Source organism: Bidens hawaiensis, unplaced genomic scaffold (genome assembly GCF_021521415.1).
Source record: "Bidens hawaiensis isolate Kalapana, Puna unplaced genomic scaffold, B.hawaiensis_p1.1 tig00017762_1, whole genome shotgun sequence".
NCBI lineage: Eukaryota > Viridiplantae > Streptophyta > Magnoliopsida > Asterales > Asteraceae > Bidens > Bidens hawaiensis.
This window is the reverse complement of record NW_027492680.1, coordinates 121162-171663: the sequence shown is the minus strand read 5'-3', so window position 1 is coordinate 171663 and position 50502 is coordinate 121162. Positions and strand designations below refer to the sequence as shown.

At 34.6% G+C, this 50502-nt stretch overlaps 6 protein-coding genes across 10 annotated transcripts; 4 read left to right on the top strand and 2 right to left on the bottom strand.

Moving 5' to 3' along the window:
• Positions 1 to 573: 573 nt before the first annotated feature.
• LOC143554610 (uncharacterized) lies at positions 574 to 4001 on the top strand. Its single transcript, XM_077044331.1, has 7 exons — positions 574 to 622; positions 1336 to 1864; positions 1947 to 2454; positions 3126 to 3226; positions 3300 to 3389; positions 3468 to 3595; positions 3672 to 4001. Exons 2-7 carry the CDS (start codon positions 1421 to 1423, stop codon positions 3814 to 3816), a joined length of 1416 nt encoding a protein of 471 aa, XP_076900446.1. The 5' UTR covers positions 574 to 622; positions 1336 to 1420; the 3' UTR covers positions 3817 to 4001.
• Positions 4002 to 8976: 4975 nt separating this feature from the next.
• On the top strand, positions 8977 to 10371 carry LOC143554599 (peptidyl-prolyl cis-trans isomerase CYP21-4-like). The gene is made up of 4 exons (XM_077044315.1): positions 8977 to 9243; positions 9526 to 9579; positions 9697 to 9782; positions 10212 to 10371. Exons 1-4 carry the CDS (start codon positions 9148 to 9150, stop codon positions 10342 to 10344), a joined length of 369 nt encoding a protein of 122 aa, XP_076900430.1. The 5' UTR covers positions 8977 to 9147; the 3' UTR covers positions 10345 to 10371.
• A 12607-nt stretch (positions 10372 to 22978) lies between these two features.
• LOC143554598 (uncharacterized) lies at positions 22979 to 25605 on the top strand. The gene is made up of 4 exons (XM_077044313.1): positions 22979 to 23200; positions 23288 to 23445; positions 24316 to 24495; positions 25302 to 25605. Exons 1-4 carry the CDS (start codon positions 22979 to 22981, stop codon positions 25573 to 25575), a joined length of 834 nt encoding a protein of 277 aa, XP_076900428.1. The 3' UTR covers positions 25576 to 25605.
• Positions 25606 to 28137: 2532 nt separating this feature from the next.
• Positions 28138 to 38201, bottom strand: LOC143554609 (DUF724 domain-containing protein 7-like). Of its 5 annotated transcripts, none has more exons than XM_077044327.1 (9): positions 37719 to 38201; positions 30922 to 31338; positions 30221 to 30529; positions 30047 to 30128; positions 29728 to 29966; positions 29548 to 29644; positions 29202 to 29447; positions 29029 to 29106; positions 28138 to 28953 (listed from the first exon to the last, which is right to left on the bottom strand). In XM_077044327.1, exons 1-9 carry the CDS (start codon positions 38157 to 38159, stop codon positions 28361 to 28363), a joined length of 2502 nt encoding a protein of 833 aa, XP_076900442.1. In that variant the 5' UTR covers positions 38160 to 38201; the 3' UTR covers positions 28138 to 28360. The 5 variants fall into 5 exon arrangements, with proteins under 5 accessions (XP_076900442.1, XP_076900440.1, XP_076900441.1 ...); XM_077044325.1 differs by having other exon boundaries at positions 28143 to 28956; XM_077044326.1 differs by having other exon boundaries at positions 28143 to 28956; positions 29548 to 29641.
• Positions 38202 to 39621: 1420 nt separating this feature from the next.
• On the bottom strand, positions 39622 to 43885 carry LOC143554587 (SWR1-complex protein 4-like). Its single transcript, XM_077044306.1, has 17 exons — positions 43635 to 43885; positions 43371 to 43463; positions 42398 to 42463; positions 42234 to 42293; positions 42079 to 42135; positions 41777 to 41906; positions 41611 to 41678; positions 41408 to 41500; positions 41271 to 41318; positions 41023 to 41193; positions 40828 to 40938; positions 40638 to 40733; positions 40476 to 40544; positions 40335 to 40371; positions 40204 to 40247; positions 39997 to 40086; positions 39622 to 39918 (listed from the first exon to the last, which is right to left on the bottom strand). The coding sequence occupies exons 1-16, from the start codon at positions 43746 to 43748 to the stop codon at positions 40009 to 40011; spliced, it is 1335 nt and encodes a 444-aa protein (XP_076900421.1). The 5' UTR covers positions 43749 to 43885; the 3' UTR covers positions 39622 to 39918; positions 39997 to 40008.
• Positions 43886 to 46265: 2380 nt separating this feature from the next.
• On the top strand, positions 46266 to 49333 carry LOC143554586 (GDSL esterase/lipase At3g62280-like). The gene is made up of 5 exons (XM_077044305.1): positions 46266 to 46476; positions 46561 to 46746; positions 47726 to 47889; positions 47971 to 48241; positions 49113 to 49333. The coding sequence occupies exons 1-5, from the start codon at positions 46266 to 46268 to the stop codon at positions 49331 to 49333; spliced, it is 1053 nt and encodes a 350-aa protein (XP_076900420.1).
• The last annotated feature ends 1169 nt before the right edge of the window (positions 49334 to 50502 follow it).

The following is a 50502-nucleotide window of genomic DNA, read 5'->3' as shown; positions in this document are numbered from 1 at the left end:
TGATCTCTTAATATTTTTCTCTAAACGGTGGGACATCCCATGACTGATCTGTTGATAGGAGTATTCTTGAACCAAACGCACCAGCCGCTTTTGGAGGAGCGCTACGAGAGTTTTTTGGGGCTAAATTGAGTATGAGTGTTTTGTATATAGCGTCATGTGAGGGTTGACTTTGTTTGACCCAAATTCATCCAATAGAGAAGGAGTGGACGGTTTCCCTCCTCACCATTACACATGGTATTATATTTTGCTAGGGATAGCGTGCGGTCCCGAACCCACTCGAACCCGGTTTGGGTAGATGACGGGATCTGGATCCGGGTGAAACCCAAGAGACAATATCAGGGTCTGTCTCATAATAACAAAATAATACAAAAATGGAGAAGATTACGAGTCTACTACTAGTCACCATACCAATACCACCACACCATCATCACACATTCACCCCCAAATTCCCAAACCCTAATTTTAACCCACTCACACCATACTCCTTCTTCACCCGTTTATATATATCTATAATAACAAATCAATATCCACGTTCCATCGTTTTATTATTATTCCATCATCACCGTTTATTATTATTAATTATTATCTCTGTCGGCTATTGGCGGTGTCTCAATTTTGTCAGGTGATTTATTAATTCTTCTGTACGTTGTTCAAATTCAGCTTTGATTCGTGTTGTTATTGGTTGTTGTTTGTTGATTTGATTGGATTATTGTGTCTAGTATTGGTTTAGTTAGCTTTATTTTGGGTTTCGTTAACTTAGCGTTAACCGAACACGAACATATAAATTGAATAAGAGTTTGTGGTCATGTTCGTTTATTATGAAAACGGGCATGCTCATGTCCGTTCGGTTAAAGTCTAAACGAACAGTTCATAACGGACATAAATGAACAAACATAACGGACGAAAATGACCATAATTTACCAAACATAGCGTTAAGTATACATATACTGATATACATACATGTATAGTTTATACGAGTCCCTTTTATGTTTATGTTTATACTCATATAAATATAATTACTTACATATATATTAAAGTTTAAATAAACATAAACGGATGTAAATAAACGAACATGCGTCAAACAGTTCCTGAACGTTTGGTTTGTTTACAGGCCTAGATGCTTAGGGTTCTAAGATTTACGATTTTTTTTATTCAACTGCTTTTTTTAGATTGCTTTTGTTTATGGTTTTTTAGTGATTTGTCTATCTGATTTAGACATGTGATACTATTTAGTTAAAATCAGTTAGGTTTATCATTTTTGTTAAGAATTTAGCATTCAATGAGTTATCAAGGATGTTTTAGATTATTAGACTTACCGTTTAGTATTTTCTGCAGGACTATTTCACCACTTGTTGAACTCTTGGGCTTACGTGTGTCGAATTTGTGTCGATATATAATTATAGGCTAAAAAGGGAGCAAAATGGACGAGTTTGGCAGTTCTCGATTTGAAGGCACTGGGAATAATATCTTTAAAAGAAAGAGGACCCAAACATCTAGAAGGCCTAAACCCGAGGCTCCAGCATTACCTGAAAATCCTGATCAAGTGTCTTTATCGTCAACACCACCTTCAGATGACGCGGGAAGGATATCAAGTGATGAGAATGCTGTTGATGCTAACCCGAAGAGAAAAGTATTCAATCTTAATCAGTGTGTTACAAAATCCGAAAGTGAACACTCAAATAAGAGAGATAATAATGGTGACTCGATAGATGCAAATGAAGGTGGAAATGAAAATAAATTGAGAAGAGTCAAACTAAAGTTAGGTGGCGTGACAAGGACTATTCAACCCAAGTTTAATTCTTCATCTTCAAAGATTTCAGGGTCTTTAGATGCCCCTCGTGCTCGTGCAAAATTGGTTCTTCAGGTATAGTGTTGTTATATTTGCTTTTTTTATCAGTCTTACTTTATAGCTTATTGAATTAATTAAATTTGGTTAATAATATCAGGACACTTCGGATGAAGATGTTTCTTCATTGGATAAAAAGACTGGGCTACAAGGGATTCCATGGAAGGATTTTTCTAGGGTCGGTTTTACACTCGGGAGAGAAAACAGTTCAAAACAAGGGGAGAAAACTGACCCCACTCGAAAGAGCAAACGGGTACCCAAAAAAAGTGTTTTAGACGGTGACTATGATGAAGATGATGATGAGATACGGTACCTTGAAAAACTGAAACACAAGAGTCTTTCTAGGGGTTTCAAAGAAGACCCAAGCCCGCTAAGGTCAAGTAGGGATAGTGGTTCTGTTGATACAGATTATGAGGAAGAAGATGTGGTGTCTGATAATGAGAATGAAGGAAGCAAGGGGAAGAAACATAGAAAAGATTCTACGGATTCTCCAAATGTTGCTAAACGGGAAACTCTAACGTCACGCCAACGGGCTTTACTTTCTGGCAGGGATTCTGCTGCTACTCAAATTGAGTTTCCAAATGGATTGCCACCTGCCGCCCCTCGAAGTAAGTTTCTACAAAGCATGTGACCCAAAACATAATTGCACAAACAGTAGGCCTCTAAATGAACCGAACGTGCAGTGAACTGTTTGGAAACGGTGGAAAGTTTGTTTATTTAATAAACTAACGCACACAAACAACACTTTTTGTTCTTTTTGTTCATTTTGTTAAACAAATAAGCACATGTCTCATTCGTTCATTTGTGTTCGTAAGCGTTTGTTTGTTAACTTTCGTTTACGCGTGTTTAAGTTTGTTCGTTTGTATATTGATTATAATTTTTTAGGTCCATTATAATATAGTATTGTTTTATGAAATTAAAAGAATCACCTACTAGGATTTAGTCTAGTTTTATGAGTATTTTAGGTCCAACGTATCGATGCTCACATTTACTTATAATTGGTTTTCGCGCAATTAAATTTGTTTTTGTCCGTTCATCTGTGTTCGTTTGTGAACTGTTCATTTATACTGTTAACGGACGAAAATAAAAGAACATGTTCATTTTCTTGACGGACATGAACAGGAAAACTCTAGTCGTTTAATTGTTCATGTTTGGTCGTTTGTTCAGTTAAGTTAAACGAACATGAACATACATTCGTGTCCGTTCGGTTCGTTTTCAGGCCTAACAAACAGTATCGATTCATAATTTGCTTGTGGATTTATGCTTTAAATGTATACAGAGCAAAAGGAGAAACTCACTGATTTGGAGCAGCAACTTAAGAAAGCCGAAGCTGCTGAAAGACGCAAGATTCAGAATGAGAAAGCAGCCCGTGAATCAGAGGTTTGACTTACTTTTAACCAACTTTTTTACTTTACATTTTTCTAGCCTTTCACCGTGTGGCAAAAACTGTTAGGCTGAAGCAATCAGGAAAATACTTGGTCAAGATTCAAGCAGGAAGAAACGAGAAGACAAGTTAAAGAAGCGCCATGAAGAGTTGGCACAGGTACGGGTTGCTGACTCTGTTTGTTGATAGTCAAACATGTGAACTTTGACCAATGTTATTTATTTTTAATATCTTTAGGAAAAGGCTGCCAATGCAAAAGTGCTAGCACCCAACACTATTAGAACAGTTATCGGACCAACTGGAACTACTGTTTTATTTGCTGAAGATATCAGTCTGCCTCGTATTTTTGAGCCAAAGCCTAGCTGGTAAGTGTAAAGTAATAAAATTTTAAATTTTTTTTTGAAGTTTTATTAAAATTAAATTTTATGTGGTTTTATGCAGTTATCCTGCATCAAGGGAAAAATGTGCCGGGCCTTCTTGTACCAACACGTACAAGTATCGAGATTCGAAGTCAAATCTACCTCTTTGTAGCCTGCTATGCTATAAAGCAGTTAATGGAAGGATGCAGGCTGAAACCAGCTGCTAGTTCTTGGGAATTTGCAGCCAATTATATTATCATATAACACGCGTCTTAATAGTTGAAACTTGGCATTCGTCTTTTTGGCTTTATCGAACAAGCATTCTTTGCAAGTACTATGCTATCTATCAGTCATCGGCAGGTTAGATTGGTAACTTGCAGGATCGGGTCGATATGAACAACCTATACGGATTTTGTGTCACAAACTCAAACTAAGTAAAGCTCTTTCTTACATGAAATTAGTGTTGCACCGAAGATCTTGTTTTTTAAGTTGATATGCAAATACCAAACGCTTAGTTGATTGTATGAATCTTACGCTGTTTAATTTACTTCGTTTATTTATCCAGAAGTCCGCAAATTCTTAGCATGGCAACTGGACTGGTAAAATAGTTTTGCTTTATTTGCACAATATCTAACGGCATTTATATATTTTAACAAACAATATATTCTGACTGGGATAAACATAGAGTTTAGATCAAATACAAATGAAATTAACGTGTAAAACGTGAGAATCAAGTAGAGTAATTATATATTACATAATTACTCTATTTGTATTTATAATTACTCTACTTGATTCTCACGTTTAGCACGTTAATTTTATTTGTACGTTAACATTCCCCTAAGCATCTATATACAACCTAAAATTGAAAACAAAAAACAAGCGTTCGTGGTCAAACAAGACCAATAATTTTAAAACGAAAACAAACAAGCGCTTGCGGTCAAACAAGACCAATAATTTTAAAACGTTTTTAGCAATGAACATTACGATCTCATTTCAAAAGTGTCTCCCGATGTAGTGAATTTAGCTAATAGTCCATTTAGAAGATTCGATATTTGTCCAAAAAAAAAAAGGAAAATTATGTTAAAATAATATAAATGCTTCTATAAGAGCATTCTCAATCCGTTCCCCATCTCTATCCCTATAATTACACTAAAAAACACTACATTTCTCTCTCATGCTTAATTAAATAGTATTTTTTATACATTTATCATTACAGTTTTCTCTCTCCTCTACTCACAACCAATCCAACAAATATTAAAAAATAAATAGGGAAAACAATGTTTCCCCAAATTTACAAAAAATCACTACATTTCTCTCTCCACCCTATAATTTACACTCACAACCACTCATCACCCCACCCTATAATTTACAAACTTCCCTCACATATTTATAGAGAATAGGATGAGAATGCTCTAACATGATAAACATTTATGCCTAACTGTTAAATCTTATAACATAGTTAACAGTAATTAATTAATTATAGCGTAATTATTAGGCCATGTGGTATACTCTAATCCCTACATAGGTTAAAGTGACATGCCACTTTAAAGATGGATTAAACCACTCCCTACTTGTGTTAAGTGTGTTAAAAAGGCCCATAGGTTATGCTTTTAACGGGTTAAAAGAAACAATATGTATTAATTACTAATTGATTTGTTATATTAATTATGAGTTAAATGGGTTAAACCATTTCCTTTAAATGACATAGAGTGAAAGAGAAAAAAATGATGATGTGGAGCTTATGTGGAATTAAGATGGGTTAGTGTATACCTCATGGCCTTATGTGAAAAGATCCAATACACTAATCTTTAACGTACATTAATGTACACGAATCTCGTTTCTCACGAATCAATCCATGAAATCACATTCCAGCATCTCTGAATCGTCAACACATATCCAATTAATCATTGGTTAACCGAAAAAAAACAGTTTTGGATCGTTAATCGATCAATTTTTTAATTTTTTCACGAAGACCGTTTTTTGAGCGTTTTAGGTTTTTGGCTGAGCGTTTGAGTTTTTGTAAGCGTTTTATGAGTGTTTTAGGTTTTTGCCTTTGAGCGTCTCACATACTTCTCGTACGTTAAGGCATTAGCGTACAATATCTCTACCCTAATTATTATAATACTTATATATGTGTACATCTTCTATTTTAAAAAAAAGAACATCACCAAATCTTCAAACACCACATGAATTAAACATAACAGGATGAAAACTACAATTCATCAAGATTCAAGTTAGCATACATAGATATATAAAGGTACAAAATTCATCAAGATTCAAGTTAACTCAAACTCTCAAAGCACCACCATTTATAAACCATACTCATCTACGGTAAACGACTTGTTTAAAGTTAAAATAAACACGTAAGATTCCGCCATCGAACGTGCATTTAAACCCCTTCTTGCACGAACACTCCAATTCCTCGTTAGCAATGCGAAACGCCTGTTACAAAAAAAAACCCCATCAATAAACAATTTCTAAAACTAATTAATAACTAAATAAATACACAAACTGATATTTAAAAACTTACAATATCCTCATAAGGCGGGCCGGCATGAAACCGAATAATGCATGTTTCGGTACTCTTCCCATCTTGCTCGAATGTGTAAACCGGAACCTTCGTGTTGCCAATAAGATCAGGATAGAAAATATTAAACTTGTAGCCTAGGACAATCTTTGGAGGCAAGTTGTCACGATCATAATGTGTCCGGTTGTACTTGTTCCACACGTATCCAGTTTGCACGTGGTTGATATACTTTGGTTTCTTAGTCGATATTTGTCGTGCAACAAGGATATAACTTGTGAGTAATATTATCCATTGCATTCATCGAAGACATTGATAATTGATTATGAATGAATATGAATGAAGAATGAATAAAATAGTGTTTTTATATTAGTTAGTTAACTTGTTTCCCAAGTAATAATTATATTAATAATCTACCCTCAAACTAAATTATAGGGTTTTATACAAGTGAGAAATATAAAGTGAGATATCGTAAAGTAATAATAATTATACCAATAATATACCCCTTAAACTTATTTATAGGGTTTTATACAGGTGAGATATCCTCTTCCCAAGTAATGATTATTGTACGTCAAATTAATCCCCTCAAACTTAATTAACTAATTAACTTAACCACTTATACTAATTGGGAAAAGATTCAATACAATAACGACTTAACGTACATTACGTACACGAATCCATTTTTTTCACAAATTGATCCATGAAATCACATCCAAACATCTCGGAATCGTCAATACATATCCAATCAAATATTGGTTCACCGAAAAACAGTTTTGGATGATTAATCGATCAATTTTTCACTTTTTTTCACAAAGACCGTTTTTGAGCGTTTAAGCTTTTGTGAGCGTTTTCTGAGCGATTTATGTTTTTGCCTTTGTTTTTTGTCTTTGAGCGTCTCGCGTACCTACTGTACGTACGTTAAGGCATTAGCGTACAATAACTGCACCCTATAATAATTAACCTTATAAGGTTTAACATAAACGATTTTGTTACTTGAACTCGAATCAAATAGAAGAAAATAACAAGAAACAAGTTTGGATTTTAACTTTGTTTGTAAACGGGACCGCTTCTGATACGAATCTCTCATGATGCACAACTATTGGCTCCATGTTCTCTAGTAAATCCCATGTTTATTTGCATTAGTTGGTTAATTCCTTTATCTTAGTTGTTTCAATTCCTAGAAATATTAGTGGGTAGTTATGCCACTAACCTATCAACCTTATTTCATGCATTACTTACTTTCTTGTAAGCCTATAAAAGGCATGATTGGTTTTTAACGGAGACCATGCAAAATTTGATCAAAACAAGTCTCTTTACATTTAGTGTTATTTTATTTTAGAAGGAGATTAGCGAATCTCGAACTTGGCTTCTATCAACTTCACATACTAATTTTAATTTCAATCAGAGCATCTGCAATGCAACACACATATCTTTGTTTCAAACCGCCAACTTAGAATGACATATCAGATTTCAAACCAACTTATAAAAACTTCCGTTTCTCTTCCAATGGATATTACCTGGTTGTTGTTTCAAATCGACACCTGATTATCTTCTTTTCCCTGTATTTGAATGACTTGGGCCCACTCTAAACCACTTATAAGAGTTGTTGCTCACAAACCACTTTTGTTGGATGGTATCACTCCATTGGTGTCATTAGTTTGGGTGATTTGGAGGAAACATTTAACTCACATACTGAGTGATAAAAAATCACTAGATGCATATGCGTAAGTGATAGGGAATCACTTGTTCATACACATAAGGCTAAAGTGTATTTTGAAGATCTTGTTTTATAAAAGGTTTAGTTTATCATATGAATCTTAGTATCTTACGACGTTCAATTTACTTCCCGACCACGGATATTCTTGTGTTTGGATGGGCTGGGGGAAGCATGCTTGTGTGGACCTTACTGGGATGTCCCCTCTTGTCGGGCTTAGGGACACCGGATTTATTGCTAGGCAGGCCGTGCTAAAGGCAGAAGCAGGAAAAATTGCTAAGCATGAGAAGACGTGTACGGAGAATCAACACGCCTTCATTCCTTTTGCTTTTGATACATTTGGGTCTCTTGCTCCCGATGCTGCTACGTTTCTAAAAAGAGTTCAGCGGGTCGTGCACAGTAACTCAACGACGCCGAAGAACGATAATTTTATTTTCAGTATGATCGGTTTTGCCATTCAAAAGGGGGTGGCGACGCAGTTTGTTGCCCGCTTACCTGCCTTTTTATTGTAATTGAATCCTTTTATTTGAAATGAAAAGTATTTACTTTGTTACTTTCATCCTGAAGCCCCCAAATTCTTATCATGTCAACGAGAATGGTAAAATAGTAACGCTAAAGTAATAAATGATGTTACACAAGGTCTAACGGCATTTATATATTTAAACCAATAATAATATGTTAGAACTGGTATAAGCAAAAAGCAAATGCTTGCGGTCAAATAAGACTAATAATTACGCTATTGGTAGAATATAGGAAATGAGCAATGGGTGTGAACTGTTAAATTTTGAGCGGGTGAATTAAAAACACGAACACGAGATTTGATCAATACACGATCGACTCTTTTATTAAGAAAACGACAAACGATGAAAAACTTAATTAATTAACTAATACATTGAACGTATGGTATATATAAACCCACGATTCTAATCCTATACTAACTCAAATACACAATTTGAATCCAAAACAAACAAGATTAAATAAAATAAGACTAACTTATCTTATAATAATAAACTAATTATTATATTAAATATTCTCCGAGATATTAGGAGCATTCAATTTGATTTGGTGTTGGACACGTTTAACATGAACTTTACTTCTGTCCCGAGACATAGAGTACTTTTGGGTTCAGGTTAATAGTTTCTCTGGTCGGGTTTCGGGTTACGGATAAAAGTGACGACAGGCCAACTTGGACCATCATGTCTTAATATGTTTTGGGTATTATGTTAACTTGATGTGGATCTTGTACCTGTGTATAATGTTTATTCTTTTATGTGCAGTGTGTGGTTTGCGATACCGTAATCTTTACAGGTTTCATCATTAATGGCGAGGATTAAACCGCAAGCTCTGTTACAGCAAAGCAAAAAGAAAAAAACACCAAGAAATATTAGTGTTCCAGCAGTTGCATTGTACAGTGTAGTTACTTTTTCCTCTTTGCTACATATAGACAGTGGTCTTAAAGGTTTGTCGATAACAGACGCTATATATTAGTTACATTAACATACGTTTATTTTATTATTTATATCGTTTATTCGTTTGCATGCAAATATTGCAACAACTTGGGTTTGATCAATGATCATACACATAATATACATGCTAAATGCACCTAATGAAAGTTTCAGGTACACATTCGTGCGTTGTTTGCTTTAGTCTAGTGGCATTTCATTTTTTAAATTTTGTATACATATTAATCTGTCACAGGTTGATGATGTAGTTGTTTCGGAATCAAAGAAATCTGATGTTCCTGGATACGCTGTAAGTTTCTCGTGTCTTTTATATTCCTTTTCGTTTAAGACGATACATTATTATCCATCTGGCTTTTGTTTAAACAAAAGTGGTGTGGTTTTGATACGTTAATACTTGTGTATCCAGATTTTTAACACGTCTAAAGGTTTGATTACCGTGGAACTTTACAAGGAAGGTTCACCCGAAATTGTGGATGCATTTATTGATGCCTGGTGAGTATTTGTTATTAACTCAAGCTCGAATAAAGCTCGTTTAGTTATCAAGCTCAAGCTCGAGCCTTGTATAGGAATATAGTTTAGGCTCCTATTTTTAAGTTTTAACTCTTTTCGACTTCTGTGTATTAAAACCGAGCTCGAGTCTAGCTTTGGCTCATTTAAGGCACTACACAGGCGCTCATACTGAGCTTAGGCTTGTTTAAGGTTTTTCTCAAAATATATAAAAATAATTTACAATGTATATAGATTAATTAATAAACAATAAATGAACCAGGCGCGAGCCTAACTTGAGCTTGAAAAGTTACTTATGAGACGAGCTTGAGCTTCAGATTAAAAGCGTGAAACGAGCCGAGGTTGAGCTCGAGCTTGTTAGTCAAAACAAGCCGAGCTCGAGCCTGGGAGAAATAATAAAACTTGATGATCAAATACCAAACAAGATAAAGACGGGTTTGATATTTTCATTACAACCGTGCCAATTCCTGATTTAAATGCAAAGCTTAATGTGTTTGGACGCGTTATTAAGGGAGAAGATGTCGTTCAGGTAAAACCGATTTTGTAATGTATCATTTTGGTCTTTGTCGAGTTTATTGATAATCGGCGTGTCACTGAAACAAAAGATTTAATTGTTTTGAGTATGTGTTTATAAGTTTGTTATATGCACACGTTGTACAATTTGTGGATGAACAGTTGGTTTAATTAGACTTTTAGGTCATATAATATTTTTGTCATATATGTTAAATCGGTTTTCTGTAAGATTCTGTTTTTTGTTTTGTCTTATAACACTGAGGCGTGCGTATATGTGCGAGTCGACACCTATGAATTTTTTATTTAATTTAGGCGTGTACTCGTAACGTGAGCAACGCTCAAAATTTTTTTACAGCGACACTGGTAAAATGTTTAAATAAATACTTAGAAAAAAATTACTTTTAAATAATTCAATATTAAAATTTTCAACCTACTAAAAGATAAATTAACACACACAAATGACAAACCCATAATTTTTAAATAAAGTACTAGTTGTGACTCGTGACTAACCTTTAAAAGAAGAAATATAAATCTATATTAGTCATTTACCAACTAACCCACATAACTAGAGGTGCACAAATCGGGTATTATGAAAACCGGGTTCGAGTATGGAACCGAGTTCAGGTATGATCGGATATTGAAAAATCGGATATTAACAATAATCGGGTCGGGTATTGGCATGAAAAACCATACCCTATGTACCGGGTTCGGGTAGGGTATTGAACCGGGTCTTCAATACCCGGGTATTTGAAGACCCTATTTTCGGGTATTGAAAAAAACCCGTTTTATGGGTTTTGAATACCCTATTTTCCGGGTATTCAAAAAAACCCATTTTCTACAATTTTCTTCTGTAACGGGTCTGTTTCATTTTTTTATCCTAACTCCATTTTTTTTAATACAAACTTCAAAGTTCATTCAAACATACATAAACAACTAAACAATGATACAAAAAACATATATTTTATGTGTTTTCAGTTGTTGTTTGGTATATCAAAAGGTGTTGCTCTAAACAAGTATTAATATTGAGATTGGTTCCTTGGAGGCATTTAACAAGGCTCTTTTACGAAAGTGGCGTTGGAGGTTTGTTTAAGATAGCAATTGCGTGTGGGTTAAGTTGATCAAAGCCATATATGGAGTTGAAATGAATCCTAATTATCGTGAAAATAGTGGGTTAGGGTCGGGTGTGTGGTCGTCTATGTGTAACTCATTTAATAAACTACACGATTTAGAAGTAATTCCTCTTTCGGCTGTTCAAAAAAAGATAGGAAACGGTCAAGAAACTAGATTTTGGTTAGACTGTTGGGGGACAAGTAGTACGTTGGCGGTCAAATATCCTCGCCTTTATGCGTTGGAAATGGACAAGCAATGTTTTGTTAATCAAAGGGCAGACGGTGGTTCTTGGAATTGGAGAAGAGAGATTAGAGGGGGGAGAGAAAGTGAACAATTTGATAATTTGATGGTGGAGTTAGGACATGTAAGTTTAACGGATTCTCAAGATAGATGGATTTGGAGTTTTGGGGATATGACAGACTTCACGGTTAAGGGTGTAAGGAAGGTTATTGATGACTTTATTCTTCCTTCGTGGGCTCGAAAGACAATATGGTTCAAAATTTCTTCCTAGAAAAGTTAATATTTGTGCTTGGAGGGTGTTACTTAAGAGACTTCCTATGAGAATCAATCTGGTGAGTAAGGTATAGACATTCCGAGTTCTTTATGTCCTATCTGTAATGATCATGAGGAGTCTATTGACCATGTTTTCGGTATGTGCTCGGTGGCTAATCGGATTTGGGTTCTTGTTGCTTCTTGGCTTGGCCTACCGTTGTCTTCCTCTTTGGCTCCGATTGAGCTGATGTCTTGGTGGGACACTTTAAGAGTCCAAACTCATAAGAAAGATATGATCGGGATGATTATATTTGTCACTTGGTGGATTATTTGGAGATTCAGAAATGACTTGGTATTTGAGAAGAATCGGCATAACAAAGAGACGATATTTGATGAAATTTTAAATTTCTCGTTCTTATGGTATAGTAGCAGAAATCGTAAATGTAATATTTCTAGGATCGAGTGGCTTAAGAACCCTCTATTGTATTTGTAATGTTTTGTTTTTTTGTTCTAGCTACTTGCTAGGACTGTTTTTTATTTATTTTTATAAAATACCGCCTTTTCAAAAAAAAATATCATATACGTACTCCAAAAAAGATCCGTTGGAGAACGACTACAAATTTGTGGACAGCCACACAAAAACATGTGCACAAACACTAATATCCTAGCATGCAAAAAATCTTGTTCGGGTATTCAAAAAACCCGGGTTTCGGGTATAACTAGAACCGGGTTTCGGGTATACCTAGAACCGGGTTTCGGGTATTATCGGGTTTAGATCGGGTACGGGTTCGGGTTCGGGTTTCAACATTGAAAGTCATACCCTATCCGTACCCTACGGGTCGGGTTCGGGTTTGGGTATTAAAACCCCGGGTTTTAGAAAAACCGATTCCGGGGGTTTTTCTTTCGGGTCCGGTTCCGGGTTCGGGTTTTTTGTGCACCTGTACACATAACCATCTTTAAGCCCATTAGCTAATCATCCACACCTAGAGGTGCAAATCCTAACAGGTTAATCAAACCGAAACCGGCCCAAAATTAAAAATAGAAATGGACTGACAAACCGATATTAACCGTAGGTTAGACACCGGTTAGAAATTTTCACGTAGGAAACGGTTAACCAAAACCGATTAATTTTAATAGATTAATAAGGCTATTGTTAATAAGGTTAATTTCAATATGTCAATAAGGTTAACCGATTACTAAGCAAGCCTAACCGGGTACAACGATTAGTGTGTTTATTTTGTCACTAAAAACCATTCAAGAATCGCCACCGGTTATTGGCAAAACCCGGTTTTGATCGTTTAACCAATAACAGGTTACGGTTAGTTAATAGTTTCCAATTTACTTTATAAAATTAAAAATACACGAATCTCATGAACCATACAATATTATTTGTATTTGGATAACCCAATAACCTTGAAAATTATTATATAACGAGTACACAATAATAGAGTCCTAGTTACTATAGTCTAGGCAAAAGATGCCTTTTTCCACGTGGCATATCTTTATCTCGTATTTAAACTACTTTACAAAAATCAAAACAAAGCCATGTTTCATGTTACGTATTTAATATTGTAGTTGGTAGCTAACGTAGCCAATAATCACGGATAAGTATAATAACAAAAGACGTTCCCATGCTACAACTTATAATTTATTATTATTATTATTATTATTATTATTATTATTATTATTATTATTATTATTATTTAAGATAATGTATAGTTATGTTTTGTATTTTGAAAACCAAATTGGACCTTTTGGCTTAACTATTTAAACCATAAATTGTTTGTCGTTGGTTCATAATTTCAAATACACCATGATTGCTTTCTCTCTTCTTCCGATTGACCGACGGCTAGCTGTTAGAACTGATAGTTCGATAGCTGGCCAGATCTCGCTACATGAGAACTGAGAATTAGGTCACTCAAAGTTTATTTTATGTGAAAAAAACTTTTATTAAAACTATAAATAATAGAATAGTCTTAAATTTTAAACTCTTTTCACATTTAGAATTGTAATAATGTGCAAAATGTTCATGATACAACTTAAAAGGATTAAACTATTTTCGAGATGAGTAGATTCATGTAAAATTAATATATACAAGTGTAGTATCTTAAAACGAACCAAAGCTTGGCTTGACTGCTTGAGCAAGGTTGTGTAGTGTAGAATTAACATATACAAGTCCAAAAATAAAAGAAAACAGTTAAATATACACATGGCTTGACAAGCTTTCCTATACAATTCTCAATAACTAAACTGCTCTTATTTAAGGCTCGGGTCGGCTAGAGCTTGAAAAGATTCAAATCATTTCGAGCTTGTTATCAAACCGACTTTAAATAGTTCGTGAGTAGTGCAATTACCGCTCTCTACCTAAGAATATTAACTTTTAATGGGACCCAACAATTCCACATTATCAGTCATCAACATAGTAATGTACATATTTATTTTACGAAATCATGTATACATGATTTACATACTTATTATTAAAACCTTTAAAACAAATGGCAGAAGAATAGAAGAAAGAAGGTTCCAAAGGCAGAATAATAATAATAATAATAATAATAATAATAATAATAATAATAATAATCCAACAAAGCGCGTTAAATCCGCGCACGTGCTCTTGCGTAGATATTGCGGGATTTTGTATCAATCATCACACGTGGCCACTACCCATTGGATGAGGCCCAAAAGCTGACGGCCCATTTTTGGATTTATTAGTCCCGGTTTCATATTATAAAATTAATATTGTGTGGGCTGGCGATTACTCTGCTTAAAAATGACATTCAATATTTTTTAATTATAGTTTTTAATATCTAAGAAGAGACCCGTTCACGGTGGGTTATATTACGTTAAAAGTTGTTTCATGTAAAACGACATAACACGATAAACATGTTTTTACTACCAACACATGTCTATACCATTTGTAGTTTACACCTTTGGGTTCCTAGCCAGAGGTTGCGCCGTTGCGGAGCTGCTTAGAAGTCTCCAACGGGTCATCAATAGTAACGTTATGACTAGTGGCGAAGCTTGGACATACACGTCGAGGGAATCGAACTCAATATGTATAAAAGATTTTTAAACTAAAGGGGGGTGGGCTCATAATTTCGGTCGAAAACGGGTAAATTTACACTATGTATAAAAATTTTCGGCTGAAAAAGAATAAATTTACGCTACCGAGCAAAAAACGGAGGGGCCGGGCTCAAAATTTCGGTCGGAAACAAGTAAATTTACTATACAAATATTGGCAGAAAAAGGATAAATTTATACTACCAAGCGAAAAAACGATGGGGGCCAGACTCAAAATTTCGGTCAGAAACGAGTAAATTTACACGATGTATAAAAATCTCCGACCGTAAAAAGATAAATTTAAACTGTCGGGCGATAAAACAGAGGGGGTCGGGGTCACCCCCGGCCCCAACTTTGTTATTCAAAAAGGGACACCGACGTAACTTGTTGAATGTTTTCCTTTTATTTCGTTAGTAAACTAAAAGCAAATTTTTCATTAGGTAACTTAAAAGAAAGTCGAAAGAATAAATTAGATACGGCAAGACTAGATAAAAACCAATTTATCAATGTGCGTTTGCCTCAATATATGGTAATACGGATATATAACAGGTGCTCTTTACTTTTAAAGATCGAGGGTTTAAATCATGTACCGGACAAGTTTAATGGATTTAGATAAAGATTAACCGTTTAAATAAAAAACAAGATTGAAAACTAATTTTATACGACTTAAGAAAGTGTTGGACATTTGGACCGTAAATTTAAGTTATTCCATATTTTATTTGACTTCTGTTGTGGTATATTTTTGTGTGCTAAAAGTCTCAAAATGTAAATAACATTTAAACTATTAGTTATAAACAACACTTTACTTTGTTTTGTCATTCTTTTTATTTTATAATATATTTTTACGGCGACACACACATACATTTATTTACTCGTATTTCTAGCTACTCAAAATAAAAATATGATTAAGCAAAAGCTCTATTAGTAAGAAACTAGAGAGGACGAAACAAGACCTGATAAAATTATGACTCATTACAAGAGACTCACAAAAACATGAACGTGTCTAAAAGATAAAAACACGAGAAATAACGAGACTCGAAATAAATAAAGGAGGTAAGAGGGGACGAAATGTAAGCGATCTCTCATGGATCGCCCAAACCAACCGCTGCATTACGCCGCAAATACAAGACGATCTAACTGACATATGATATCTTCAAACTCTTGCACGATCTAAGAATACCCGTATCATTTATGTCAATTTTAGTTGTATCTCGTCCCATAAAGCAACATGTAAAACAATGTAATCTTTTTTTTTTTTTTTTTACAAGAAGTTCTCCATATCTTTAAGACAGACATGAAAATATTCAATCAATTTGTCTAAATGTGTGAGGGAGAGAACATACATTAAATTTTCCCATGAGAATCTCTCTAGTGTCAAATATTAACCAACATGGAGTTGAGATCACTTTTTTCAAGACCGACTGATCCCGACCGATATCTTAATAGGCCCAAATTTTTTAAAAGATTATATATATATTCTTTTTGAAAATAAAAAAGTATGTATTTTTTAAATTTAAACTCAATTACTCTACTAATTTAAGGTTTAATTTTTTTTCTTCAAACTAAAAATTCATGATTCTCAAAGATAGTCTTGTTCTTCCTGTATTATAAAATCATCGACACCATAAAACTTCATTCTTCAATACCAACTATATTTTCTATAATCATATAATCAAATGTGATTACAAGCTACAAAGATATAATAATCGTCTAACTAAATTTAAGATTCTATATTATGATTTTTATATATTTTATTGTTTTGTAATAAAATCTTGATAATCTAGAAAAAGCATTTGTGTGGGGTAAAGGTGAAGGATGGTTCTGTGTTTCCTAGGGATCGTACAAAAAAGAAAAGAAAAGATGTATTATTATTATTATTATTCATCACCGGCTTTTTGACGTTAACCCACCTCTTTCTTTTTCTTTCTTAAATACACATTTAAACACTTCTTTTACTATTTATTTTTATCCAATAACGTTCTAATTCAGACTTAGAGCTGTTTGGTAGCCTCTTAACAATCATTAAGAGGCTAACTCTTAATGACTCATAACTTCTTAATAGTTAAAAGGTAACCTTAAGTCTGAATGGTTAAGAGACTACCTGTTAATGGTTATCTCTTAACCATTCAAACTTTAGGCTACCTCTTAACAATTAAGAATTTATGAGCTATTAAGAGGTAGCCTCTTAATGACTGTTGACATGCCTCTTTTATAACCCAGGTGTATTCATGTCTTAGATTAGACTTCAACCGCCAATTGTTATTTCGATGCTTGAGGACGACGCCAATCTGTAAAACCCTCCGACTTTTCTATGCCATAGAGCTCAATGATATATCTGTTAAGTGTTAACAATAACAAAATTATTTTGTGATGAAAGTGAGATTCGAACTATACTCCAGCTTCAGTGAACCAAATGGCAACAGAGTCTACTATTTATTTGTTTTATCTTTCTGTATTTTCAAATTGTTTCAAACGTTTAATTGTTTATATTGACTATTTATTAACGAGACTTTTTAAATAATCAGACATTTACAAGTAGAACTTAATTCAAATGAAAGAGAGGTGCGAAATTTAATTGATTTATGTACTTAATTTGGTTGATTATTAATAACTTTAAAGCCAGCGTGAACCCGATTAGGATAACATAGTCTGGTCAGAGTGTAGCATCAAGGCTCTCCAATTTTAGAGAGTGTGATAGCCTAAATTCAAAAAAGTCGCCAATCTTAAAAAAAATAAAAAAATAAATAAACATAAACGTTAATAAATTTTATCATATAATTGGTAAGAAAGAGAAATTATCGGGTCACATTTGTGACTTGAAGGTTAAACTTACAATGTTCGTTTACATTTAAGTGAGTGCTACTTATAAAATACACAGTTACTGATAATCATGAGACTTGAACATGTAACAAATTAAACTTACAGTTTTTTTTTTTAACGACAATTAAACTTACAGTTACATTTGTGTTTGTTAAGTTGCAATTAAAGTATTTCGAATTTGATGATTAAAAATGTAAACAAATTGATAAATTTAGGTAGCTTGGCGGTTGTTATGTGTTTATTACAAAAAGAAAATTAAAGTAATATAAAGTAAAAGTAAGATCAGATTTGCACGCTCGCTCATCCACAACCTTTACGGTGAAATTAATGGAATTTTTAAAGTAATAATATCAAAATAACTCCACTTTGTTTTTAAAATAATAACAAAATCTTATTTTGAAGAAGAGTGTCCTTTTTTTTATCCAAAATAATATCTTTCAATAGCAATTATGATTTGAAAACAGTTAGCTTGATTGTGATACTTTTAACTTTTGTATATTATCACCATCATTTTATATTATTTAATTAATTCAAATTTAGATGTCATATCAAATATTATATTCTTTAATAAATGAAGCAATTTTTTAAAATAAATATTATTGATGGAAATTTGTTTTAAATAAATAATTAACGTAATTCACACTATCAAAATTTATTATTACATAATTATTTCATTAAATGTTTGGTTAAAATTGATTTGTACATGATATATATGGTATTATACCCGCTAACCACGGTTTTATGCATAGTTGATGGTGTAATGTACTAATGTTTGATATATTAACTATCGTTAAGTTTGTTTGTTATACATTTATATATTATTCTATCGCCAACTTGAAAGTTAAGACAATAATTATGAACGCGTTGATATTAGTTTTATTATTATGTAACTTTATCACTTACACGGTCTAGTTTCTTGCTAGTTTGTATTGGGTTGTATAAAATTGGCCGTTCGACCATATTTCATCATTTTATAAGAAATCATAAATAAATCAATTTCAAAATTTGATGGTATAAAACTATAAATTGCATTCCTTTGATAATATGTTATAGAACCGCTAATTTTAACAATTAAAATTCCACTTATAAACATGTTATTCAGTTGTAATGTTGTGATGCCTAATTTTTTAAAATGGCTAACTCACACATTTCTAAACATACTTTTAAATCTACAAACAATTATGCTATAAGAATCAAAATGTGTTAATTACACTTTTGTCACCATGTCCTTGGTCTTTTTTTTCTTTAATTCACACACCTTAAAAGTTTCGTACATTAATTATATTATAATGTATCAGGGGAGGATTCAAGGATTAACTACAGTGGGCCGTTGCCCACCGTCCGCGCCTGCCAGAGTGTCGTATTTACAGGTATAAAATGAGTTGAAAATCAGTCGGTGCCCACATGTGGCTGAACTAGAGAGAGAATAAGAGAGTAAAGAAAAGAAAATAAGTGAAGGGAGGGAGGCATGTGTTTTCTTTTTCCAGTTTTTCCGATGTACCGTGATTAGTTTTGTGCAAGGAAGAAGATGATATAGTCATTATAGGGGTAGTGGTTATATTTTATTTAATTGACAGCTTTTATTTGAACGACCTCGGGTCCAACTTCCAAGTCAAACCAAGCTATTTATATTATTATTGTGATTTGTATTATTTACTTATTTCTTTTTTTTTTTAACAAATCTATATTTTTAGTTTAATCTATGGTTAAGTTGGGTTTGTTTGTTAATTTTTTATGTAAGGTTTTTTTATTGGTTATATAATCAAAGTTTATTGTTTTATTATTTATGATGTTATCATATATAATTTTCATGAAATAGGTGAATAACATTAAAAGTAATACTATTACGTTCCACACAATTTGAATTATAAGAACATTCTCAACTCATCCTCTAAACTTTTGTGAGAGGGTTTTATAGATTATAGGATAAGGGTTTGAGTAGTTGCGAGTAAATGAAAAATAAACGTTAGTGATTTTTTTATAAATTTGGGGAAAGTTTGTTTGCTCATATTTATTTTTAAATATTTGTTGAATTGGTTGTGAATAGAGTAGGGTGAAAACTGTAATAATAAAGATATAAAAAAATATTATTGAATTGAACCAAAAAGAGGAAATATATTGATTTTTAATGTAGTTATTGAGATAGAGATGATGGACGAGCTAAGAATGCTCTAAGAAGGTGCAGTAAATTGATACTCAAAGTTCATTTTGCTCTGGGCCTCTACAATTGTTGGCCGGCCAAGTTCTTTTTGACCCGACCTATTTTTTTCTGATCCTTTTTGTGCCCACCCTAACGAATTTTACTGGATCCGCCTCTGTAGTGTATTTAATTCGAACACTAGATATACAAATGGGATATCAATTATCCAAGTCTAGGTGGTTGAGGTGAGATGTATAAATGCACGGGATCTTTATACATCACTTGTTGGTTATACGCCTCGTAAAGGGCTACATGGGTCATATAAACTGAAAAAACTATTTTTGTGTCCCCTCTGCATACTTGTCAGTCATGCATGACCTATAAGCCCTTGTATAGTCTTATACTAGTTGTATAGACATGCACAGTCACCATGTGGTGGTATATAAAGATCACATCTCTTTAAAAAGAGGGAAGTCTTAGACCATCCACTATGGTGGGGGGCTTCGAAGCCCCTCCACTGTGCCATGTTGGCGTCACGTAAGCACCGAGGACATCGAAGCTCCGCCCCAAAGATGCCCCGTTATGGTTTAATGCCCCAAGGGCGCCCCTATTACACATCTATATGCATATGTATGTATGTGTGAGAGAGAGAGATGGAGAGAGCTGCTGAGAGGCCCCCCACCAAATTCTTTCATCCGCGCCGGCCAACATAACGATCGGATTGTTGGCGCCCACCCTTCAATCACGTGTGTATCTATGGTTTAATGCCCCACTGCGGTGTTTGCCGCCCTCGGCGCCCAAAAAATCGCCCCCACCAAGCCCTATAGCGGATGGTCTTAAATATGTTCAAGTTTCACCTTTGTCTGGAAATAATCGTGAGGTCCTTCAACTTATAGTTGGTTTTCTCTTATCGTTAAAATGAAGATGATCAGACGAGTTTTTTTTACGCAACTTTGTCATAGATACACACATGGGGAAATATAGTCTAGTTGACACATGAGATATACAAACATATATACAGGCAAAATTTGATACACTATAGTTTGTATAAAATTAAATGGGAAAATGATGAGTAATTTGAAAAAAGTGAGAAAAGAATAAAAAGTAGTACACGGCAGGGCAGGCACATACTACCACACCTTTCTTTTCTTTTGCACAAATACCCACTTTCATGACGTCGCTGTAAAAACCCCTATCTACGTTCACACTCCACACCTATACCAACCTATATCTTTCTGTTTAGTCCCTCAACAAGTTACATTTTTACAACAATTATCTTTATCTTCACTCGTGCCGCTCAACATATAGTTGAGCTGAGCTAACTCGAGCGCAGTCTTGTGCTCGAAGTTAAACGATTTAGCTTGGTTTGTTTTATTCTTAAAGACTTGAAGTTTGATCTCGAACTTGACTCGTAGAAACTCCATGCCAACTGGTTATTTTTATAGAAGTTAATACATTTACATAAACTCCAATTTGATAAATAAATTTAGTATGACACAAAAGAGTTACAAGCAAACCAACAAGCTTAGCCTGATGCAAGAATTGAAATTGAAAAGTTTAAATTTGACTACTATACGAGTTTTAATTAAGTTATAAAAATTAAGATTTAGACTTAACTTAAACGAGGTAAATGAGTGAGCAATGAGGTTATGTGTGCCAGTGTGGGCATACCTTCTACTGAGCTATGCATCTTCTTTTTTACATACAAGACAGTTTCAACTGAGTTTTTTTTTTCAAACAAGCTTATGGGTACTCGGGCACAAGCCGAGGAATCCAAACTGTCCGTGTTCCACATCATACTATTACTGATATTCCATTATGTGAGGAAGCCAAGACTCAACCTTCAGTGCTATCTCTGTGAATCGTGAATTTGTTTTGAACGAAGAAGAAAAAAAAATTACGTCTTAAATTAATTGAGTAATTGAGTTTAAACATTCAAATTAAATATTTTTTTACAAAAAAAGTATATATAACTAAAAAAAGAAAAAATAAGGCATGTTTGTGTGCTGGCCCGAGGTTGGCATCATCCGGCCCTGCCTCACAGCCGGCCTTGTCTACCTTACACACTCACAAATCGGTTTCATGAACCCGAAATTGCAAGCATGTTCTCTTGAACCCAAGACGCCGAGCAACCCGACCAAACCAAACCTTGAATTTAAAGAATTACCAGTGTTCTTCTCGACTCGTTGTGCCGAGCAGGTCGATAAACCCGAGCAATGGTAAAACCCATGCGTTAATGCGGTAAGTCAACACAAGTTTGGCCAGTTTGGGTTACGCGTGTTATTGTAATGGTACTAAGACAAAAAAATTAAAATATGGGGTGGACCAATGGCTTGACGTCGGTTGATAAAACATGATTATTGGTAAAACCCGACTGTTATCGATCCCGGACGTTGAAGCGGTGACTATGCGAATTCGGTCGGTTTTCGTCATGTTCATTACGATATTGAAACTAAAAAAACATCATCATTCGGTCGGTTTTCATTACGGCACTAGAACAAAACGCGGTGAGTCTAGGCAAATTCGGTCGATTTTGTCATGTTCGTCACGGTAACAAAACTAAAACAAAATAATAAAAAAAGAACAAAAACAAAATTGACATTCGTTCAGTTTTCGTTACATTAATTACATACCAAAGCTGAAAAAAACATAAAGAAAAAATACAAAAAAATACCAAAAATAAGGTGCCGCAAAGCTCCCTAATAACACCAAACATGTAAAATGTTACATATAATAATTAAAAGGTCGTTGATGTAATATAAGCATAAATAGAGGTACCAAAACTCCAAGTTCCATATAAAGACAAAAAGACAAGTTACCACTCCTTCTTATATCTCTCTCTTCCCCATTACATTATATATATAACATTATACATTTAATACACCCCACCGTCATCTGCCCGTCGTCCGTACCATCCTCCACCGGCTACTTCCGGTCAGTCTTCCACCCCAAGTCTCCTCCTTCAAAACCCTCATTTCTTCATTCATTTTTCACCTTCAAAATCATAAAAAAAAACAAATATTAATATTATTCTATGATGCTGAAAATGGAAACCAACCCATATAATAATAATAATAATAATAATAATAATAATAATATGGATGCTTCATCTAATCTTTTTTCATCATCACTACCACTTGTTACTACTACTGCTACTGGTGGTGATGACGTGGAACACCAGAAGAGTAGTTCATCACTAGGGTTCATGGAGTTACTAGGTTCTCAAGATTATTATTATTATTATTCTATGTTTGATCATAATACGACGGCGTTTACATCACCACCACCGTCACCTCATTATTTGAATCATCAAGATATTATTAATATTGATAATGATAATATTATTATTCACAAGGAGGAGGAGGAGGAGGAGAATAATAATAATATTATTACAAGTACTACTGGTGTTGATGAAGAAATAGAATCATCATCGGTGGTGTTAAATGGACAGCCGCCGTCATCATCGAATTCATCTTCAATCTGCACTTCACCTACTGCTCATCAACAACTCATGTAAGATCATATTCATTTATTATTATTATTATTATTATTATTTTGAATTTTAAACCGTGTTTGAATAAAACACCCCAAGAATTTTAAATTCATTGATTTAATTAGTGGTTTTTTACTTACCCTAAATGTGATGAAAAAATCTATGGGTTTTGAATATTAATAATTATTCATTATTAAACATGTATCATTTTGGCGTAGTGTAATTACTAGATCTATATATATTATTGTGTGTACTATATCAAGTTACATATTTGGATGAGCATATATATGCAAATGTTGGATTGGGATTAATGAATGTAATAGAGTTGGTAAGTACACAAGCAAAAGAGGGGTTTTTTTTGTTTAGATTTTTTTTGTCTATATATACATATATGAGCTATGATGTTATGTGTAGTTAACAAATAATCTTGAATGATTTTTTATGTACGATTATTATTATTATTATTATAAATGTATCAAGTGATTGTAATTATATTATTATAAATCGTAAATGTATCAAGTGATTATAATTATATTATTATAAATCGTAAATGTATCTTGTGATAATACTTATTATTATAAATCACAAATGCATATAAAATAGGTGTATTCAAGTTTTAAATAATAAAATCAGCATATTTGAAGTCGTTATGCGAGAACAATTTCACACATATGGTGATGACTAAGGAGTTAATTAGGTCATGAGCTTTTGGTCGCGTAAATCTTTGTTGGTTTTGTATGGATACGCGAATGTATAACGTTGTCATGTATTCGATCAAGTCATTATTGATGGAATTAACATGATTTAGATATAACATAGGAATTTCTCAAAAGGTATTTATTTAAATGTTTTACTTAAATTGGAAATGAATAGATCATGTGAACATATAGGTCATGTGTTAAAGAGAAGAAATTAGCAATGGGTGGAGACATGACAAAAGCAAAGAAGAAAAAGAAAGAGAAAGCACCAAGATTTGCATTCATGACTAGGACTGATGTTGATCATTTGGATGATGGTTACCGATGGCGGAAGTACGGCCAGAAAGCCGTAAAAAACAGCCGTTTCCCAAGGTAATGATACTCTTTTGTTAGTTTCGTAAAATACTCAACCTATCTATTTTTTAGGATGATTCCGTTAAAAAGTACATGTCTTACATTATATGGTTTATATGAAGTTATACGTGTAAAGTAAAACGTCATATGTACGTGTGCATTTAATAGTCACACAGTTCATATGACTTTGTTAGTGGTTACGTCAGTCATTTATGTGTCAGTCAGACACGTTATATTGGTTATATGATCTGCCATTTTTGCATCTCATATAATATGAGGCCATGTGGGTCGTACGACATGTTCGTGATGTTTGAATAACGCGTTGTTGGTGTTTGTTTAGCCAAACTCCACTTTTACTTGATGCATGTACCTTGTTAAATTGTTAAGTCACTCATATTCTCTCATTTTCACACTAAAAGCAAAAAAAAGAAAAAGATCCTCCTGATTTGCCGTTTTTAGGACAAGTACCAGGGGCGGCTCGGAGGGTGCGCGAGCTGCACCATCGGCCAGGACACATACTTTTTTATACATATTACATATATATGTTTTTTTTGTGTTAAAAATAAGGTTAATTATTTGCAATGGTTTATAAGATAATTGCATGCTCAGAATGGTTTCCGCTTACAATAAATCGGTCGATAAAAGTTTTATCCATATACATTAGTGAATAAAAAATTTTCGTTAAGGTCTATGAGTCTTTTTATTTTGGCTCGGCCGAGGTATTTAAATTCAGGGACGGGGTACGTTTTACCAGCCCCGTCCGTTGAAAGTTATTCAGTTAACAAGAAGACTAATTATTAATCTAATAAATTGGTGACTTGTAGGAGCTATTTTAGATGCACAAGTGCAACATGTAATGTGAAGAAGAGAGTGGAAAGGTGTATGGATGATCCATCTTATGTTATCACCACCTATGAAGGCCAACACACACATCCGCCTGCCGCTAGTTCCGCACCTCTAATCCCCACCTTTAACCATCTCATCAACACTGCCACCTTTGCAGCAGCTGCCACCACGGCCACCACAGTACCACATGCTATGCTAAAACTAGACCAAGGAGCTGGGCTTCTTCAAGACATGCTGCCTTGTCATCACTGATGATTATATATCAACAATATCCATGCATGCATCTTTTATCTTTTTTGTATGAAGTTTATAAATCCAAGCCAACTGTTTTAAATTATTAGTATATATTTTCCAAGAGGTTAATTAATTATTGGTTTTGCCTTACTCTTTAAACCTATATATATGTAAATGGGAATGGTTTCATATCTTTTACCAAACCCTAGACAACTTAAACTTTCTTGTATTATTTTTTTAATTTTCGCAGGTGTGCGTGTGCGTTGTCTGTTACACCGCACTTGTATCAGTTGATATCAGGTCATGGTTTTAGTTTTGAGGGTGTATCATTTCGGTTACAATGCTGCATTGCTGCAGCTTCTCCCTCATTGATGAATATCCCTTTCGGGTTTCATCCATGACCGGTATGTTGTAATGAATATCGGTTTTTAGTAATACAAATTTTCAAGTTTAATTGTTGGCTGTATAGTATCATTTTATGTCAGGTGATTAAAATAGTTTCCTTGGCTTTAGATTATATATATTTTTGTCACTAAAACAGTTTTAGTTTCTTTAAATTATATCTTTAAAACTGGTCAAGTTTGATTACATCTGTTTGCTTCTTAGAAGAAGTGTTTCATTTATTCAACTAATAGGAGATGTTTAATCAGTTGATTCAGTTTTGAGCATAATATTGCATATATCACTCATTTTAGTTATTTTGAGCTTATATATATATAAAGACATATTTAGGAAATATATATTATTTCCTAAAATTTGCAATTTATTTTTTTTTGCTTACATATACTATATTATTTATAAAAAAATACAAAATGTAAAGATATTATTTTGCCAGTCTGGCTTTGTTATATTAATTAACGTTCTGTATATATAACCATAACTGAATCATTGAAGTATAATTTTTTTTATGTATATAACCACAACTAAATTATACACTTCGGTTGATACTCTTGTTATGTTTGAAATTGAATTTGAAAACAATTTATGGACTTACTGGCTTTTTCAAAACACCATTTTTTTAAAGTCAGGATTTATGACTTTTAGAAAACAATCTTTTTTCTTATTAAAAAGCTAAAACGAAAAGGACTTTTGTGGTTGACAAAACACATTTAACTTATTGTTTTTTTTTTAAAAAACAACAATTAAGTCAATAAGTTGCTTTCAAACTCAATCACAAACATGTTGTTATGTTAGAATCTAGTCAATCGGTTTTTTAACCAAAAGATGATGCAATGACATACCAACCAGGATCGCTATAAAATTTTGTTTTTATTTATTTATTTTTATAACAACCACAAAATCTTTAAAAGGACTAAAGAAAATAAGCCGAAATCTGATTTGTAACCCATTGTTGCTGATGTGGTGCTGGGCCCATGAGCAAAACATGATGTAAAGATGGTGTCATAAAGCACTATAAGGAAAATCTTAAACATGTGATTTGGTCTCTAGATTTGTTTTTGGTTCAATGAATGTCCAATCATCCATGTGCAAACAAAACATGTTCTTTTCTTAATTAAACCAAACATTTTTCTTTAATATTACGTGTTTTTAAAAAACCAATTTAGTGTTCCTGTATGATAGTTGTCTGCCTATTACGCTTTAGTAGTTAATTACTTAATTAACATAACCAAAATTTTGATTGTATTATTATACTATTATACATGTATTTTTCGTGTTTTATATATAGGCTTATTTTCATGATTAATGGGTTTGGATGCATATGAGAGGGTTATGGGCTTGTATATGTACTCATATCCGGGGAAAAAAGGAAAAATAAAAAGAAACGCGTTTTCATGGAGTCTTGTTTTAATAAGCTATCTAACAACCCCTTAAATCATGATCAAATCCAATATTAAAACATATGCAATCCCAACCACCCCTCAAATCATGGTCAAATCCAGTGTTAAGACACATGCAATTTGCATTAAATGATTAGATATCAACCCCTATCACAGGGATATGCAAATAGTAACCTTATTATATAACATAATAGAAAATTATAAAAAAAAATGGTAAGCCTCACAACCATCTTGACATGGGATCTTGCAACTTCATGATACCCCGTCGGTCTGTTACGCTAGCTTGCTAGTTGCTAGTGGGGTTCTTCACGTGTCGTTTTTGTGTTGCACTACTGCATAGACATGGCGCACCCCTCTAATTCATAGCTGAATCTTTTTAAGTCTACTGTGGTTTTTAAAAAAATATTATTAATTTAAAAACTTAATATTTTTTGTGATATTAGCAAAGAAACAATTAAAACAATAATAATTACACAACACCCAAGTCCAATTTATCCAGTTAAGTAGCCCAAATGAAATGGCCCATCTAGTTGAAGCATAAAGAGCTATAGAAAGAGAGGATATTGTATGAAGAATTGAAGATTGTTATTGAGAGCTTCTTCAGTTCTTCCCATCTGAACTTCTAATACTTACCTCTATACCTGCTCGATTAAGCGTTTGTATCGTTTACTTCACTCGTCATGTTAAAACCATATCACTACAATGATGTTGAATTAAGCATTTTAAAGTTGGCACGAATGAATTTCGTTACCAATTATAGGCTTCGTATACTCGTTCTTTCAAACTAAAAAGAACGCAGACACACTGAGTAATAAGAATTTCAGAGTGAAGCGGCATTAAGTATGAATAGGAAACTAAGGGGTTATAAGTCAATGTTATGTTTACCTGTAACAACGAGGGTGGTGACAACGATGACGACCACCACTAGTTTACAACTACAATTCAAAACAAAAACAACACAACATTCACATCAACAAGAAACCTAAACAATAACAACCAACTAATCACAAAGGGGCCGCGGCTAACTTATCAAATTCCGCACCTACTCTCTTCATTTCTTCCTCAATTTCCTCGGACAATGCTTCCATAACACCAATCTCCGAATCAAATTTCTTCTTCTTCAACACCACCTGTTTCCTTTTAGCCTCCAGCTCCTTTATCTGTCTATCGATCGCTTTAATCTCTTCATCAAAAGGTTGCTCACTATGTTCCTCTATTTTCTCAGCAACCCCTTTTGACCGCTCTACCAATTCGTCCTGTTTGTCCTTGAACAAAAGCAATCGAGTCAACCGATCTCTTATCACCTTAACATCAAACCCGTTGTTTTCGAGTTCCACAAGGGTCTCCAAAAAGTCCTCTATTCTACTTCTTGGTTCATCAAATCTCAAACCAAGAGTCTTGTTAACCAGGATCGAAAATGTAACCATAGTACCGATGGCTAACCCTTCACGAGCACTTTCTTTCACACCTTCCAACAGTGGACGGAAATGTGGTTTTTGTGGAAGCATCCGGAAGGCTTCCATTGATTCTACGGTTTCCCATAGTGGTGTGGTTCTGGCAACTGGTACACCAAGTGCAAGTCTCTCATCCGCAGTTCCTTCTAGAGATGTAATTGATCATCATCGATTTAAAAATTTCAAAAAAATTTAAAATTTGGTAAAAAGAGCCTTACCTGGGCCATGATAAGTTGGAGAGTGTTTAGCTTCAAACAAAATAGAAATAGGTTCATCATCGTTAGTTGCAACGATATCTACATCAAAAACAGTTATGTTAGGATTGCTAGGGCATCATGATGATCATCATTAAATGATTAACCATTAACTTATAAGAAAGTTATCATTGAACCTTGAGCAGGAGACTCGGTGTTTACACTAATTGTCCTCCGTTTTCCCCGTTTTCCTTTCCTTGCTGAATACTTTTTCGTCCCTTGACTCGGTTGACCATCTGTACTTTTATTTGGTAGCTTGTCTTTACTCAATGGAGCCTTCTGTATCCCCGACGTCGGTTGCTCCTTTACAGGCCCCTGGTTCTCTTCTTTCTTTTGACCATCTTCCACCACAGATGGAACAACATCTCCATTCTGATTATTAACTGCAATTTTATAAAAAAAATGTTTAGAAGTATGCATTGTTAAATTGTCAAACCACAATTCATGAATAAATAATTAAAATAAATAAAAGTTAAAGGTTACCCGTGGCAGGAGTCGTTGGGCTTGAAGGCCGTAACTTAGGTGGTCTACCCCTCTTTCTTTTTGGAGCAACAGATGCAGTATCCACTTCACTTCCCTGCTAATGAAAATATGAAAAACATTACAACCACCCAATTTATATAAAATTTTAGTAGAAGTACAAAATTATGTTTTTTTTCTCACCTTCTCAGCTACTGTTAATGGTGAAAGTGGAACACTGGGTGGTTGCGTGTCACTTTCTGTAACATTCGGGGTCTTTTCAATGGACAGCTTCTGAAGTATATTCCCTTGTGATACTGACATCCCATTACATTGCAAACCCACGACAACAGGAACAATAGAATCTTCGTCAATATCGTCTTCTTCCTGAATTTCTTCCACAATTTCTTCGGTTATTGATTTGGGGGTGGAGTCAACTTTAGCTGAAATTGTTTTCATCTTAAGCTTTCAATAAACAAGGTTGCTAATTAAGTTTAGAACTAGGATTCCATTAACCACACACCTGTGTCACAAGCTTGCAAGCTCCTAAGCTCGTTGGTTAACTTCCCTCTCTTTCTTGGAGAATCCGTTGTTAGCTTACTACCCTGCAATTGAAAAAAATAAATCAACTTTGCCCCCTGGACACCCATTGCTTGTTAGATAAAAAAAATATAATTGTATAGGACATTCAGCTCACCACTTTTTTTCCACTAGAAAGATTCTCACTTTTACCAACGGCTTGGCCAGCCATTCCAGTTACTTCAGAGTTAATGCCCTCAGATTTACCAACAGATGAACCGTTTGTTTTTTTACTTGAATCATCGTTCATAATTTCATCATGTGGTTTCTTTGAAGACGGTGCACCATTATCATTGCTATCAATTTTTTTCTGCCTTGCTCTCTTCATTCTTGATGTTGCAATAGTGGATTGTTTGTCAGTGTTGGGTGTTGTCTGCTCAATTTGCTGCTCTATCAAGGAAGGAGGTGTTCTCCCATCCATGTCACCCTACACAGAGTTAAGATTTATATAATTACAACCTCCACCAACACAATTAGTTCAAGTTCAATCACAAAAGGCACATTTACAATAGCATATAAACAAGTTTATTTGCTCAAATAAGACTAGATTCTTAATCTGTGTATGTATGTTAACATCTAATTGCATTTAGTATACATTTTCAAGTATATATGATCGATATTGTACCTAAGCTAATGCATACACATATGATCTTTAGGAACATTTTAGACCATTCCACATTTTCTTCTAGACAACAAACACGTATTTACTTACTACTTAGTTCACAGTGAACAACCAAATAGACTGGGAGTCTGGGACAAGTGCAAATAACAAACAAGTAATCCAGTTAACCATATATGTGCATACAATGAAATGAATACCTGAGAAGCATTGAACCATTTTCCACCTTTCCACTCCATATGTGGCCTTACTCTCGAGCAAACAAACTCTCTTTCCTGTTTCGTATGTTTAAAGAACACATTATACCTATTGTCAGCAAGTTCTTTGGTTACTACTCCACTCCACCATCCAAAATCATAATAAGCATCCACCTTTTCCAACAAAACAAAACTCTTAACTCTCAAAGGAGGCGGTGTCGGACGAATATGAAGATAATCTACTGTTGCTTTATGAAGAACCGCCTCGTCACCACTTCCCGGCTGCTGATACTCAACCAAAAAAGTATTGTTGTCGGTGTTTTTTAATATAGTTGCAGGAAGCCAACAATCACGCGCATTCTCTCTCTCAAAAGACACTTCCACTTTTTTGCCTACAGTGAACAGCAATCCTGCTGTTCCCTTCCGAGAATTTGTCAGAGAAACGAAATCAGAAGCATAATTTAAAAATTAGCATCAACAAACAAACAACAAATAAACTTCAGATTTCAAATTTTAACAAACCAATATCAAACTGAGAGCACATTATAGATGACAAAAAGCACGGTGAATTACTTGCTATATAAACAAACAGAACGTTCGGCGAACTATTCGTTAACTGTTCGTCGAGAAATTTGTTATGTCCGGTTCGTATCATGAATAAAAAAAATCATTCGATTAATTAAATGAATGAGGATGAACAGAGGCCATGCTCCCTCAATTGAGTTCGTTTACGTCGGTTTATGTTCATTAATGTTTGACCATTATAAGTTTTTATTATTTTTCAATGAGTTTTCTAATCTTATCATATAGATTCAAGCAAAATTATTAACTATAAAACAGAAATATATATGAGTATTATGTGATTAAATTATATGTAAAACTAAAATATGAATATGAATTTTAAGAAAAAAGTCAAAAACACCAACAAAAACTTGGTAGTCAAACCGAACCGTTGTCACTAACCATTGTCGATTAGCCAAATCAAATAAAACATTGCTTGTGTTCGTAAACCGTTCATGAACAAGTACACGAACAGATTTTGTTCCCTTAGGTGTTTGTAAACCGTTCGCTTGACGATAAAAGCTTAATGAACAAACAAGAGCAAGGCCTTGTTCAGCTCGTTTACAGCCCTAAGTATAATCTTTCAAACACTCCAAAAAATTTCGACCAATACTTGACCAACTTTAAACCATTTGAACCAATGCTTTGACCGACTACCGATTTGCTGGTCCAATTAGGTAAAATCAAATCCGTAGCATACCAAATTAGCAATTGGTAACCAATCGCAATTTTCACAACACTGCAACAAACATACTCCTAAGTACAAATACCACCACACCAAAATCCAATTAAAAGAGAACAATAAACCCTAAACGCCGTGCCTTAGTTACTGTATAGATAAATCCCCTAACATGTAAATGAACCTAACCACAAACTTGGTAGCCAATCAATAAAACTCTATCTGTGTTCATTTGTGTACGTAAACCATTCACAACAAGTTCATTTCTTCTATAAAAGTCGCCGGAATTGTTGGTTCACCTTGTTGTGTTGTCTAGCTCGATTCGTTATATCTCGGTGTTCTCCCGGTTTTGATAAACGAGGGTTTCTTGTAACCTGGCTGCCGTTGAGCTGTATCTACCTTCATCATCTTCACGGTATACTCGTTCCTTTCTCACTATTATTATTATTATTATTAGTATTATTATTATTATCATTAGAACATACGTGATCCGGATCTTTGGAGTTTATTTTCATTTTAAGATCTCTTGACTATTATTGTTATTGCTACACACTATTATTATTATTATTATTAGTTTTTGTTACTATTATTATTATTATTATTATTATTGATTTGGTGTTCTATTGCTTGTGTTTGTGTGTTTAGTTGCAACCATAGAGTGTAGGAACCATGACTATTACCTAAGACCATGTCCTGAAACGAGGGGTGTAGGAAAGAGTAAAGATAGGGAGCGTATATTGCGTTTGGCTTCTTGGAATGTAGGAACATTAAATGGTAAGTTGCTAGAATTGGTAGATGTGCTTAAAAGACGTAGGGTTCAGATAGCATGCCTCCAGGAGACTAAGTGGAAAGGACATAGAGGGGCTGAGTGTAATGGGTATAAGTTGTGGTACTCGGGGTCTGATGGAGCTAGGAATGGAGTGGGGTTTCTAGTGGCTAAGGAAATACACACTAGTGTGGTGGAGGTGATAAGACATAATGACAGGATTATGGTGTTGAAATTAGTACTAGGAGAGGAAGTAGTGGCAGTAGTCTCCGCCTACGCGCCCCATGTAGGCCTAGGGGATCAGGAAAAGAGAGAATTTTGGGATTGCCTAGACGCAGTGGTAGGGGGCATACCTAGGGGGGGAGAGGATTTGCATAGGAGGTGATTTTAATGGACACATTGGTAAGGTTAAGGATGATTTTCAAGCCGTACATGGGGGTTTCGGTTTTGGTGATAGGAATGAGACCGGAACAGATCTTCTAGAGTTTGCGGTGGCACATGACCTAGGTATTATAAATTCTTATTTTAGGAAACAAGATTCTCATTTAATCACTTTTAGCAGTGGCGGACGCGACACGCAAATTGACTACCTTTTGATGAGGCAAAGAGACCGACGTTGGTGGAAGGACTGCAAAGTCATACCTGGGGAGGCAGTTGTGACTCAACATCGACTACTAGTGACAGATATAGCCTTCAGAAATAAGCTGACTGTTCGAGAGAAGAAAGGTACACCGAGAATTCGATGGGGAAATTTGAAGGACGAAAATCTCCTACTGTTTAAGGATAAACTCATGCTGCATACGCGGGCTCGACTAAATGGGGACTCAACTCATATATGGGAAGCTATGGAGACAAAGATCATCCAAGTAGCAAAGGAGACTCTCGGGGTCACAACAGGAAAGACAAGTGGGCATAAGGAGTCTTGGTGGTGGAATGACGCAGTGCAAGACAAGATAAGGGACAAACAAGGATGTTTTAGAGAGCTAATGAGGTGCACGAATGAGGAGGAGCGAGTGGAATTGAGGGACAACTACAAAACGGCCAAGATAGAGGCGAAGATGGCGGTGGCGGAAGCAAAGAAGGCGGCCTTTAAACGGATGTATGAAAGTCTAGAAACAAAAGAGGGGGAACATGCTATGTTTAAGATTGCCAAAGCCAGGGAGCGTAAAAGGCAAGATCTAGGACTGGTGAAGTTCATAAAGGATACAGATGGGCATGTACTGGTCAAGGAGCAGGACATCAAGCTAAGATGGCAAACCTACTTCCACAATCTTTTTAACAATGGGAGAGCTTTCCAAGAAGAACATGACAACACAAACTTTCAACGACAACAATCGAATAACTGCTACTGCCGACGGATCACACGAGAAGAGGTGAAGGATGCACTTAGGAGAATGGGAAGGTCTAAGGCGGTTGGCCCAGACAACATACCCATCGAGGTGTGGAAGTGTCTGGGGGGGGGGAAGGAGTCATGTGGTTAACTACTCTGTTCAATAGTATTCTCAAATCAGGTAAGATGCCAGACCAGTGGAGGAGCAGCGTTGTAGTTCCTATCTATAAGAACAAAGAAGACGCCCAATGTTGTGGTAACTACCGAGGAATCAAACTACTAAGTCATACTATGAAGCTATGGGAAAGAGTGATTGAGGGTAGACTTAGACGAGAAACTCAGGTTACGGTCAACCAATTTGGCTTCATGCCGGGGCGTTCCACCACAGAGGCAATACACCTTCTAAGAAGATTAATGGAAAAGTATAGGGAGAAGAAGCGTGATCTACATATGGTGTTTATTGACCTAGAAAAGGCCTACGACAGTGTGCCACGAAAGGTGCTCTGGGAGTGCTTGGAGGGTAGAAGAGTGCCCAGGAAATACATAGAGATAATTATGGATATGTATACCAGGAGTGAAACAAGTGTCCGTGCGCCAGTGGGGATACTGATTTCTTTCCTGTAGAGGTAGGTCTTCACCAGGGGTCAGCGTTGAGCCCGTTTCTTTTTGCAGTAGTCTTGGATGAGTTGTCAAAGTCGATTCAGGGGACTCTCCCGTGGTGCATGATGTTCGCAGACGATATTGTGTTACTTGCTGAGAAAAAACAAGATCTAAACATGAGGCTTGAGGAGTGGCGAACAACCTTAGAGACAAAAGGTTTAAAGATTAGCCGATCTAAGACGGAGTACCTCCACTGTGATTTTGGTGGGATAAACGACAATGAAGACGCACAGATCACAATTGAAGGGCAGGTGGTCCCGCAGGTAACGAAGTTCAAGTATTTTGGATCATTTGTACAGAGCGATGGGGAATTAGACAGTGATGTGACCCACCGAGTTCAGGTAGGATGGTGTAGATGGAAAGCAGCCACAGGTATATTGTGCGACAAGAGTTTCCCGACTAAACTAAAGGGAAAATTCTATAGGGTGGCAGTTAGACCTGCAATGCTATATGGAACAGAGTGTTGGGCCATCAAGAAGGCACAAGTGCGGAAGATGGAGGTAGCAGAAATGAGAATGCTACGTTGGATATGTGGGCACACAAGGCTAGACCGAATAAGAAACGTTGTGTTTCGCGAGAGATTAGGGGTGGCGAACATAGCAGACAAGATAAGAGAGTGGAGATTGAGATGGTTTGGACATGTAAAGAGAAGACAGACGACGAATCCTGTTAGATCCGTAGAAAACATTACTATAGAGGGGAGGAGGGGTAGAGGACGACCGAAATTGACTTGGGATGAGAGGATTAGGCATGATTTGATAGACCTAAACCTCTCCGAGGACATGGTTGAGGATAGGAATTCGTGGAGAAGTAGAATTAAAGTTAAGGATTTTTAGAGAGAATTGAATACCTTAGGGCTTAGACTTAACTTATTTAGGTCGCATACCATAATGGTATTTCCCTTACATATATTATTATTATTATAATTATTATTAGCTTTTATATAGCTGTTAAACTGTGATCTTATTATTAATATTATTATAATTAGTAGTAGTTTGTATATAACTGTTAAACTTTGATTTCCTTTATTTTGCTTCATACACATGTACTTAGAGCCGAGGGTCTCTCTGGAAGCCACCTCTACATTCCTTTGGATGGAGATACGGTGTGCCTACATCCCACCCTCCCCAGACCCTACTTATAGCTTTGTTGTCGGTGGGATTTTACTGGGCATGATTGATTGATTGAGATGTTCATGAACCGTTCGCTTGTCCGATAAAAGCTTAACAGACTAACATGAACAATGCCTTGTTCGATTCGATTCATTTACAGCTCCAAGTATAATCTTTCAAATACTTCAAAAATTATGACCAATTTCGACAAATGTCAACTGATTTCGACCAACTAACGGTTTATTAGTCTGTTCAGACAAAATCGAATTGGTAGCACAATGAATTAACAATTAATCCGTAACCAACCAAGATTTTTACAACACTGCAACAAATAAACTCCTAAGTTCAAATACTATCACACCAAAATCCAATTAGAAAGCACATTATACCAAATAAACCCTAAGCACGTTGTCACAGGCCATTCTCGGTTAGCCAAATAAAATAAAACATTGTTTGTGTTTGTAAACTGTTCATGAACAAGTTCAATTCCTTAATCAACAAACACGAACAAAAAATGCCGTTCGGTTAGGTGTTTGTGAATCGTTCGCTTGGCCTATAAAAGCTTAACGAACGAGGTCACGAACAAAAACAAGGCCTTGTTCAATTCGATTCATTTACAGCCCAAAGTGTAATCCTTCAAATACTTCAAAGATTTTGACCAATAATAACAAATGTGACCGATATTGAATGATTTGGACTAGCTTTGCTGATTTTCTAGTCTAACTAGGTAAAACTGAACCGGTAGCACACCGAATTAACAATTAAATGGTAACTAACTGAGATTTTTACAACACTGCAACAAATAAACTCCTAACTCTAAATATTATCACACCAAAATCCAATTAGAAAGCACATTATCCCAAATAAAACCCTAAACACGATGCCTCACTTATCGTATAACTAAATCCCCCAAAAATCCCCATATGTGCAAATTAACCTAACCAACAACAATAAACCCTAACATACATAGAAAGTACACATATAGTAATTAACAGAGTTCAATTAATCAATAACAAAGCAGCAAATGCATAAACCTGCTTCTGCGGTTGGAACCATCTTTCAAATACTTGAAAATTTTTAACCGATTCGGACCAGATTTGCCGATTTTCTGGTCCAATTAGGTAAAATCGAATGAATTAACAATGACTCAGTAAGTAATCGGGATTTTTTACATCAATTGAACTCAAATATTATCACATCAACATCCAATTGCAGAGCACATTATAAGTACATATAAGCCATAAGCACGGTACAAAACCCCCAAATATTACTATATGTATAGAAAGTACACATATAGCAGTTAGCAGAGTTCAATTAATCAATAATTAATATTAAAAATAAAGGAATAATAATAAAGCAGCAAGTGCATAAACCTGCTTCTATATGTACAAATAAACCCTAAGCATGGTATAAAACCCCCAAATATGTAAATTAACCTAAACAACAACAACAATAAACCCTAGCATACATAGAAAGTACACATATAGTAACATTTGCAGAGTTCAATCAATTAACAATCAATAATCAATAATTAATAATAATAATAAAGCTGCAAATGTATAAACAAAACCCCCAAATATGTAAATTAACCTTACCAACAACAATAAACCCTAACATAGATAGAAAGTACACATATAGTAACATTTGCAGAGTTCAATCAAATAATAATAACAAAGCAGCAAATGCATAAACCTGCTTCTGCGGTTGGAACCATCTGCCATTGACCCATCGTCTATGCACTCTGAGCTGCTCACAATTAACCCTAACCTGGTCACAATTAGACCGGTTTAAAAAGGTAACAATATAATTAAACTCGTCGATGACGTCAGTAACTACGCCTGTGCACCAGCCGTCGTTGTGAAACGCGTCAACGACGTCGTTTAGGTTGTAAGTTGAAGGACTAGTGGTTGAGAAGTGAGGCTTAGGTCTGACGTAAGCAGTGTCAGCGTATTCACGTAATCGAGTGGTGGATGAAGAGAAGAGGTTGTGGTATTCGAGGTAGACGAGTTTGTTGTGGTGGTGGATGACGGTGGCGGAGTAGTAGGTGTGGTCGTCGTCGGAGGTGACTTCAACGTCGGAGCCTTTGGTTAAGAAGGTGTAGGTGTGGGTGTCATGGACGTTGTCGTCATCCATCCCATTTCAGGTTTTGGAAACCCTAATTGGTAATTGGTCCTGTAAAATGAGTCGGTCAAACAAGGTGTCGTAGTGGTGTGGTGTGGTGTGGTGTGTGGTTTTTTTATTTGGGATGTGAATTGGAATTGGAATTGGAATTGGAATTGGAATTGGAATTGGAATTGAAATGAAACATGCTATTAGGATGAGTGTTTTCGGGAGGGTTATGGTGCTGGTATTAAATTCGGTATTGATTTTGTGCCGTTGGTACTGAATCGGTGCCAAGTTTTTTAGTTTTCGATATCGGTACAGTACCGGTATTTCATAAATTTTACACAAAATACCGATACTGGTATCAAATATTTCGAATTTACGGGATAGGGATTTTGGTCAACAAACCCGTTTAAAACTCAATACCGGTTTGGGTTGAAACTGGTTCGGTTTGGTCAACAAAAGTTAAAATCGGTTTATAGTCGGTTTATGTTAGGGTTGAAACCGGTTAATTACCATATTACGGTCGGTTTCGGTTCGGGTTTTGACCGGTTTTTGGCCGGGTTCGGTTAACCGATTTGGAACTTGTTTTGGTGGTGAGTTACAGAACGGTTCCAAACATACGGTTTCGATTAGTTCCAAACAGGTTTTCTATATAATCGATTTCAAACCGGTTCAGTTTTAGTTTGATTTTCGGATCGGTTAAGCGGTTTATTTGCCCACCTCTAATCTCGAGCTCATCCCTATGTGGAATTGTGCAAATGAACTTGGATTGATAAAAAGGCTCCAAACTAGTTAGGGGTGTTCTTCAAGTTAGTTTTTTTAGTTGGGTTTTTTGGGATTCAAAGTTTTAAATCAACACCCAAAAACTCAATCCAAATCTCTCACGGATTCTTCGAGTTCGGGTACGGGTTTTATCCGATCGGTTTTAGGTAAGAGTGACAACCCTAAAACTAGCAGAGCTTATTGAGCTGAGCTGAGTCTTAAAAAAAGCTCGTTTAGTTATTTTTAGTCGACCTTGAGTTTTCTAATGTTATCATCCAAACCTACATTTTACGTATTATTTTTAGCGGACCTTGATGGTGTAAAATGTGAAATTCGAGTAAAAGTAGACACACAATACAATTTTACATATCTAATGCTTTTAAACATAGTCATTACCTCACATGACTACAAAGGTTACAATTCACAAGTCTATAAATTTAAAACAAGATGTCTGGTAAGAGCATGTTTGTGATTGAATTTGAAAACAACTTATTACCTTATTGATTTTTTCAAAAACCCATTTTGATTGGCTTTTTCAAAAACCCATTTTAAAAAGCCATGATTTAAGGCTTTTAGAAAACCGTCTTTAAACTGTTTCAAAAAGCTAAAATAAAAGGAATTTTTGTAATTGCCAAACACCATTTAACTTATTGGCCTTTTGAAAACGCCAATAAGGTGTTTTCAAACTCTCCCGAACAGTTACAAAAAAAAACATGAGATGTCTGGTTATTTGTATTACTTGGTACCACATAAACTGATTTAGCATTCAACACACTTCAAATTCTAACATCCAACCATACATTTCCCAAAAGGTGTTACAACACCAAGTGTTGTGACCAGTAACTTAATTATATTTACATTACATTGCCTCATATCTCGCATTTGGCCGCTTCAAGTTCAAAGAAACCACCGAAGCCCAGTCTGCAATCTCCATGCTCCCTTGAGTTCCGATTGACTTTTCGCATGACGACGAGCAAACAAGAAGACAATCGATACGGGTCTCCATTTTCTTGATGACCAATAGCTGTCAGAATCAATCTCATAAATATCTTTTCTACCTGGATAAGAAGGCTAACATGCTTACTGATTATATAAACAATACCTGTCATATTAACTAACTATCCGTAGCCTTCAACTTTCGAGGCCTTTTGTTAGACTGCGCTGGTGAAGATGGAGCTTCTCTTCCCGGTCCCTTTAAACACAAAAAATATTACCGTTAACAGTTATCAATCCATGAAACATAATACCAATAATAAAATAATATGGAGATTGGAGATACAAACAAAGTTGCAGGAAACATGATCCATACCTTGCGTTTTTGGTCCCTTTTGCCAACTCTTTCTGTTGATATTGCTGGAAAAGGAACGAAGAATAAAACGAGATGAAAAAATGAAATAAGAAATATGAAATCACAAGTAAAAATCCAAACAAGCTTATTACCTCCAAAGCTTACTGAGTCGGGAACAAATGCACGGTCCTGTTCAATGACACGTAAACGCTGTCAGGTCGAACCATATCGAGAATAATAAAAAAAAATACAACAAAAACAGTTTGCCTTTGTCGTTAACAGGGATTAGTAACCTTTGGTGTGTCTGGTGTTTCAGTATATGAACCTTCACGGTAAGACGAACCTTCTTCTTTATTTTGCAACTGAAAAATAATAAAAAGGAAAAACTAATTTAGTAAGCCAAAAATAAAATAATCAGACTAATTAAAGAAACGAGCATAAAAACAAAACAACACCAGTTTCTGAAGATTTAAAAGAGTCAGTATCTCTTTTCGCAATTCCAGATGCTCTGCACAAACAGCTTTAGTCGGGACTTTGGGTTTCAAATTCACCTGTACAATACAAAAGGCAAAACTGTAAAAACCATGTCTGGTTTCTCAAAGAGTATCTATGGGATATAACATATAAGTAAATAATAATAAGAACCTTAAGCTCTTGTAAGAATTGTTCAACACGTTTGATAGTTCGCAATCCTGCTGATGAACTGGCAGCTTGCACCATTTGATCCAATGCATATGTTCTCAAGTACACCTTAAGCTGCATACACAATAAATCAGTAATATAAAATCAATTTCCTCAAGCACAAGCATATATGTGTTTGTATAGAGGATATTATGATACCGTGCGAAGAGAGGCTGCTGCAGCAGCAGCATTTTCTGCTATTGACATCAAAGGTGCAACACCTGAAGTAGCCTGAATATTAGAAGGTGATGCGGTTTCAGCAGCAGCAGCTTTTTCCATGCGTTCAGGACTAGCATTTGATGTGACTGCCAGCTCAGCATCCTGAGCAGCCTGAAATATAAAACATGACGCACGTGACAAGTGTCATCTTCACACACGTGTAGAAAGGAATCCAGTATTAAACTTACCTTTGCAGCCATACGAGCCTCCATTATTTTCTTAGCTTCAGAAAGAACCTAAAAACAAAGAATTAAAAAAATAAATGATTATTTTCCATCTAAATATATTTAAAACACTTTGATAATTTGAAGCGGAAAATGCACACCTCAGCATCTTTACGCTCTTGGTGCTTTGTCTGAGAGAGAACCATAGACAACGCACGCTTACGGTCTACCTCTTGAGAGATGTTGTATGGATCCTACATAAAAGAATAAATAAATCTTTAAAAGAAAGCCAAATAACTTGACAATTCATAAAAATGTTAAGGGAAACAAAATATAGAAAAACAAAAAGTGCAAATGTTCTTACTTTAACAAGAGGGTGATTAGAAACATCAGCAGGAGATGGAGCCCTTGCAATTAATATTGTCCGAGAAACTGCAATTGTATGGATAACAAAGAGAAATTAGTCATTTGTAGGTTTTAATAATGGAAGTGGTGTCATGATTTTAGACAAAAAATATAAACTAACTTACCACTGTAGTAGCGATTCTTGAGTTCCTCCACTGATCGAGATGTTGAAAATCTATCAGCAACTACAACGAACCGGAGATCGAAACGTTCACATAACTCGAAGAGTTCATCCGTCTCTTCTTTAGTCCATTCCTGGCAAAAAAGTATAACTGTATAAGTTTGCTAACAACAAAAATTTGACCAATGTTGATTTGTCTAGTCCTTGTTTAAAATTAACAAATATTTGTTATAAAAATTGAAATTTGATGGCTTATTCTAAAGAGCAAAAAACGCCGGTTAGCTGAATACATAATATGGCACTCACAGGATCTGTCAAATGCTTCTCATACTCCTCATCTGTGTACTTGATCACATCAACAGACTGCAACATTTCAAGTCAAAGTCAGCATGGCATCTATATCTATATACATACATATATACTAAATTCAATGGCTGTTATGAAAAGAAACAAGGCATTACCTTGTTGTACTTTGCAAACGAATAATCTCCAGTTGGCGGAGTTCCATTTACAACTCTGACCTATAACCATTTAAAATCGTTAAAACATACCACAAAATACATCCAGGTAACAATCAAACTTGTACATAATAAAAAATAAAGTACATAATATGATAACAATATACCCAGTGGTAAAGCTTCAAGTCATCTTTCCGAGCTGAGCTTGTGAATGAAAGCCATTCCCATGTTATCTAAAAGAATAATATCAAAACCATCAACAAAAGTCAAATGCATAACATGAATAACAGACTAGTGTAAACTTACAGTTACAAAAAAACAGTACACGCTAATTACACAACTTTAAAAAACATCACATAGAAGTCACAACTCTAGGCCTGCAAAGAGTGTATACAACCAAACGTTCAGCGAACTTTTCGTGAACCGCTCAGCAGGAAGCTTGCTTATGTTTGGTAGTTTAATAAACAAACGAACACAAATAAATTCTTCTTGTTCAGTTAATTAAATGAATGAACATGATCACATGTTCCGTTTGTTCATTAACGTTCGTGAATGTTCGTTTATTTCCGTTTGTTTAACCCATTTAGCTATGTAATTTTATAATTTTTAAGAATAATCAAACATCTATTAAACTTCAATTGGTGTTCGTTTATGTTCATGAGCTGTTCGTTTAGAATGTTAACGAACGAACATACATGAACACGCACCCGTTCATTTTCTTATCCAACAAACATAAACAATACGAAAACTCATTCGTTTAACTGTTCGTGTTCTATAAAGTTGAACAAATGAACACGAACACACCTACACAACTCATAACCTAGCCTTTTCATTTTCAGATTGATGGCGTTCGTTCATTTACGTTCGTGTCCGTGTTCCGTTTGTTCATTTACGTTTGCTTGTGTTCAGTCATATGTTCGTTTACTTACCTTCGTTCATTCTCATTTGTTTAACCCACTTAGCTACGAATTAGTACGAAACTTCATATTTTTTAAGAATAATTAAACATCTATTAAACTTCAATCGTTGTTCGTTTAGCATGCACACTCATTTTCCTAGCGAACTAACATAAACGATACGAAAATTCAGTTAAACAAACGAACACGAGCATGCCTACACAACTCATAACCACTAACTAACCTTCTCATTTTCGGATTTCTGACGTTTCTTCAGCTGATTAACATCAAGTGAAGGCATAAGAGGTGGTGGCACACCACCTGTAAGCGCATAAACCTGCAGCATATTACACAAAATTAAATAATAATAATAATAATAATAATAATAATAATAATTTCTATTTTGTAAATTAGGCACTGTTTCGCAGCTTCTGTTTTATGGCCTAATTACTTCGAACACGATTGCTTCGTTTCAAGTATTTTTTGACCGAATAATAATAATAATAACCTCACGCGAGATGCCATCAGGTTTCCGTTGAGAGTCTTTCTGCGGTCTCGATTTCTTCTCCGGTGGAATTGATAGTGAGTTCTTTGGGAGCCCTAAAATGTCCTTTGCGTCCATTAATATTATATTATTATTATTATTATTGAACTTAGGGTTTTGATTTCACTGAAGAAGATGAATGAATGTGATCTGGAAGTGAAGGATTGAGAAATTAGGGTTTGCAGGTTACAGATTCAACCGAGCGCGATGCTTTGAATGTTTCAAGCTCGGGTTAGGCTCGCTTGTTAATTTTTTTTATTACATACGAGTTAAGTTGATTCGAGCTTGTGTAGTAACTTAACCGTGACATGACACGATTTATCGTGACTATTGAACGTTGAAGAACGTTTGTTAAGTGTGTCGCTTACTTACATGTTTAATAAGTGGGTCATCCGATATGATAAATAGAATAATGTAAATAACTTTATGACCTAATTAACGCGATTAATATTAGAATTCAATGACATGAATTAAAGAGAACATCTTTAACACACTTGTTTGCGTGTCTCGCTCAACACAATTAACAGATCATAATAAATAATTGACGTAATATAATTCATAAAATCCTTAAATTAAAGAACGACTAAAAGGGAAATCCATAAAACTTAGTTATTTGGATAAACGAATCTTAAACATAAACACGTTGGGTTGGCATGTTAACATATTTAAGGCACGATTACTTAAGTGGATTATGTGTGTCATACTTGTTTAACCTCGTGTCGCATCATGTTATTGATGTTGGAAAATCAAGTTCTCATTTTATCTTGTGTATATTAGTGCTGCTCAATCCGATGAACACATGTGATATCTACAACCATTCTCGATAGGCACGATGCAACACAACAAGCGGATTTGAAGGAATGTCTTACAACTATCGGGATTATGGAGGCTTTATGGGCTTGAAAGAAACAAAATGAATTGACTGGTTTTAAATAACTATTAAGGGTCCAGTTATGTTTCTTGTTTACCAAATAACTAACACTCGTTATTAATCTATAAGAGCATAAATAGTCCTTCCAATTTTCTCATTTTCCCTATTTCATCCCGCATGCCACATTAGTTTTTCTTTGTTTTCCCAGTTGTTTCCCATTTACCCTAAACATCACGGTGTCATCCAACTTCTTCCAATTTTTTTCCCCAATTTCTTCCAAGGGATCTACCACACCCAAAATTCATCCAGGAGAAAGTGGGGAGTAATCCCCGGATTATGTGGGAAATGATCCAGGAGAAACCGCGGGGGGGGCCTGTCCAACCCCTTTTATTCCCGGCTCTACTCCACATGCTCTAAATACCTCTATTGTAAATGTAATCTCTGTTTCTAAGCATGAGAAATAACCTAGTTGCAACCTGTGGATGTGGGTCCCCCATTGAAACCGAACCACGTAAACATTCGTGTGTAGTTTATATATCTCTATGTGATTATCATATGTGTGTTCGTGTTGTCGCTTCCGCATTGCCGCCTAACGCACAACTCCCAAATCGAGGGTGGTCGCAGAAATTCCGTTTATTGATATCTTAGCTAGGTTAAATTCGTTCGATTTTGATAAAAAATACAAGGCTTGACCAATAAAATAATACAAGATTAGTTTGACTAAACATTAAAATCATAATCATAAGAATTAATAAAACCTAAATCACTTTTAACCACTTTTGACAATTTATCTACAAAGCATGTGTTCATAGTTCATACATTGTGTGCCTTTGTTTCCAACATCAATAAGTTTTATAATATTTTGACTTTAATCAACACACAAACATCCACTTGCACTTTCCTATTACACTTATATTAATATATAAGTTATATATCCTCATAGATCCAAAACTGGTGCTCATTAACATGTTCCCTTGTCTTGTCTTTATTTAACAAATACCAACATGTTTTTATAATTCCTCAAATGATGGTAACTCCACATGTTCTTCTTTACTTCTTAGTACCATATATATATATATATATATATATATATATATATATATATATATATATATATATATATATATATATATATATATATATATAGGTAAGGTTACTAAGAGAATCATTTGAAAATTGGAACTTTGAGAACCATTTTAGACCACTAAAAAGCCTCTAAAAAAATATTTAAAAATTTTTAAAACAAAAATTTTTAAAAAAACAAATTTCTTATATTTCATTCCGGTTCCATAAAAAAAACAAAAACCTCGTATTATATACATATGTATAATTACATTTAATCTCTAGTTACGTAATGTACACATATGTACGTTATCATTTACCTTAAATTGTACATATGAGTATAAAAAAACATGTATGTACATATATGTACATATTATACATATATGTATAATTTAGCTAATCCGAGACGTTTTTTTTATGAAATCGAGATGATAAATAAGAATTTTGGTTTTTGTTTTACTTTTTTCACTTTTGCGTTTTTTTATGAATTTGTTTTTTCATTTTTGGGTTTTTTGTGGTCCAAAATGTTTTTCATGGTTCTCAATTTTCAAATAGTTCTCACGTGATTCTGATCCTATATATATATATATAGATAGATAGATTGTATTTCATACTGTTATATATAAGACACAATAGATCATATCCAGTGGAAACCAATAGATATGAAGAGTGTAATCCTATTATTATGCATTTGCATGTTTATTGGACACTCAGTGTCCAAACCTCTTATTATCAACTTTGGTGACTCGAATTCCGACACAGGAGGCGTGCTAGCCGGTGCAGGACTCCCCATTGGCCTTCCACACGGCATTACATTCTTTCACCGAGGCACGGGCCGGTTGGGTGATGGCAGACTCATCATTGACTTTTTCTGTTAGTCAACTCTCTATTCCATCCATTTGTTGTTATTTTTGTTACTTTAACATGTTATGTGACAATATTAGTTATTGAAAACAGGTGAACATCTAAAGCTGAGTTATTTGAGCCCATATTTGGAATCACTGGCACCGAATTTTACAAGTGGAGTAAATTTTGCAGTGTCTGGTGCCATGACTCTACCGCAGTTTGTTCCTTTTCAAATCAGTGTTCAAGTCCGACAATTCGTCCATTTCAAGAATCGTTCGCTTGAACTCCTCTCGCTCGGTATGTTCATATTCGTTTAAATGCAATGTTGTCATTTTTTCCATATTGTTAGACTAGTTATGTAGCTATTATACTCTAAAACAGGGGTGTGCAAGAAACCGAAAAAACCGAGCCGAAACAAAAACCGACGGTTTGGTTTTATGTTTTTATAAAAACCGAACCGAACCGAACCGAATTCCTAAATTTATTTTTTTTATTATATTAAGTAATTTATAAGAATTTAATAAATATATAACTCATATATTTTTGGTCAAATATATAATAGTCTATTAGTTAACAATGAACAAAATTATTTATAGTTAAATTAATTATTTTTTGCTAACTTTTTTTTCCGCCACAAAATTTCAAGCTCAAACGACAAAAACCGAAAAAACCGAAACCAAAATGAAAACCGAAAAACTGAAACCAAACGGTTTCAAAAAATCCAAAAACCAAAAGTTTTGATTTTCGGTTTGGTTTTAGCCTAAAGCCGCACCGAACTACACCACACACCCCCCTACTCTAAAACGTATATTGCATATACTTTCTATAAATAGAACATTAGAACCTCTATGTAACCGTATTATACAGACAACCAATATACAACCTCGTTAGTAGTTTAACTATATTAGTAGTTATGAAAAATTAAAAAACAAGACTGTTCAGTTCATAACCAATAATATGTCAATAACTGCGAGAACCACATTAAATATTGTACAGTTGTACTACCTATTATATAAATGGACTAGAATGCATGTATATTTCAATATTTTTAAGATTTAATTTAAAAAAAAATGCAATATTTATAATCTCATATCTAAATTCATATGCACCTATGCACATATTTTTATAATTTTTTTCAAAAATTTCAAGAGAGAGGAGATAAGATCAAATAAACATTTGTTTTTCAAATTATGTTTCGTTTAAGCGAAATGCACGCGTCTTATGCGGTTCTCACAGTTCTCAACATACTATTAATTCTATAAAACACTCCCTGCAGGTTCTGGGAACTTCATCAATGAAAATGGATTTCGCAGCGCAATTTACATGATAGATATCGGACAAAACGATCTGCTAGTAGCACTATATGCATCAAATCTCACTTATGCACCAGTTGCAGCCAAAATTCCATCTTTTATAGCAGAGATTAAACTAGCTGTTCAAGTAAACATTATTATCATTTCATTTCATATTTTTATTCCATTTTTAAAAGCATGCTTAAGTTTCATATGTGAAAAAATGTAGAATTTATACCAGTACGGCGGTAGAAAGTTTTGGATACAGAGTACGAGCCCGTTAGGTTGTTCTCCTAAAGAGCTTGCTTTACATCCACACAACAGTACCGATCTTGACAAAATTGGATGCTTTCGGGTTCATAACGATTTAGCCAAACTTTTTAACAAAGGGCTACGTAAAATGTGCAAAGAGTTGAGACAAGAGTTAAAAGGCGCGGTTATCGTGTATGTGGATGTCTACAGCATCAAATATAATCTTTTCGCCAAACCGTCAAAATATGGTAATAACTGTGCGCGTGTGTGTGTGTGTGGGGGGGTTAACGGGTCGTGTTCGTGGGTTAGTGAGTCGAAGAGCGAAAATTTATGTTAGACACATTAACCCAAACAATGGTTTCACAAATTGACATGAACACAACTGTTTCAACCTGAAAAGGTTATTTTTACTTTCGTGCATATTAATACTCTAAAATTATAAAATTAAACTAATAATAATAATCTTAAATCTTAAATATATATAAACAAAACCTTTAATAGCTCTTTGGTTGCTTCCCACATCATTTCAAGCCACCAGATTGTTTTATATGTAAATGGAAGCTTTTATTTATTTGACCCGAATTCATGGGTATAGATAACCCTTAAACGGGTTATAACATCTCATTATATTAAAAATTAATCTTACCAAATATTTGATATAAAAATCCTATAAAATAGGGATATACTAATAATTAATATCCATTTAAAAAAATATTATTTATAATTAAGAAACAATTTTATAGTAAAAAAATAAGCGGGCCATGGGTCTCACCAAACCCATATAACTTTTAAACGGGTTATAACATCTCATTTAAATATGAAACCCTTTCATCATCAAACCCTACGTATATTATTAACTTCCTTACAATAAATAAAATTAAAATCCAAAAAATATATAAATATTAGAAACGAAAAATGAAAACAACCTAGTAATAATAATAAAAGGCATAAAATACCCAGTCCGACAAAATAATATTTGTTTAGTTTATTAAAATAAAAAGGTTAAATGGGCCAACCCGTTAACACGCTAGATCAACCTAACCGTTTAGCTACACGTGTTCATGGTCCGACCCAAACCTGTGAATTTCGTGTTACGAAGCTAATAATTTGTATTTACAGGATTTGTAGAACCATTTAAGGCATGTTGTGGGTATGGAGGGCCGCCAAACAACTACAATGTGAAAGCCACATGTGGCCAACCCGGGTACAACATATGCAACAATGTAACATCAGCTATAGAGTGGGATGGTGTTCATTACACAGATGCTGCAAATAAGGTGATTGCTGATACGATTCTTTCGACGCCATCATTAAATCTAGAGCGGTTTTGGTCGGACTGATACCGTCTTGTGCAAGTAGTCTACTTGTTAAAAATAAATTCTAGCCTACCTGCCTCTCTGTTGTAACTGGATACTTTTTTTTTAGTTAAATGAATACATGGTTTGTTTAATTATAGCAAATTTTGAATAAGCTGGGTAGAAAATTTTTAACAATATTTAGTTTAAGTTTGTGTCTCTTGTAGTTTTTTTATTTTTAAATGTTATAGATAGTTTTAGGGAATATCTCATAGAATAGTAACCAACTTTAAAAAATGTTCCAATTAGGTCACTCATGCATATTTTTTTCAAATCGAGTCTCACCGATTTTTTTGTTTGTTAAGAAAGAAATGGAGGATAAGATGTGGGGGTCGGAATTTGCAATATATGTAGTTATATTTTTAAAAAATTAAAAAACGTTAATTATATTAAAATTCAAAAATAAAAAATAAAATTCACGTCGTCACTCAACGTCAACATCAAAAAAAAGATAAAAAGATTTCCTATGTGAAACAAAAAATAAAAACGTTAAAAAAATATGTTAAAACATTTAATTTAATAAAATATGAAAGTTAAGTGACCTAATTGGAACACTTTTTAAAGTTGAGTGACCTAATTGGAACACTTTTGAAACTTGGTTACTATTCTATGAAATTGCCCCATAGTTTTATGATTTGTGTGGGATTCACTCGGATTAAAGTATTTCATGTGTACGAAATTAATAATAAGAAAATCTCTGCAACAACAACACGTACCGAGTAAAATCCCACTAATAGCCAAAGATATTAATAGGGTCTGGGAGGGTGAGATGTAGCCGTAGGGCTGCAAGCGAACGAGATTCTATGTTCGTGTTCGTTCATTAAGGTAATGAATGTGTTCACGAACGATTCACAAACACAAATGGACACAAATAAAATTGGTGGAGCCTAGAGATTGAGATCGATTTATTCATCAGTGTGAATATTGAGAAAGGTAACGGGAACAATTAAAAAAAATGTAAGAATATGATTTCCTATTTTATGTTAACAGTAATAAATTAAACAATATAAAAATGTTTAGACAACGTAAATAAATGTACAGAAAACTTTCATGAACAACATATACAAACGAACATGAATGAATGTTTAAGAACGCATTACCGAATGTTCACGAACACAGTTGAACGAACGGAGGCTCCATTCATGTTCGTTTGT

Coding starts and splice junctions, on each gene's coding strand:
- LOC143554610 (XM_077044331.1), top strand. CDS start 1,421: ATGGACGAGTTTGGCAGTTCTCGATTTGAAGGCACTGGGAATAATATC. Junction 1,865..1,946: donor GTGCAAAATTGGTTCTTCAG/GTATAGTGTTGT, acceptor TAATAATATCAG/GACACTTCGGATGAAGATGT. Junction 2,455..3,125: donor GCCACCTGCCGCCCCTCGAA/GTAAGTTTCTAC, acceptor AAATGTATACAG/AGCAAAAGGAGAAACTCACT.
- LOC143554599 (XM_077044315.1), top strand. CDS start 9,148: ATGGCGAGGATTAAACCGCAAGCTCTGTTACAGCAAAGCAAAAAGAAA. Junction 9,244..9,525: donor CAGTTGCATTGTACAGTGTA/GTTACTTTTTCC, acceptor AATCTGTCACAG/GTTGATGATGTAGTTGTTTC. Junction 9,783..10,211: donor GATGCATTTATTGATGCCTG/GTGAGTATTTGT, acceptor TTGATGATCAAA/TACCAAACAAGATAAAGACG.
- LOC143554598 (XM_077044313.1), top strand. CDS start 22,979: ATGGAAACCAACCCATATAATAATAATAATAATAATAATAATAATAAT. Junction 23,201..23,287: donor TGTTTGATCATAATACGACG/GCGTTTACATCA, acceptor ATTATTCACAAG/GAGGAGGAGGAGGAGGAGAA. Junction 23,446..24,315: donor ACTGCTCATCAACAACTCAT/GTAAGATCATAT, acceptor GTGAACATATAG/GTCATGTGTTAAAGAGAAGA.
- LOC143554609 (XM_077044325.1), bottom strand. CDS start 38,159: ATGGATGACGACAACGTCCATGACACCCACACCTACACCTTCTTAACC. Junction 29,448..29,547: donor CCCAACGACTCCTGCCACGG/GTAACCTTTAAC, acceptor ATAAAATTGCAG/TTAATAATCAGAATGGAGAT. Junction 28,957..29,028: donor TCCAACTTATCATGGCCCAG/GTAAGGCTCTTT, acceptor TTACATCTCTAG/AAGGAACTGCGGATGAGAGA.
- LOC143554587 (XM_077044306.1), bottom strand. CDS start 43,748: ATGGACGCAAAGGACATTTTAGGGCTCCCAAAGAACTCACTATCAATT. Junction 41,907..42,078: donor AGAAGCATTTGACAGATCCT/GTGAGTGCCATA, acceptor CTTTTTTGCCAG/GAATGGACTAAAGAAGAGAC. Junction 41,319..41,407: donor AAGAGCGTAAAGATGCTGAG/GTGTGCATTTTC, acceptor CTTTGTTTTTAG/GTTCTTTCTGAAGCTAAGAA.
- LOC143554586 (XM_077044305.1), top strand. CDS start 46,266: ATGAAGAGTGTAATCCTATTATTATGCATTTGCATGTTTATTGGACAC. Junction 47,890..47,970: donor AGATTAAACTAGCTGTTCAA/GTAAACATTATT, acceptor GAAAAAATGTAG/AATTTATACCAGTACGGCGG. Junction 48,242..49,112: donor CGCCAAACCGTCAAAATATG/GTAATAACTGTG, acceptor TTGTATTTACAG/GATTTGTAGAACCATTTAAG.